The 72089-nt window shown below is 41.8% G+C and overlaps 3 protein-coding genes and 1 long non-coding RNA gene across 7 annotated transcripts; 1 reads left to right on the forward strand and 3 right to left on the reverse strand.

The window, feature by feature from the left end:
• Positions 1 to 1718: 1718 nt before the first annotated feature.
• LOC125384404 (splicing factor 3A subunit 2-like) lies at positions 1719 to 2303 on the reverse strand. The gene has a single exon (XM_048403456.1). It carries the CDS (start codon positions 2301 to 2303, stop codon positions 1719 to 1721), a length of 585 nt encoding a protein of 194 aa, XP_048259413.1.
• Positions 2304 to 2348: 45 nt separating this feature from the next.
• On the forward strand, positions 2349 to 2747 carry LOC125384405 (acanthoscurrin-2-like). Its single transcript, XM_048403457.1, has one exon. It carries the CDS (start codon positions 2349 to 2351, stop codon positions 2745 to 2747), a length of 399 nt encoding a protein of 132 aa, XP_048259414.1.
• Positions 2748 to 33494: 30747 nt separating this feature from the next.
• On the reverse strand, positions 33495 to 35750 carry LOC124148767 (proline-rich extensin-like protein EPR1). Its single transcript, XM_048403458.1, has 3 exons — positions 35712 to 35750; positions 34763 to 35059; positions 33495 to 34544 (listed from the first exon to the last, which is right to left on the reverse strand). The coding sequence occupies exons 1-3, from the start codon at positions 35748 to 35750 to the stop codon at positions 33495 to 33497; spliced, it is 1386 nt and encodes a 461-aa protein (XP_048259415.1).
• Positions 35751 to 36729: 979 nt separating this feature from the next.
• LOC124148740 lies at positions 36730 to 56695 on the reverse strand. Of its 4 annotated transcripts, none has more exons than XR_007223184.1 (5): positions 56662 to 56695; positions 56133 to 56138; positions 54856 to 54881; positions 40086 to 40225; positions 36730 to 37142 (listed from the first exon to the last, which is right to left on the reverse strand). It is a non-coding gene; the product is annotated as an uncharacterized LOC124148740 (long non-coding RNA). The 4 variants fall into 4 exon arrangements; XR_006863012.2 differs by lacking the exons at positions 56133 to 56138; positions 56662 to 56695 and adding exons at positions 44121 to 44256; positions 55905 to 56126; XR_006863010.2 differs by lacking the exons at positions 56133 to 56138; positions 56662 to 56695 and adding an exon at positions 55905 to 56126.
• Between the last annotated feature and the right edge of the window lie 15394 nt (positions 56696 to 72089).

The raw sequence follows: 72089 nt of genomic DNA on the forward strand, positions 1-72089 counted from the left end.
TGCCAGACTGGGGTGCCATGTGGGTGGAGGGTCTCAGACAAGTAAGTCAATAGGATGCCAGACTTGGTGCCATGTGGGTGGAGGGCCTCAGACAAGGAAGTAAATAGGATGCTAGGCCGGGTGCCATATGGGTGGAGGATCTCAGTCAAGGAAGTCAATAGGATGCCAGGCTGGGTGCCATGGGGCCGGAGGGTCTCAGACAAGGAAGTCAATAGGATGCCAGGCTGGGGTGCCATGCGAGTGAAGGGTCTCAGACAAGGAAGTCAATAGGATGCCAGACTGGGGTGCCATGTGGTTGGAGGGTCTCAGACAAGGAAGTCAAAAGGATGCCAGACTGGGATGCCATGGGGCCGAAGGGTCTCAGACAAGGAAGTCAATAGGATGCCAGGCTGGGTGCCATGGGGCCGAAGGGTCTCAGACAAGGAAGTCAATAGGATGCCAGGCTGGGTGCCATGTGGCTGGAGGGTCTCAGACAAGGAAGTTAATTTGATTTCAGGGAAGGGGGAAGAAAGGCATAAGGAAGAAACCAACCACCCTGATCCTAAACAGTGAACACAACACCTTAATTAATGTTTTATTCAGATTGTTGATTTTTCTCCTTCGAATGTCTTCAGGGGATTCACTGATTGAGAAGTTCATTTAATGAGAACCATTACTTTCTGTTCGAAATGTGACTCCTACTTATCACAGTTGATGTGTTAACACATGTACGTTGATCAAAATAGATGTCTGAGAACATCAAGGAGCTGTTGTACACTGGTACATTAACTTCAAGAGAGGCTGAAGTTGATCAGGAAATTAAAACTACATCCTGAGCTTCTCAACACACATGAAATAAAAAAATACCAAACCCTCAAATCAGCACAGTTCCTATAAATACATCCACACATAAACAAACATAACCTTAACCAACTTCAATACTAAAGACTTCTTATAGACCCAGATGTGTATGAAGAAGACGTTATTTACCTCAGATACATTGTGATGTAAACACCATGTGTAGCTATAAACTATACACAGGGTGTGTGGGAGAGATTGCATGGAGGAAGACATGGTAGTGGGCTTGGAGGGATGGGTGAGGGGCTTTGAGGGATGGGTGAGGGGCTACGGGGGGTGGGCGAGGGGCTTCGAGGGATGGTGAGGGGCTTTGAGGGATGGGTGAGGGGCTTCTAGGGATGGACGAGGGGCTTGGAGGGATGGGCGAGGGGCTTTGAGGGATGGGTGAGGGGCTTCGAAGGATGGGCGAGGGGCTTGGAGGGATGGGTGAGGGGCTACGGGTGGGGGTAGGGGTGGGGGTTGGGGTGGGCGAGGGGCTTCGAGGGATGGTGAGGGGCTTTGAGGGATGGGTGAGGGGCTTGGAGGGATGGGTGAGGGGCTTCGAGGGATGGGCGAGGGGCTTGGAGGGATGGGTGAGGGGCTACGGGTGGGGGGGGGGGGGGGGGGTGGGCGAGGGGCTTCGAGGGATGGTGAGGGGCTTTGAGGGATGGGTGAGGGGCTTGGAGGGATGGGCGAGGGGCTTCTAGGGATGGACGAGGGGCTTCTAGGGATGGTGAGGGGCTTGGAGGGATGGGCGAGGGGCTTGGAGGGATGGGTGAGGGGCTACGGGGGGGGGGGGGGAGAGTGGGCGAGGGGCTTCGAGGGATGGTGAGGGGCTTTGAGGGATGGGCGAGGGGCTGGGAGGGATGGGCGAGGGGCTTCTAGGGATGGACGAGGGGCTTCTAGGGATGGTGAGGGGCTTGGAGGGATGGGCGAGGGGCTTGGAGGGATGGGTGAGGGGCTACGGGGGATGGGTGAGGGGCTTTGAGGGATGGGTGAGGGGCTTCTAGGGATGGGCGAGGGGCTTCTAGGGATGGACGAGGGGCTTCTAGGGATGGTGAGGGGCTTTGAGGGATGGGCGAGGGGCTTGGAGGGATGGGCGAGGGGCTTCTAGGGATAGGCGAGGGGCTTCTAGGGATGGTGAGGGGCTTGGAGGGATGGGCGAGGGACTTGGAGGGATGGGTGAGGGGCTTGGAGGGATGGTGAGGGGCTTCGAGGGATGGGTGAAGGGCTTCTAGGGATGGCGAGGGGTTCGAGGGATGGGTGAGGGGCTTGGAGGGATGGGCGAGGGGCTTCGAGGGATGGGTGAGGGGCTTGGGGGGATGGGTGAGGGGCTTGGAGGGATGGGTGAGGGGCTTGGAGGGATGGGCGAGGGGCTGGGAGGGATGGGTGAGGGGCTTCGAGGGATGGGTGAGGGGCTTCGAGGGATGGGTGAGGGTCTCTGAGGGATAGGTGAGGGTCTCTATGGGATGGGGAAGGGGCTTCATGGGATGGGGGAGGGGCTTCGAGGGATGGACGAGGGGCTTTGAGGGATGGACGAGGGGCTTGGAGGGATGGGCGAGGGGCTTGGAGGGATGGACGAGGGGCTTGGAGGGATGGGTGAGGGGCTTGGAGGGATGGATGAGGGGCTTGGAGGGATGGGCGAGGGGCTTGGAGGGATGGGCGAGGGGCTTGGAGGGATGGACGAGGGGCTTGGAGGGATGGGTGAGGGGCTTGGAGGGATGGGCGAGGGGCTTGGAGGGATGGGCGAGGGGCTTCGAGGGATGGACGAGGGGCTTCGAGGGATGGGCGAGGGGCTTCTAGGGATGGGTGAGGGGCTTGGAGGGATGGGCGAGGGGCTTGGAGGGATGGGCGAGGGGCTTGGAGGGATGGGCGAGGGGCTTCGAGGGATGGGTGATATGTTGTTGGGTGTGGGGAGAGAAACCTTTTGAGGCTTTCAGTGAGTATGTGAGTATAGTTTTATGCTGCTTTTAGCAATATCCAGCAATATCACAGTAGTGGACGCCAGAAATGGGCATTACATATAAGACCCATGTGGGCAAACGAACCTGGGTCTTCTGTGTGACGAGCAAATGCTTTTACTACTAGGCAACTGCGCCCCCCACCCCTGAGTGGGTTCTCTGGACAGCCTGTGTGCATGACGGGTGAATAAAGTGACTGTGTGAGTTTGGCATAAAGACACCTTGAACATGCTAGTATTTAAGTCACTCGTATATATATCAGTGTGTGTGTGCTTGATGTGGGAGGAAAGCCCCAAGTGATGCAGGTCCTAGGACATTTACCAGTGAGTGAGTGAGTGAGTGGGTATGTGGGTGGGTGGGTGACTGAGTGAGTGAGTGAGTGGGTGGGTGGGTGGTTGAGTGAGTGAGGGAGGGAGAAAGGGAGTGAGTTAGTGAGTGATGGAGTGAGCGAGTGATGCAGCGAGTGAGTGAGTGAGTTGTATTATGTCACAGCATGCAATATTACAGTTCCATCATAGAGGCATGAAAACAAATGAGTCTGAACAAACCAGTGGTTGATGACATGAACAACACTTCAATATACAAAATTTAAAATTAAAAACCAACCAACTCGTGAACACCTGGTGTCATCGATGACTTTCGCTGATCCATTCATACAATTTCACCAATGGAATCTGTTTCAGCAGATAATCGAAGCTGGTTATACTCTAGCATTGAGTGAGTGAGTGAGTATGGTTTTACACCGCTTTTAGCAATATTCCAGCAATATCACGGCGGGGGACACCAGAAATGGGCTTCACACATTGCACCCATGTCGGGAATCGAACCCGGTTCTTCGGCGTGACGAGCGAACGCTTTAACCACCAGGCTACCCGACCGCCTCTCTGGCATTGATGTTTTATCTGTAGATATGGGGAAACTCTTCATCCGAGATTCTCTCCACTCAAATGTTTTGAATTCAATCCCCTAAAATGACAGACAGAAAAAGTTGAAATAATACAATGATAAAAGAAAGCTATTAGCTATGACTTTCTACTTTTTCCTCTTAAGGTCATTAGAAACAAAACACTTCTGAAAAGCTTTCATTAAGAAGCTCATTTATTAAGTGAGTAGATAAAGTCAAGCTTGTCCCAGCATGATGTTGAGAGCGCAAGCTTGAGGAAGAACACATGCGATAACACCACTCTTGGCATCGACACTCCTCAGTCAGGGGTACTGTATTAAAATCTTTTTCTCACTTCAGCACACACAAGCATTTAATACCCATATCCCCTGCCAATATGACAAGTCCGGTTGTGTGCAGTGCATTAGCTCCTGTGAACGAATGTTCACTGGACCTTTTTGTAAATGGCGTAATTGCAGCGCTAAATGTAATATGTAACTGTATTTGTAATGAGTTGTGTTATTACTTAAACAATAAGCAAAGAGGTAAAGGAGTTTTTACTTTACTTAGAGAGCAGGGGTCACCATGAGGTGTACTGAGAAGTACAGCACCAATCATCTGATGATCTGAGTAGTAGACTGGAGTCTGGAATGCTACAGCACTGGCATGATCAGTTAACAACAAGTCCAGTGTAGCTCCTAGACAGTGAGCTGGAGAGTGAATGAGTTGAGTCATTTTCCGCACATGAAAGAAATCTGCAAGTTTCAGCTTTTCACTTAGATCAAAGTTGCAATCCCCAGTAACTACGACATGTTCACATTCATGCTGCTTGGAGAGATCCTGAAGTTTCTGCATAAAATGAGTAAGTTAATGTGACAACCGTGTCCATGACACTTTTGGAGGAACATACACAAAAGCAATGCAGAACTTGCCAACAAGACAGGAAATGTATTCAATACTGCGAGATGACATTACATCACGTAGCTGGACTCTGTCCTTGAAACTTGGTGAAACATACACAGTAATACCATGTGTAGTGTCTCCTGGATAGACTTAATATCCTGGCAGGTCTCTTTCACTGTAATCATTGATGTGTGTTTCTGTGAAACACAAAACATCAAGCACACTAACAAACTTACACTGCAAGGAAGTAGGCTGATTCGGGTGCCCCTGTTCATGTTCCCGGCATGCACTGCGAGGAAGTAGGCTGGTTTGGGTGCCCCTGTTCATGTTACCGGCATGCACTGCGAGGAAGTAGGCTGGTTCGGGTGCCCCTGTTCATGTTACCGGCATGCACTGCGAGGAAGTAGGCTGATTCGGGTGCCCCTGTTCATGTTCCCGGCATGCACTGCTAGGAAGTAGGCTGGTTCGGGTGCCCCTGTTCATGTTACCGGCATGCACTGCGAGGAAGTAGGCTGGTTCGGGTGCCCCTGTTCATGTTACCACTACCCACTGCGAGGAAGTAGGCTGGTTCTGGTGCCCCTGTTCATGTTACCGGCATGCACTGCGAGGAAGTAACGGGTTCGGGTGCCCCTGTTCATGTTACCGGCATGCACTGCGAGGAAGTAACGGGTTCGGGTGCCCCTGTTCATGTTACCGGCATGCACTGCGAGGAAGTAACGGGTTCGGGTGCCCCTGTTCATGTTACCGGCATGCACTGCGAGGAAGTAACGGGTTCGGGTGCTCCTGTTCATGTTCCCGGCATGCATTGCGAGGAAGTAGGCTGGTTCGGGTGCCCCTGTTCATGTTACCGGCATGCACTGCGAGGAAGTAGGCTGATTCGGGTGCCCCTGTTCATGTTACTACTACCCACTGCGAGGAAGTAGGCTGGTTCGGGTGCCCCTGTTCATGTTACCACTACCCACTGCGAGGAAGTAGGCTGGTTCGGGTGCCCCTGTTCATGTTACTACTACCCACTGCGAGGAAGTAGGCTGGTTCGGGTGCCCCTGTTCATGTTACCGGCATGCACTGCGAGGAAGTAACGGGTTCGGGTGCCCCTGTTCATGTTACCGGCATGCACTGCGAGGAAGTAGGCTGGTTCGGGTGCTCCTGTTCATGTTCCCGGCATGCACTGCGAGGAAGTAGGCTGGTTCAGGGTGCCCCTGTTCATGTTACCGGCATGCACTGCGAGGAAGTAGGCTGATTCGGGTGCCCCTGTTCATGTTACCGGCATGCACTGCGAGGAAGTAGGCTGGTTCGGGTGCTCCTGTTCATGTTACCGGCATGCACTGCGAGGAAGTAGGCTGGTTTGGGTGCCCCTGTTCATGTTACCGGCATGCACTGCGAGGAAGTAGGCTGGTTCGGGTGCCCCTGTTCATGTTACTACTACCCACTGCGAGGAAGTAGGCTGGTTCGGGTGCCCCTGTTCATGTTACCGGCATGCACTGCGAGGAAGTAGGCTGGTTCGGGCGACACGATTCATGTTAATGGTACCCTGGTTCAGGTGCCACTGTTCATGTTGCGGGCATGCATGCATTTTCAGTCTAAGTCAAAGTCGTTGCCATGGAAACTCGAAAAATAGTTTTTAAAAAAACATCTCCAAACTGCCAAAAGGCACCAGTTCACCACTAGACCTATCTATGTGCCAAGTTTGGTGAAGAAATATTAACGGTTTTCAAGATCTGCTCCGGAAACGAGGACTACCGCCATTTTCCGTCTAAGTCAAAGTCGTTGCCATGGAAACTCGATTTTTTGAAAAACATCCCGAACTATCAAAAGGCACCAGTTCAAAACTAGACCTATCTATGTGCTAAGTTTGGTTAAGATATATCTCATGGTTTTTGTGTTCTGCTCCGGAAACGAAATGTGACGGACGGACGGAAGGACAGAAGGACGGAAAAACGGACGGATTGCACCCATTCCTATACCCCCCCCCCCCCCCCCCCCCCTACCACTTCGTGGCGGGGTATAATAAGGCCACACTAACTTAATCAAGAGATTTACATCCAAATTCTTCAAAAAAAGTTCTTATATTCCATATCTTTTAAACAGGCTTCTGGGAACATCGATAGCTGTGATACTTTCAGTGCTTAGGCAACCAAGCGCACTGTCTTTTGGATATCCTCACCATATACCATACACGTGTGATCTAGTCTTAAATCAATCAGTCCTCGGACCAAAACCAATTGCCACAATTAATGAATTGTTAGATTTCCCCCCAATTTGTTTTGAACATGTGAGGCAGGAGACAATTTATTTTTTGTACATTTTATCTTTTACAAACAAGCAAGTCATCTGTGTACATAAACTGTTAATGGATGCAATTCACATGAATCATGGATGTTTGCTTGGACTGTGTATATGGTGTATTTAATTAAGTGAAAAAACACAGCGATTTCCTTCATCTCGAAGCACTTTGGGGAAAAAAATGATGTGAGGCAAGCAGGGATGAAAATTTAATTACCCGGTATATCTATTAGGGCATTAAAGGAATTCTTTGTTGGATATCTTTGTTTGTTTGCATCTGAGGGGGGATAAGAATATACATTATAGCTAAAATTGATAGAATCATCATTAAACCGCCCGCATGTTATCAGAAATTATAACTAAAATGGATAGAATTATCATTAAACCGCTCGCACGTTATCAGAAATGAGCGGGCCACTGTAACTTGATAATGCCCTCATATTGCTTGACGACGGGCCATTATCAAGCCCGTTGTGAGGTGACGTCATAGGGTAGAGAAAGTGACGTCACGTATTATAGTGACGTCATCTGGTTTGTTCTATGACGTTTCCATGTTTGTAAAATGGGGTCAGTGACATTCGTGTTGACTGCAGTAAATGTTTCAAAACCGATATTGTTGTTTCGTTTTATTTGATAACAAATTCCATCCATTTTAGCTATAATAACGATAACGCTATTTTTCAGGGCATTATCATATGCAGAAGCCCTCGGTCTTTTCAACTGCCCTCCTTCGTCGGGCAGTTAATGGAAAACCTCGGGCTTCTGCAAATGATAATGCCCTGAAAAATAGCGTTATCCTTAAATGAGTGGGCCACTGTAGCTTGATAATGCCCTCTTATTGCTTGACGACGGGCCATTATCATGCCTATTGTTAGGTGACGTCAAAGGGAGCGCAATAGTGACGTCATCTGGTTTGTTCTGTGACGTTTCCATATTTGTAAAAGTGGGTTAGTGACATTCGTTATGTTGATTGCAGAATGTTTCAAAACCGATACTCTTGTTTGTTTTTCTTTGATAACAAATTCTATCCATTTTAGCTATAATAATGGTAACGCCATTTTTCCGGGCATTATCATTTGCAGAAGCCCTTGATCTTTTCACTTTTCAACTGCCGTTAATGAAAACCTCGGGGTTCTGCAAATGATAATGCCCTGAAAAATAGCTCTTATATCATATACTCAAAAGGAATGTCACATGACTGCAAGTTCTGCCGAGGTCATCTCTGCCGAAGATCAAGTTACAAGACAAGCAACAACATTGTTTTAGTCTATTGAACACAATGTCATGGATTGTTAGCCCGACTGTAAACTGAGTGAAATTGACCTTGTCATGCCGTAGATGACATGGAAATGAACAAAAGGGGTGAAGTGGTGATGGACACACTTACAAAGGGTATTGTTTGCCACGGTGTCATGTGACTTCTTCATATGGTCACTTTACGATGGGTCACAATGACATTTGTCCCGTTCCGAAATTCCAAACAAATGAGCTGATACGGTTCAAACTTAAATTGTCTACATGCGCCGATGCTCAGAAATTCACGAGTACACATGATTACAGTGTGAATGGCCGATGTCACAGGCCCGTGTTTGCTTTGTATCTGGCAAGAAACCCCCCAAATTACGTTATAAGTTATTGTGACGTGTATAAAACGTTTGTGGCACTCAATTCGGCTCGGCTCAGGCTGCAAGAAACGGGGCAACTTGTCCAGTGAACAAGCCTCCAACAAAACACAGTTGCAGATGCACATATTTTGTGTGTTTTCTGTTCATGTGGGTTTAATTTTCGTTAATCTTATATGTAATTGGTCAGAAGTTCTTCGATAGAAGTTTCTATCCTAAATATATTCAAAAGATACTTGAATACAACAACTTTTTGAATGTACACTTCAAACCTGGTGACTAAAAAAAAAGCATAACGGTGCCTGCATTAAGGTGATCTTTGCTTGGACTGAACAAAAAACTACAAACTCAATCAATTTGCTAAAAGATAAAGGTTTTTAACTCAAACAGATACAGGTATTAAGAGCTGTACTGTGGCTTTGCTGTCTGACAATGTGTTCATGATTGTTTACTTCACGTGACTGTCAGGACATCTTCCCGAGGCAAGAGAATTAACTGAGTTTAAAAGTCCAGTTTCCACGCTTGCCGAACTAGCCTGGACCTCCTGGGCTCGATCGTAGCGCCACCAGTGGCTTTTACCAGTTATGTCCCTTCCAAGCCTCTCCTATGGACCAATCAGATTCCACCTCTGGTATCACTTGCATTTGCTTCAAACAAAATGGCGGCGCCAAGTCAGGACGATCTGCTCAATAATCAAGATCTATACTAGCCACATAAAGAAACTGTGCACGGAGAAAATATAGATATAAGAGCACACCGTCCACATATGAAATATAGGTTTGAACACAGCAATTATTGGAGACATTCAAACGCTCATGCACGTGCCATGCGATATGACGTCATTGCTGGGGGCCTATGGACGTGCAATGTGTTACTGCATTTTGGAAAGCATGATCTGTGGTCATTCAAAAATTCAAAAATTCTCAGGCGCAGGCACAAGCATATCACAAGCAAATCATGCCAAGATTGACAGCTGCACAGTGTCATGAAGCCATTGGAATGATCCGAGCGGGAATGAGGCAACAACAGGTGGCAACACATTTCCAATGCCATCGTAACACGATATCGGCATTGGTGAGGCGTTATCAGAACACAAATGACGTTGCCGACCACCCACGTTCAGGACGTCCCCGAGTAATGATGCCAAGACATGACAGATGGATTCGAGTTACACATCTCCGACACAGGTTCCAAACGGCAGTAACGACGTCCCAGACAATTCCTGGACTGCGCCGTATCCATCCCAACACTGTCAGGAATCGTTTACGTCAGTACGGGATTCGACCACGACGCCCTACCATACGTCCCATCCTGACACACCGTCATCGCGTCAACCGTCTAAGATGGTGTCGAAATCATGTTCGCCAACCTCGAATATGGTGGAGAAATGTTGTCTTTACAGATGAATCGAGGTTCAAGATTTCCCACAGTGACGGGCGCCAACGTGTCTACCGGCGTTTGGGAGAACGTTATGCACGCAACTGTATTGTGGAGAGGAATTGTTTTGGAGGTGGCTCTGTGATGATTTGGGGTGGGATAACAGCACGGCACCGAACCCCTTTGGTGGTTGTTCAGGGCAATCTCACCGGTGTTGGCTACAGAGATCAGATTCTGAGGCCTGTGGTCATTCCTTTCCTGCAACGTCATGCCCCGAGATTGACATTTCAACAGGACAACGCTCGTCCTCACACGGCTAGGGTCGCAATGGATTTCCTTCACCATAACAATGTCATGTTACTGCCATGGCCTGCAAATTCTCCAGATCTCTCCCCAATAGAGCATGTGTGGGAAATGGAGCGTCGTCTTCGACATCCTCCAGATAACGTCCGTGACTTGGCACAGGATTTGAGGAGGATATGGCAGGCCATTCCCCAGACCTTCCATGCCCATTTGGTGGACTCCATGCGTCGCCGATGCACTGCTGTGATTCACGCACAGGGTGGTCATACTCGTTATTGACTTTGTGACTTTGTTTGACCCCCTACTCCATTTTGATCTTCTGACGTCATCGTAACAGATGTTGTTCAGGTCCCGTTGACATTTTCTAATGGTCCGATCATTCAGCTGCTACAGCGTCTGCATCATTTTGTTCTTGCTGTGTTGTATATCAATCCAGAACATATTTTCTCCGTGCACAGTTTCTTTATGTGGCTAGTATATATTGTGATAAAACGGGTCTTACATCGCGAAATGCATCAAATCAAGTGAGCACCCTGATTAAAAGGTTTTGAAAATATTTGTTGACAACGAGTTGGCGGTGCACATGCTTTGTAAATCCTGCAATCGACCGAAATCTGCATGCCAGTTCACAAACCGGATTACGATTTCGTTACGCGATTTTGATTGGACTATGCAGAGACTCGTTAGTCCAGCCAAATTGTAACTCCATAATACCAGCCTAGTTCGGCAAGGGTGGAAACTGGACTTTTATAGTCAGTTAACTCACTTGCCTCGGGAAGATGCTTTTGTTGGGAAATAGATGACTGTGTTCGGGTGGAGCCACCACCTGATCAATCCTTCTGATCCATCCTTCTGGTCAATCCTTCTGATCAATCAGGGTTCAGGATTCTTGCCACATTATTTGTTTGTTTGTTTAACGCTGTACTCACCAATATTCCAGCTATATGACGTCTGTCTATAAATAATCGAGTCTGGACCAGATAATCCAGTGATTGACATCATGAGCATCGATCTTCGTAATTTGGATACGATGACATGCATCAACCAAGTCAACAAGCCTGACCATCCGATACCGTTAGTCGGCTTTTACGGCGGGCCTGGGTTGCTGAAGACCAATTCTCACCTGGATCTTCACGTCAGGCGGCCCAGTCGTCTAAGGCGCCGCGATTCGCTGTGCAGAGTTGCGTCCTTTGGGCACGCCAGAAACCTATGATTGTGGGTTCGAATCCCGGTTCGCCCCGAATATGTTTCTAGGTTTGTCAGCACCATACCCATGCTCGTGGGTTTCACCGAAGTGGTAAACGTCTGAGACCTGCATCACTTGGGGCTTTCCTCCCACATTAAGGTGACACGCCGCGATATAACTGGAATACAGTTAAAAGCGGCGTTCAACCCAACTCACTCACTCACTCACCCTCCTGGCCCGATGCAAGACTTAGCAGCTTATGACCCTTTCCTATATTCAGGAAATTCAATTTGTCAAGACAAAAGTATGACGAACAATCCTTGAAATATGTCATCAAAGATTGACCCTTTTTTAGTCACGCAATGTCACCAAGTGCTCAGCTTTGACACGACAAACCACCACCATCCCGCGTTACATCGAGCACATATTTGAACAATATTCAGTTCAAAGAAATCCAGTATAAAGAAAACAAACAGAGCACCATGGCCATCCATGTCCCCATGAATAATTAAGAAAATACAAATTAACACTGGCTTTGAGCTATACTAATGCACACAGCTGGCCAGATCATCTAAAAGCGAATTCATCATGTATTCAATATTTCACTTCAGCTCAAAAAGACATAATGTGCAAAAATGGCAAGTCCATATCCTGTCTGTTGTTGACATTTAATAAATATGAAATTGAAACTAAACACCACCTTCACATAAACTGGTGGAAAACATCAGTGTCGCAATCTGTTTCTCATTGAAAATTTGGAAAATTTCTCCAGGAAAGGACTTCAGAATAAGGGTATGTTATTTTGATTTGCCAAAATATATTCCGATAAAAATGGGCAGTTCAATTATAATTGCATGAGAAGGAAAATAATTGTTGACACAAGTCTGAAAGAGCTGGAAGAAATATGGTCCTGCTAAGTGTACAATGAAAATACATTCATCAATTAGATTACGTGTTCACAGAGGCTAACTCCTCAGTGTCTGGACCACTTAGCCTGGCTATTAAAAGTTGGGCCCATCTCAAAACCCCTTGGGGTTTTCTTCATCAGTGAGAGAGGCCTATTTATGGTTGTACTAGAGTCTGGCATCTATCATGAAAGGTTCTCAGAGGCTCTTATCAAAATATACTGACCGCGAGCGAAGAAGTGGCGATACATATGGTGGAAGGCAGTTTAATAAGTTAATGTAACATCTACAAGTAACAACCCTTTGACAGTCATGCATCCCTTCATACTGTTGTATTGTAGGCTGTATAAGTAAAACTTTGACATTCTTCATTCTATAGCCACTCAATAAATAGGGAACATGAAATATAGTGCTTCGTTTTGACAAGGACTTTACTTCCAGGAATATTTGTGGACCGATTAAGATCCGGGGTGGAATAGGTCTTCAGCCATCCATGATTGCCGAAAAGGCTCACTGACTTGGTTGATGCATGACATTGTATCCCAACTGCGTGGATTGATGCTCATGATGTCAATCACTGGATTGTCTGCCCCAGACTCGATTATTTAAGACCGCCGTCACATAACTGGAATTATTGCTGAGTGTGGCATTAAACAACAACAACAAAATGTGTTTGGAACACAATGTATAAATATAAATATATAAATTAATCTTATTTTGTAAACAAACAGGCGTAAGTGTACATGAACCGCTTCTATTGTGCTTTCCAGGATATTCATGACTCACAGTTTCTTAAAAACATCTTCATTTGTACCTGTTTCTATAATACCAAAACAACCCAAAACTAACAATTTAGAATTTGCATTTTTTGTACTTTCAAGGAAAACACATCAATCTTAATGATAGTTTATAAAAAACTTAAAGAAGTACATCCTAAAGAAAACACGTCTGCATGCCTAGAGCAACTCATGAAACTTTAATCTAATAATAAAATCTATGTGTAATTTAATTAAATTGTAAAGCAGTAAAACTCATTGCCCAGCATCAACATGGAAATTTAAAAAAAAAAATGCAGTACTCAGCTCTGAGCAATATTGCTGTTGAAGTCTGACCTTTTAACTTTTATTACATTTACAAAGTTTTGCGTATATCATGAACTTCCATAATGATTTGAAATTCAATTTAACCAACTACGACTTCATTCAGGTTTAACATGTTTTTATGATGCTGAAGAAATCTAGTCTGTCACAGCTACAGCTGTTTTAGTAAACCATGACAAGTTCTCATGCCCGTTTCTTCTGCTTTCATGTAAAAGTTACACTGTTAGATTATCATCAATATACGGTGGCCAATAAGGGACATGGAGTCTGTTTTTCAATATTTTGATGTTTAACTTACTTTTATCTTAACCTTTTGCAAATTAACACAATCTGCCATACAAATATGTGATAAATCATGTATAAAAACATCCAAAAACATAGAAAAGTACTTTTAAGTAGCTTTTGAGTCGCTGAAATGTGAAGTGAAAATGTCAAAAACTAAAATGGAAATGTCAAAAACCAAAACGAAAATGTCAAAAACTAAAATGAATACACAGAAAACTATTTCCACCGCGGTGATAATATTTCCACCGAGGTGAAAACTATTTCCACCGCGATGATAATATTTACACCGCGGTGGAAATAGTTTTCTGTATTTTCATTTCAGTTTTTGACATTTTCGTTTTGTGTTTTTGACATTTTCATTTTAGTTTTTGACATTTTCGTTTCGTTTTTCAGCGATTCAATATCTTCTTTACACATGATTTATCACATATTTGTAAGACAAATCGTGTTAATTTGCAAAAGGTTACGATAAATGTAAGTGAAATATCAAAATATTGAAAAACAGACTCCGTGTCCCTTATGGGCCACCGTATCAATATGAATGTTGCGAACCGATTTCATTAAGAGAAGTCAGTTTTCTTCAGTCCTGTTTTATTATGGCCCCAGACCACTTGGAGGTTAGATTTAGTTGTACACTTTTTTCTTACCATGTGGCAGCATCTGTGTTATTGTTGCATAGTTGTTGATGTCTTTGATTAGTGTAGTTGTTGGTAGCAGCATTGGTGTAATTGTTGGAAGCAGCATTTGGTGTAATTGTTAGTTACAGCATTTGGTGTAATTGTTGGTAGCAGCATTGGTGTAATTGTTGGTGGCGGCACTGGTGAAATTGTTGGTTGTGGCATTGATGTAATTGTTGGTGGCAGCATTGGTGTAATTGTTGGTGGCAGCATTTGGTGTAATTGTTGGTAACAACATTTGGTGTAATTGTTGGTAGCAGCATTGGTGTAATTGTTGGTGGTGGCATTGGTGAAATTGTTGGTTGTGGCATTGCTGCGATTGTTGGTGGCGGCATTGGTGTAATTGTTGGTGGCGGCATTGGTGAAATTGTTGGTAGCAGCAATGGTGTAATTGTTGGTGGTGGCATTGGTGTAATTCTTGCTTGCGGCAATGGCGTAATTGTTGGTAGCGGCATTTGGGCAATTGTTGGTAGCGGCAATGGTGTTATTGTTGGTAGTGGCTTTTGGGTAATTGTTGGTGGTGGCTTTTGGGTAGTTGTTGTGTGTTGACAATGGTGTAATTGTTGGTGGCGGCAATGGTGTAATTGTTTGTAGCAGCAATGGTGTAATTGTTGGTAGCGGCAATGGTGTAATTGTTGGTGGTGGCAATGGTGTAATTGTTGGTAGCAGCAATCGTGTAATTGTTGGTAGTGGCATTGGGGTAATTGTTGGTTGGGCATAGGGGTAATTGTTGGTGGCGGCAATGGGGTAATTGTTGGTTGGGCATAGGGGTAATTGTAGCGGCATTGGGGTAATTGTTGGTGGTGACTTAGGGGTAATCATTGTGTGTTGGCATAATTGTAATTATTGGTGGTGGCAATGGTGTAATTATTTGTAAATTTGTTGCTTTTTTTATTGAAATATAAGTGCTGTGTTGTATGTTGAAGTCATCTCTTGACACAAATTCATAAGATAGTGAGTTGGGTTGAGCAACACTTTCAGTTTCAGTTATTTCATTTTCGATTAATGTTCCCGATGTCCAATACACAAACATGGGAATTGGCTTGGCTATATGCTTTGATTGCTTTGTAAATATGTGGGTGTTGGAAAACATATTTGTATCATGCAGTTCTCTGCATATCTTTTTAAATACTGCCAATGAAACTATGTACTTAGGTTCTTTGTACATTAGCCATTGTTAAAAATGTGATGCTCCTCATACTTCTGTGTCTGGGGGACAACATAGTCTTTACATCAACTCCATAAGGGATAAAAAAGGTTGCTTAGGACAAAGTCAATTGTTATGTTTTGTTATACATCGTTTCATATATTTAAATTTAATTTTAATATACTCCCCTACAGGCATTCTTCTCAAACTTTACTTGAATACTCATTATTTCATGGCCAACTTAATTCTCCACCCCCCCCCCCCCCCCCCCCCCCCCCACACACACACACACACAAACCCCTGAGGTAAATATACTGGCCTGGGGCATTCTCCAGACTGGTGCACAGAGGACCCAGAACTCTATAGTGTAGTGAGCACTGTTCTAAGGATGTATAAATGGATGAAGGAGGTACCATGACTCCTCTCCTCGGCTGCAATGCCAAATTGCTCGTTGAATGACAAGTGTTTAAGTAAAAAGAAGGTGAAGAGATTTGCTTGGGGCCAAGGAACTTGAGTTGATAATTTTGCACATAAAATTCCAAGCCATTGGGTACATGTGACTTTTTTTTTAATTTAAAAAATGGCATCAAGTGTCTGCATTGTCTGGTGGTAGGAGCTAGACAATATAGTGCTAGACAAATGATGGTCTCTATTTATTTTTTAATGAATCTAGTGTTGTGTTACTGCAGGTCCAATGCCACAAATCAATACAAGAGTCTTAATGCTTCAATACTTTCAACAGACGTTGGAATGATCCTGGGTTCAAATCCCAGATTCACTACGACTAACATTCTGGGTTTGTCAGCACCAAATCGATGGCCATGGTTTCACCAAATTTGTGAATGTCAAAGACCTGCAATACTTTGGGTTGGTTGGTTGGTTGTTTAACGCCGCATTCAGCAATATTCCAGCTATATGACGGCGGTCTGTAAATAATCGAGTCTGGACCAGACATTCCATTGATTGATATCATGAACATCGATCCACGCAATTCGAATCGATGACATGTATCAATCAAGTCAGCGAGCCTGACCACCCGATCCCGTTTGTCGCCTCTTACGACAAGCGTAGTCGACTTTTACGGCAAGCATGGGTTGCTGAAGACTTGCTCTACCCCGGATCTTCACGGGTCCAATACTTTGGGATTTATGCCACATTAAGCGAACATGCCATGATATTACAGAAATATTTTCTGTGAAACCCAAATTAATTTCAAATAATGAGTGATGCAAGGAATTAGTGATTATCAGTACGGAGTGAATGATTTGTTAGCGTCATTCAATCATCACCGACAGATAACTCTGTAATTCCCAGTAATCCAGTACTTCTATATATTACTCAGTGCCATTATAAGAATACTAGTAAAATCATGTAATGTCAACTATGCAGAGAAACTTCACTGAAGGTAACCTATTGTTCAGGCGTAGTGAGTGAGTGAGTGAGTGAGTGAGTGAGTGAGTGAGTGAGTGAGAGTGAATGAGAGAGAAAGAGTATGTTTTTCAATATCACAGCAGGTGACACCAGAAATGGGCTTCACACATTGTACCTATGTGGGCAATCAAACCTGGGACTTCAGCGTGCCGAGCGAACGCAGTAACCACTTGGCTACCCCACCGCTCCAGATGGTTGGTGATGTTGATGAGTCATGAGCACGGAGAACATCATATTGCAATGTTCTCAGCAATGAATCAATGTGACGTCAAGTCATGTCATATCACTTCAATAGACCACTCAGCATTGAGCAATGCAAAAGTGAAAATGTGAAAATTTCAGGATGTTACTAAACTCAAGTTACCCTTAAGACTGACATGAGATTCTTTGCAAGTGTCTGTTCACATGGGAAACATGAACCGACTCTTAGTGGGCGAGGCAAATACCGAAATATGGGGTAAAGTTGATATTTCCCAAATTAAAAACAGGAAAAGTGAATTCTATTTGTCATTTCCATTTTTCCGCATCGGGAAACAAATACACCGAAAGTGATGAAATCTAATGGTCCATTATGCATCAAAAATACAGTTATTACTTAGCAATGTGTAGAAAAAAATAATCCCAAAACATCATATTTGAAAACCCTTTCGCTGAGAAATAAGTTCCTTCAACTATTAATATAAAAACGATTCAGCGTTTCGAACCGAGCCGCGCTCCAACTTGTGGAATGTCGCAAGGGTTGATGGGTCACAACAGTACGTTTTAGTCACTTATATTGCATAATATTGCTTTATTATCATTTTCAGTCAGTGGCCTCCAGAAACAGTTAAATGTTCTCCAGCTATATTGTGAGAAATGGGGCCTTGAAATAAATTTGAAAAAGACAAATGTTCTTGTTTTCAGAAAAGGGGGTATTCTAAATAAATTTGAAAAATGGACGTATTGTAACAAGACAGTCAATATTGTTTCATATTATAAATATTTAGGATTGACTGTATCTTCTCGATTAGCATGGTCAACAGCTTGTAAGCAGTTGGCTCTGCGAGCATCTAAAGCCTTGATTCCTGTCAATAGAGTTTTTAAAAAAAACAAATTTATATCTTTCCGAGTTGTTTCGGACATTTTTGACAGAAAAATAGCACCAATTCTGCTGTATGGTTCAGAAATATGGGGGTGTCATTATAATGAGTCCATAGAAAAAATTCATGCCATGTACTTTAAACGTTTTTTAGGTGTCGGTAAATATGCCTCTATTAAAGCCATTCTAGGAGAAACTGGTCGTACCAGTATTTTTGTTTCATCCCAGCTACGGGCAGTTAAATATTGGATAAAGCTACTTCGTATGAATTCAAATAGATTTCCTCTTCATTGTTATAATATGTTAAAAACCTTGGATGAAAAGGGTAAATATTGTTTATGGGTGTCTGATATCAGAAATATTCTTTGTATGTCTGGTTTTTCTCTTGCATGGATATCTCAAGCTGTTGGAAATGATAACTATTTATCTTCATGCTTAAGGAAAGATTAGTTGATATATTTTCACAAGATTGGCACTTTCAAATATCATCCTCAAGGTTTTTATGCCATTATACGAATATTAAATCTTTACATGTTCCTGAAAAATATGCATCTGTACTTCAGGATAGAACTTTGAGAAGATCTTTGTGTAAATTACGTATATCATTACATAATTTTAATGTTAACAATCTCAGAAAGAAAAATGTACAAGATAAAGAAAGTAGTTTATGCCGTTATTGTAATGAAGGCTATGTTGAGGATGAGTTTCATGTACTTCTCATTTGTAAATATTATCAGTTTCTTAGAAATAGATACCTCCCTATGATTTCAACTATGTACAAAGATGAAGAACTGATGAGAAATTTGTTGAACTCCTGCAATGCAAATACAATATCATCTCTGTCAATATTCCTGAAGAAGATTTTTGAAATTAGACGTTAATATTTTATGTAAACTTATTATTACCTACACGTGACTGTACAATGTTGATACAAAAAAACAACACTACTGTACTATAGGTCATATGGCCTAAAATATTGAATAAACTTCTGTCTGTCTGTCTGTTTTAGTCACTGTCACTGTCTTGTTTGATGAAAATCAGGTGTCACTGTCTTGTTTGATGAAGATCAGGTGTCACTGTCTTGTTTGATGAAGATCAGGTGTCACTGTCTTGTTTGATGAAGATCAGGTGTCACTGTCTTGTTTGATGAAGATCAGGTGTCACTGTCTTGTTTGATGAAAATCAGGTGTCACTGTCTTGTTTGATGAAAATCAGGTGTCGCTGTCTTGTTTGATGAAAATCAGGTGTCACTGTGACTGGGACTGGGGGTGGACAAGATAAATGGTAACGTTCCTGAAAATTACATTACAATCAAACATCGTGCTGACACTACCAGAAAAATAGATAATTTGAGTTTGCTGACTGTTGAAAATCTTTCATGCATGGGACTCTATCATGCAACACAGTTCAATGTGTTTCTTTGTATTCAATGTGTTTAATGGAATACTTCCTGAAATGATTTGGGATATTTGTTTGTGCTGATCAGGATTTATGTTCTTGTAAACGGTTATTAGCAAGTTTTGATGTGGTGACACGTTGTTGTGCGTATGATTTGTTTGTTATTTTGACATTTAGAGCCTTGTTGCTTTCATAGTTTTCATGGGAGTGGATAGTTTGACATTCTATCTGATAAACAATTGGCTATAAGATTTAACCATGCCGAAAGTGTACACCGATTAAACCACTCGTCATCTATAGACTGTACCTGGGACAGTCAACTTTAACTTCAATACCATCAATCTGTAACCATCTGGTAACCTTTAAGAGCAATTTGGCAATACTGATCACCGGAGGCCAGGTGATCTCTTGTGTGTATAAACACTAGTTCATGTGCAGAGATGCAAAGCTGCCATTTCCATTAATCTCATTAAAATCAGATCTTAGTTTTCGCTACCGCTAAACAAAGATCTGAAGACATCGAATTACGGGTCACGTCAGAACGACCTTTCGCGAACTTTGACCGATCAATGAAATGACTGACAAGAAATCGACATTAGCCAATCAGAAGGTAGCGTTCTCGAGCTCTAAGACTCTAGTTTCAAACTGGCGACTACGCTTCGAAACATATTTTGACGTATTCTCGGTTAAAAATTTTAAAACTGATAAAAAGAACATTCTGGAATGGCTTACAGATGGAATAGAGTGTATGGATATAATCACGGAACTCGTAACTGTCGTTCGGAATACCATCTGTTAAATATTTCGAGGTTGATTAGAAAACACATTCTGTCTGTCACTTTCATGATCTGGTAAGCGACGCTCTGATTGGTCGGATGAAAGGTCGAGCTGACGTGACCCGTAATGGGATGTCCTCAGATCTTTGTTTAGCGGTAGCGAGAACTAAGATCTGATTTTAATGAGATTGCCATTTCCAGTTATTCACATACATGTTTTTTTACACACATGTTATAGGCTTATATAATGGATAAATGCTTTAAATAGTAAAATGTTTACAATGATAAACTCTATAATAGATCTTATAGGACCAGGTATTGGTGTAATAATTCCCCGGATTGTCAAATGCCCATGAACCAAATTATTTTTCCACCCTTGCCATGTGCACAAAACTATCCAACCAATAAAATTTTTGAAAGTCTGTGTTCAGACCTGAAGTGTGATCCTTGTTCACTTTGTGCACATGGGCCCAGTGGAGTCCCTGGGTGAAACTGGGTTTTGAATTATTGAACCATCATTCAGCACTATGTTTTCAACAACTTTGTGATGAACCTAACGGATAATTAGGTACATTTATATTTTATTTATGACAGGTTTAATAACCATGTCTAAAAAGATTACTGAGTGATTTATGTTGTGTGGAGAGCTATTTTTCCATCTGCCACATAAAATATGTTCTTCAAATGTTTACTTCGAATTACATTTCAAGTGATTTTTTACGGAGAGGAGAGGAGTAGAGGGGGAGTGGAGGGGAGAGAGGAGCGGAGGGGGTGGGGGTGGGGGTGGGGTGGGGGTGGGGTTGGGGGTGGAGGAAAGGAATTGTGTGGAGTGGAGTGGAGTGGAGTGGAGTGGAGTGGAGTGGTTCTCGCACCTTAACCACGAGGCAAGCAGCTGCCATGGTCAATCTTGAAGAATATCAAGAGACCATGATATAACAGTGTATAACCTCACCCTGTTATACCGACCACTATTATGCACTAACCGACTGGGCTAAACCATCATCTCCTTGTATTAGCACGTGCCCTGTTTATAGGAACAAGACTGAAATTTTACTTTTCTTCTGTGGAACATGTCTTGTCACTTCCTGATAAAAACGTACTTTCCACACTTGATTACTTTTAGAATTGTATACATCACAATCGAAGTGAGTGAGTGAGTGAGTTGGATTTAACGCCGCTTTTAACATTATTCCAGTTATATCGCAGCGTGTCAGCTTAATGTGGGAGGAAAGACCGAAGTGATGCAGGTCTCAGACGTTTACCACTTCGGTGAAACCCACGAGCACGGGTATGGTGCTGATAAACCTAGAAACATAATCGGGGTGAACCGGGATTCGAACCCACAATCAGGTTTCTGGCGTGCCCAAGGGACGGAACTCTTCACAGCGAATCGCGGCGCCTTAGACGACTGTGCCACTGCCCCCCAATCATGATCACAATCTAAGTTGAGGTGAAGCTTTATACACTCATTATTCCTTTTCATGATGCATTTCCAAAATTCTGAAATGTTTTCTCAGCACTTAATAAAATACACTGAAATAAAGCCCTGTATCCACATAGCCTAGATCCTGGTTGTCTTTCCATTGTATGCCATTCATGAATTGTACAGACAAAGTCTTGTCACTTTTATTGATGACAGCAATAACGGTATTTCACTTTCATTTTAACCCATAATCGCAACAGAAGTCTAGGCAAAAACACGGAACATATTTTGGCACTGGTTTCTCAATGTTGCACAGCTAACAAACAGAATATCTTAAATCTTATCTGGACGTTAATTAAGGTTCTTAAAAGATATCTTTCTTCCTCAAAACTGACCACGAAGTGAACATCTTACAGTCATCCATGCGCCGGATTTGATCATGTAAACAAAAACACCTTTAACAAATTCTGGATTTCAAAGCCATCTTGTTGAAGAGAGTGAAGGTTTCAGCCTTCAAGCCAAGGGGGGTACGCTCAAAACAAAATGGGTTACAGTGTCTATTTATGGCAAGTTCTTGGGTTATCAAAAGCGCTGATAAACAACCTGTCTTCAGTCAATAAACAAGAATAAATTGCTCTCTAAAAATAATAATTTGGATCATTCCCGGACATTGCTCTTTTCACAAGTAAATCCCGTCTCTTCTTTCTCCCCCTTGGTGCCGAGCTGGCTGCTGACTGAAGTTATCGGAAATTTCCACTTTTTAAAAATCTGCCTCTCACTCAATCTAACATTGTTTGAGAACCAAATAAGATTGGATGAAATGTTCATTTGATTTCATGCTGAATATTTCAAAGTAAAAATATCTACAATGTTGATATATTGCGTTGGATACACTCAGCTACAATGATAGAAAAATAAATAAATATTACATTATACATTTGTTATTGGAAAAAATCCTTATTTCTTCAAGGATATTTGCGCTCCTGTGACACCTTTTCAAGCTTCACAATTACTTTAGGTACATGTCTTGCTTTAGTAGGTGAGTCAGGTTTAATGGTGTTTTGAACAGTATTCCATTTGTATCACAGCGTTTCAGCTTAATGTTGGAGGAAAGGTAGAAGTATTGCAAATCTCAGACGTTTACTGCTTTGGTGAAACCCATGAGCTAGGGTATGGTGCTGACAAACCTAGAACATAATCAGGGCAAAATGGGAATCAAACCCATATAATGACTGGTTCCTGGCGTGCCCAAGGGATGCAACTCTGCACAGAGAACTGCAGCGCCTTAGACAACTGAGCCACCTGTGCCCTGGTCTCGCTTTAAGTGCAAGGTTCATGGTCAAAACTCAAATATTAAAAGCTTATCATCTCTATAATAATTAACTTCTCAACACATATTTAACAATTTCACACTTAGCGTCAAATTGTCATTTAGTTATGACAACAAATGGAACGAGAATCTGTTGCTCAAATGTAAATTTGTGTACATGTAATGTACACAGTAATTTTATTTATCTCTGTCTACTCACAGTTCCTGCTCAAAACGTCATTTGAAACAAACAAAGCGTTTTCAGGTAAGGCTTTTATTTACGTAGGTTACATTAATTAAAATAACACAGAACATAAATCCAGCGCATATTTTTTTAGGAAAGGGTATGGGCACTCGCATTTTTAAAATGCGCATTTATGTCTAAAATCAAGAGCTCGCATTATTTTCATGTCGCATTAAATTCCTGTTTTACAGTATTGATTATCATAAATATATTTTTAATATTTTTATAAATACAGAGATTTTAATATCTGCCACAATGTCACACAGTCAGGGTACAATGTCACATAGTCAGGGTACAATGTCACACAGTCAAGGTACAATGTCATACAGTCAAGGTACATTGTCACACAGTGAGTGTGCAATGTCACACAGTCAGGGTACAATGTCACACAGTCAGGGTACAATGTCACACAGTCAGGGTACAATGTCACACAGTCAAGGTACATTGTCACACAGTCAGGGTACAAAAATATTCTGAATCAACAAAAGGCACCAGCTAAACACTCCCTGAACATAAAGTTTCATACATATATAATAAACAATTTAAGTCCAACATGTTGACTTGGAGTGAGTGAGTTGGATTTAACACCGCTTTTAACAGTATTCCAGTCATATCACGGCGTGTCAGCTTAATGTCGGAGGAAAGACCGAAGTGATGCAGGTCTCAAACGTTTATCATTTCGGTGAAACCCACGAGCACGGGTATGGTGCTGACAAACCTAGAAACATAATCGGTGGGGACCGGAATTCGAACCCACAATCAGGTTTCTTGCGTGACCAAGGGACACAACTCTGTACAGCGAATCACGGCGCCATAGACGACTGGGCCACCCGTGCCCCCTTGTTGACTTGGAAGTGCCAACTTCTATCCATAGAAAAACAACAACTCAGAAACAATTTAATGGCAAAATGCACAAGTACATTTCATGATGAATGTTTCATTAAAATGGTCTTAATAGTTTTTAATTTCTGTACCCTAAATGACAGACATTACCTCTACAATCAGTTTCAGAGACTGAATCAAAACTTGTCTCCATGGAAACAGGAAAGAAAAAATATTGAGGAAACTATGATAACAGAAGGCACAACTACAGTTTGTGGTGAATGTGAATACAAAGTTTCGTAAATGTAGCCCTCATTATAAAGCTTTCAAGTTCTGCTCCAAAAATGATTTCGGGACATATGGATGGAGGTGAATCCATTTTAAAATGTGGAAGGGGATATCATAAAGTAAATAACTAATAGTTTTGTAATCAGGCAGACATCAAATATGAAATTTTATTCCTAACTGATGGATGCATTTTTCTTCAGTTTCTCCCTTTATTAACCATAAATGTCAAATATTTCAAAATGATATCAAAATCTCTGATAAAAAACACTATTCTCCACCCACTTGAGTTTGACAATATGCCACACAGTGTGGTATACGATATATGTCTTATCAGGATAAGTTCTTCAAGTATACCAAGGTTTTGTTATTGAAAAACTTTGACTGGCATTTCTTGTTCCCAGGTTAAGCTTGTGTATCTCCGGGGCGGGATGATTATAGCAACGTGCCAATCACTGCTATCGTGCAAAAACTTAACATCATCTTATGACATCGTGACGTTTCTTCTGCTCCAGCTCGACTTGTTACCGATTGAATGCTCATATCACACTTGTCATCGTTTCATGGGGCAAAATATGAATCATTAATATAAAGATTCATGCACCTGTTTCACAATAAAGTCTTTATTATTCATACTTTTGTTATTTCCTGGTTTAAGGATGTATATATTTGTGAAAAATGCTGGTTGGAAGGTGAGAGAAATAATAAAAAAGATGTTTCAGAGTTTCTTTGCGTCCTTTAAAAAGTTGTCTGCATACGATGGCCGGTTGATAAGTTCTATGCTTCACACAGACAAAATTGTGTAAGAGTGAAAACTTTCGTTATTGAATGATGTCAAAAAGATATCTCAAAGAAGACACACTTTATGGATAACCACTTCTTAAATACTGAAAAGGCGACGTTTACAGTGGCCTAGATATAATGGTATAGATCCTTATACCATTACCAAGCAAGACTTGAGTCTCGCTTGACAGCGATGTAAGGATCTATACCGAAACGTCGACTTTATAGTATTAAAGAAGTTGTTATCCATAAATTGTGTCTACTTTGTCATCCGTCAACTTCTAAGTAATGCCTATCAAACAATTCAAAGAGGTATCTCCATAAAAACTTCAGTCAATTAAAATAAGCAGTGGTCTGTGACGTGTTGAAAATGAACAAACTTAAGGAAAGTACAGTGATGAAGTAACAAGCGTCAATCAAGCCTCGTATGCAACCATAATCTGCAGTGTTCAAGAAGCAGGTTTCCTTGGTGTGTCAGTTTAACGTTGTGTGTAAACTGTTTTTGTGGTGAACATGTAAATTTTGTATGTTTTTTTCCTCATTTGTATGGGGTCAGTTGATCCATAAACAGTCACATAAAGTATCACCTCAACTCTTTCATTACTACAACTTGACTGGGTGCACAAGTTGGTAACAATTATATGCTGGCTGTAACACGACTCTTGAAAAGTTAACGATACAGCTTGATTCTAAAAGTTTTATTCCTCTGGGCATGTGTACCACAAAGCTATGTTAGTGATAGGACTGTTGTTATTCCACTGAGCATGTCTATCACAGACTGATGTGCATGCACGTTACAGTGTAATGGTTGTTTGTTTGTAGTTTAACGCCGCACTCAACAATATTCCAGCTATATGACGACGGTCTGTAAATACTCGAGTCTGGTCCAGACAATTCAGCGATTAATATGAGCATCGATCCATGCAATTGGGATCGATGACATACATCAACCAAGTCAGCGAGCCTGACCACCCGATCCCGTTAGTCGCCTCTTGCGACAAGCATAGTCGCCTTTTACGGCAAGCATGGGTTGCTGAAGACCTATTCTACCCCGGATCTCACAGGTATTACAGTGTAATGAATGTATTTGTCCCTGAGCTGTTCGGCTTCGTTGATGGAGTGGGTACCATTGATGTATTTAGTGCACACTGCACTTTTCTGCAAAGAAATATTGCATGATATATGCAATTTGAGACAAGGGAGAGTGAGTTGTAATTAAATTTAAATTGTGGCATGTCATCTGTGTGTGATGCAGGTCTTTCATCTGATGCTGACATTTACCACTTCGGTGAAAACCACAAGTCGGACAAGCCAAGAATCCTAATCAGGTGAATCTGGGATTGAACTCATGATCATAGTATCCTGGCAAAACTAAGGGACATAACTCTTTAAAAAGGAATCACATCTAAGTTGCCTTGGTCTACATGCTCTCCAATATAGGGGAAGAGTTCTGTACACAGAAATGGCTATGCAGTGGGCAAAAATTACACTTTCAATATAGCTGGAGTTTGTTCTTCAGTCACCAGAGTGGAACGTAGCTGCAGGAGTGTAGATGTTATTGTGTTAGGTTTTCAAACATTTAAGTAAACTAAAAAAAATATCTAATAATCTAAATTTAAATGCTCCAGCTCGACTTGTGACCGATTGAATGCTCATATCACACTTGTCATCGTTTCATGGGGCAAAATATGAATCATTAATATAAAGATTCATGCACCTGTTTCACAATAAAGTCTTTATTATTCATACTTTTGTTATTTCCTGGTTTAAGGATGTATATATTTGTGAAAAATGCTGGTTGGAAGGTGAGAGAAATAATAAAAAAGATGTTTCAGAGTTTCTTTGCGTCCTTTAAAAAGTTGTCTGCATTGTTGTTTGTTTGTAGTTTAACGCCGCACTCAGCAATATTCCAGCTATATGACGACGGTCTGTAAATACTCGAGTCTGGTCCAGACAATTCAGCGATTAATATGAGCATCGATCCATGCAATTGGGATCGATGACATGCATCAACCAAGTCAGCGAGCCTGACCACCCGATCCCGTTAGTCGCCTCTTGCGACAAGCATAGTCGCCTTTTACGGCAAGCATGGGTTGCTGAAGACCTATTCTACCCCGGATCTTCACAGGTATTACAGTGTACTGAATGTATTTGTCCCTGAGCCGTTCGGCTTCGTTGATGGAGTGGGTACCATTAATGTATTTAGTGCACACTGCACTTTTCTGCAAAGAAATATTGCATGATATATGCAATTTGAGACAAGGGAGAGTGAGTTGTAATTAAATTTAAATTGTGGCATGTCATCTGTGTGTGATGCAGGTCTTTCATCTGATGCTGACATTTACCACTTTGGTGAAAACCACAAGTCGGACAAGCCAAGAATCCTAATCAGGTGAATCTGGGATTGAACTCATGATCATAGTATCCTGGCAAAACTAAGGGACATAACTCTTTAAAAAGGAATCACATCTAAGTTGCCTCGGTCTACATGCTCTCCAATATAGGGGAAGAGTTCTGTACACAGAAATGCAGTGGGCAAAAATTACACTTTCAATATGGCTGGAGTGTGTTCTTCAGTCACCAGAGTGGAACGTAGCTGCAGGAGTGTAGATGTTATTGTGTTAGGTTTTCAAACATTTAAGTAAACTAAAAAAAATATCTAATAATCTAAATTTAAATGCTCCAGCTCGACTTGTGACCGATTGAATGCTCATATCACACTTGTCATCGTTTCATGGGGCAAAATATGAATCATTAATATAAAGATTCATGCACCTGTTTCACAATAAAGTCTTTATTATTCATACTTTTGTTATTTCCTGGTTTAAGGATGTATATATTTGTGAAAAATGCTGGTTGGAAGGTGAGAGAAATAATAAAAAAGATGTTTCAGAGTTTCTTTGCGTCCTTTAAAAAGTTGTCTGCATACGATGGCCGGTTGATAAGTTCTATGCTTCACACAGACAAAATTGTGTAAGAGTGAAAACTTTCGTTATTGAATGATGTCAAAAAGATATCTCAAAGAAGACACACTTTATGGATAACCACTTCTTAAATACTGAAAAGGCGACGTTTACAGTGGCCTAGATATAATGGTATAGATCCTTATACCATTACCAAGCAAGACTTGAGTCTCGCTTGACAGCGATGTAAGGATCTATACCGAAACGTCGACTTTATAGTATTAAAGAAGTTGTTATCCATAAATTGTGTCTACTTTGTCATCCGTCAACTTCTAAGTAATGCCTATCAAACAATTCAAAGAGGTATCTCCATAAAAACTTCAGTCAATTAAAATAAGCAGTGGTCTGTGACGTGTTGAAAATGAACAAACTTAAGGAAAGTACAGTGATGAAGTAACAAGCGTCAATCAAGCCTCGTATGCAACCATAATCTGCAGTGTTCAAGAAGCAGGTTTCCTTGGTGTGTCAGTTTAACGTTGTGTGTAAACTGTTTTTGTGGTGAACATGTAAATTTTGTATGTTTTTTTCCTCATTTGTATGGGGTCAGTTGATCCATAAACAGTCACATAAAGTATCACCTCAACTCTTTCATTACTACAACTTGACTGGGTGCACAAGTTGGTAACAATTATATGCTGGCTGTAACACGACTCTTGAAAAGTTAACGATACAGCTTGATTCTAAAAGTTTTATTCCTCTGGGCATGTGTACCACAAAGCTATGTTAGTGATAGGACTGTTGTTATTCCACTGAGCATGTCTATCACAGACTGATGTGCATGCACGTTACAGTGTAATGGTTGTTTGTTTGTAGTTTAACGCCGCACTCAACAATATTCCAGCTATATGACGACGGTCTGTAAATACTCGAGTCTGGTCCAGACAATTCAGCGATTAATATGAGCATCGATCCATGCAATTGGGATCGATGACATGCATCAACCAAGTCAGCGAGCCTGACCACCCGATCCCGTTAGTCGCCTCTTGCGACAAGCATAGTCGCCTTTTACGGCAAGCATGGGTTGCTGAAGACCTATTCTACCCCGGATCTTCACAGGTTTACAGTGTAATGAATGTATTTGTCCCTGAGCTGTTCGGCTTCGTTGATGGAGTGGGTACCATTGATGTATTTAGTGCACACTGCACTTTTCTGCAAAGACATATTGCATGATATATTCAATCTGAGACAAGGGAGAGTGAGTTGTAATTAAATTTAAATTGTGGCATGTCATCTGTGTGTGATGCAGGTCTTTCATCTGATGCTGACATTTACCACTTCGGTGAAAACCATAAGCAGAGTCATGGTTCGGACAAGCCAAGAATCCTAATCAGGTGAATCTGGGATTGAACTCATGATCATAGTATCCTGGCATAACTAAGGGACATAACTCTTTAAAAAAGGAATCACATCTAAGTTGCCTCGGTCTACATGCTCTCCAATATAGGGGAAGAGTTCTGTACACAGAAATGCAGTGGGCAAAAATTACACTTTCAATATGGCTGGAGTGTGTTCTTCAGTCACCAGAGTGGAACGTAGCTGCAGGAGTGTAGATGTTATTGTGTTAGGTTTTCAAACATTTAAGTAAACTAATTTTTTTTATTAATAATCTAAATTTAAATGCTGAACATTTATTTCCTTAAAGGCTTACCTGTGTTAACATTAACGCTTGAACAAATTTGCAAAATAGGAAGCGTCAATGCCAGAGAATAACCCGTCTAGATTTTCCAACAAAACAGATTCCATTGGTGTAAAAGGCAGAATGGCAGTGACTGTGACATGACTGGATCACTGAAAACTTCTTATGACACCACATGTTCACTATTCTCTGCAGTCAGCATGGTTAATTTATGTCTTTAATGTACAGTATAACATACTGAATAAATGCCGCTGTTAACATTATTCCAGTTATATCACGACATGTCAGCTTAATGTGGGAGGAAAGCTGGAAGTGATGCAGGTTTTAGACGTTTACCACTTCTATTTTTTCCATGTCAACCTTCGGTACAGAATTCGTGGATTTGTTTTTCGTGAAATTGTTCCATCAAAGTAAATTAAAGAGGAAAAGTTATATGTTTTTGGTTTCAGAACTCAATTATATTCATGATCAATATACAGCAAAAATATATGGTATACTTGTTCTGAAACTTTAGAAGCCTTGATGCTGACTGGATTAATGGAAAATTATTGGCCTCCTGTAGACGTGTCAACAGATATTCATGCAGAGAGATATTGTATTAGATTAAAAGATCTGATTTTAGTGAGATTTGAGCTTCCATGGACAATCAGAAACATCACTTCTCTGTGATGGGACAAATGCATGTGTGGACATTAGCCATTATGATATTGACAATAAATCAGGAATTGTATTGTTTACATGCATCTTGGTTTTAAGTCAACAACCAAATATTGATTTAATGAGCGACACTGAGGTAAATCATGTCATCCTGCGACATGCACCATTGAGGAGGGAGATCCTTTGATCCTTTGGGGGAGATCATATTTGTAACTATTTGGCCTGTACCTCAAGATCTGGTCTATCTCTGTCTCCCTGTCTGATGCAATGGAAGGTCCTGGTGGCATTGCTTACAGATGTCATCTACGGCATGGCACAGAATGCAAAAAAACCCCGAGAATGTCCACATCACCAGAGCTCCCCTCAACGTCAGCGCCATCAACACCACCTACTGCGGGCTCCAACCCGAGTGTATGACTTTCTCAGAGGCGCTCCATAAGGAGTGTAATATCTACTTCCATCCAACATTTCCCCTGAGTGTCATTCTTGGATGAAGTCCTGGAGCAGACTGGACTGCCAAGAGGGGTTCCTTATATCTACAATGGTTGCATCAGGTCTTCTGTGATCCACCGACCTGGACCTAACTCTCTCGGTTTACAGAACACTGCTGCCAATCACTGCAGGGTTTTTCTCGTGTTTGTAAGGTTATCTGTAACAGTAGTCTCCTGCACCATGTCTGGGGATATATATTCATTATATGAAAAACAAACCGCATCCAAAAGCAAGTCTAGCCAGCTCTAGCTAGATCTATTCCACCATAGCGTAGGGAAAATAATTTTTTTTATTTTTAGAGTCAAGAGTGAGTGAGTGAGTATGGTTTTACGCCGCTTTTAGCAATATTCCAGCAATATCACGGCGGGGGACACCAGAAATGGGCTTCACACATTGTACCAATGTTGGGAATCGAACCCGGGTCTTCGGCGTGACGAGCGAACGCTTTAACCACTAGGCTACCAGACCGCCCCTTAGAGTCAAGAAGGATATTGTGTAATATTTCATAGACTAAATGTTAGTCTACTGTAACAGTTGCTTCCCACAGATACCTACATCTCGGGCCACACTGGGACAGAGATGGCCAGTCACCACAAGTCACTGTACAGAGTTGCATCCCAGACACCAACATCTCGGGTCACACTGGGACAGAGATGGCCAGTCACCACAAGTCACTGTACAGAGTTGCATCCCAGACACCAACATCTCGGGTCACACTGGGACAGAGATGGCCAGTCACCACAAGTCACTGTACAGAGTTCCATCCCAGACACCAACATCTTGGGTCACACTGGGACAGAGGTGGTCAGTTACTGTACAGAGTTGCATCCCAGACACCAACATCTCGGGTCACACTGGGACAGAGGTGGTCAGTCACCACAAGTCACTGTACAGAGTTGCATCCCAGACACCAACATCTCGGGTCACACTGGGAAGGGATGGCCATTCACCACAAGTCACTGTACAGAGTTGCATCCCAGACACCAACATCTCGGGTCACACTGGGACAGAGATGGCCATTCACCACAAGTCACTGTACAGAGTTCCATCCCAGACACCAACATCTCGGGTCACACTGGGACAGAGGTGGCCAGTCCTTGTACAGAGTTGCATCCCAGACACCTACATCTCGGGTCACACTGGGACAGAGATGGCCAGTCACCACAAGTCACTGTACAGAGTTGCATCCCAGACACCAACATCTCGGGTCACACTGGGACAGAGATGGCCATTCACCACAAGTCACTGTACAGAGTTGCATCCCAGACACCAACATCTCGGGTCACACTGGGACAGAGATGGCCAGTCACCACAAGTCACTGTACAGAGTTCCATCCCAGACACCAACATCTCAGGTCACACTGGGACAGAGATGGCCATTCAAAACAAGTCACTGTACAGGGTTGCATCCCAGACACCAACATCTCGGGTCACACTGGGACAGAGGTGGCCAGTCACCACAAGTCACTGTACATAGTTGCATCCCAGACACCAACATCTTTGGTCACACTGGGACAGAGGTGGCCAGTCACCACAAGTCACTGTACAGAGTTGCATCCCAGACACCAACATCTCGGGTCACACTGGGACAGAGATGGCCATTCACCACAAGTCACTGTACAGAGTTGCATCCCAGACACCAACATCTTGGGTCACACTGGGACAGAGATGGCCAGTCACCACAAGTCACTGTACAGAGTTGCATCCCAGACACCAACATCTCGGGTCACACTGGGACAGAGATGGCCAGTCACCACAAGTCACTGTACAGAGTTGCATCCCAGACACCAACATCTCGGGTCACACTGGGACAGAGGTGGCCAGTCACCACAAGTCACTGTACAGAGTTGCATCCCAGACACCAACATCTCGGGTCACACTGGGACAGAGGTGGCCAGTCACCACAAGTCACTGTACATAGTTGCATCCCTTAGGTGTTCAAGAAACATATGACTGTGGGTTCAAATCCCAGATTTTCCCTGATTATGAGTCACGGTTTGTGAGCACCATACCCTTGTTTCACTGAAGTGACCTTAGACCGGCATCCCTTCAGGAACTCCTGCATTACTGGAATGCTGACATGCCATGACAAAACAGAAATACTTTTTGAAGAAGTCTTTTTTTTGTACTAAGGCCACTGGCCCATATACAATACATACATTTGAAATAGTGTGGTACATGAAAAAATAGGTAATGTCAGGTACAAATTTACACATTTACAGGCTCTTCATAATCATAAGAAGTGATGTTAAATGGGGTTTAACATCATGATAGATTTATGCACTTGGACGTGTCTGCTTGTGTTATAGTGCTAGCCATCTGACATACCATGCCACAGTTTAACATGGATACCCCACTCAGAATACCGATTCCAAGCTAACCAGTCCTTATCCCTAGTTTCATCCTTAATGCTGAGTGCCAGGCAGGAAAACATGGTAAGAGTGAGTGAGTTGGGTTTAACGCCGCTTTTAACAGTGTTCCAGTTATATCGCAGCGTGTCAGCTTAATGTGGGAGGAAAGCCCCAAGTGATGCAGGTCTCACACGTTTACCACATTGGTGAAACCCACGAGCACGGGTATGGTGCTGACAAACCTAGAAACATAATCGGGGCGAACCATACAAGGTATGACATGGCCAGGAATCAAAGCCCTGATCTTCCACTCTCAAAAGAATAAGACTGATTTGTGGAATGGCACCATGTTCATGAAACAACTTTAACATTAGAATATTCTTACATGGACAAAGAATTCACATCATGTGAATGGCTTTGTGTAGCTTGTCCCTTGCTGGGAGATGGGTCAGGCTCCTGGCTGGAAGCACTGCAACTGGGAGATGGGTCGGGCTCCTGGCCGGAAGCACTGTAGCTGGGAGATGGGTCGGGCTCATGGCCGGAAGCACTGCAGCTGGGAGATGGGTTGGGCTCCTGGGCGGAAGCACTGTAGCTGGGAGATGGGTCGGGCTCATGGCCGGAAGCACTGCAGCTGGGAGATGGGTCGGGCTCCTGGCCGGAAGCACTGTAGCTGGGATATGGGTCGGGCTCCTGGCCGGAAGCACTGCAACTGGGAGATGGGTCGGGCTCCTGGCCAGAAGCACTGTAGCTGGGAGATGGGTCAGGCTCCTGGCCGGAAGCACTGCAGCTGGGAGATGGGTCGGGCTCCTGGCCGGAGGCACTGTAGCTGGGAGATGGGTCGGGCTCATGGCAGGAAGCACTGCAGCTGGGAGATGGGTCGGGCTCATGGCAGGAAGCACTGTAGATGGGAGATGGGTTGGGCTCATGGCAGGAAGCACTGTAGCTGGGAGATGGGTCGGGCTTCTGGCCGGAAGCACTGTAGATGGGAGATGGGTCGGGCTCCTGGCCGGAGGCACTGTAGCTGGGAGATGGGCGGGCTCCTGGCCTGAAGCACTGTAGCTGGGAGATGGGTCAGGCTCCTGGCCGGAAGCACTGCAACTGGGAGATGGGTCGGGCTCCTGGCCGGAAGCACTGTAGCTGGGAGATGGGTCAGGCTCCTGGCCTGAAGCACTGTAGCTGGGAGATGGGTTGGGCTCCTGGCCTGAAGCACTGTAGCTGGGAGATGGGTCAGGCTCCTGGCCGGAAGCACTGTAGCTGGGAGATGGGTCAGGCTCCTGGCCTGAAGCACTGTAGCTGGGAGATGGGTTGGGCTCCTGGCCTGAAGCACTGTAGCTGGGAGATGGGTTGGGCTCCTGGCCTGAAGCACTGTAGCTGGGAGATGGGTTGGGCTCCTGGCCGGAAGCACTGCAGCTGGGAGATGGGCGGGCTCCTGGCCTGAAGCACTGTAGCTGGGAGATGGGTCAGGCTCCTGGCCGGAAGCACTGCAACTGGGAGATGGGTTGGGCTCCTGGCCGGAAGCACTGTAGCTGGGAGATGGGTCAGGCTCCTGGCTGGAAGCACTGCAACTGGGAGATGGGTCGGGCTCCTGGTCGGAAGCACTGTAGCTGGGAGATGGGTCGGGCTCATGGCCGGAAGCACTGCAGCTGGGAGATGGGCAGGCTCATGCCCGGAAGCACTGTAGCTGGGAGATGGGTCGGGCTCCTGGCAGGAAGCACTGTAGCTGGGAGATGGGTTGGGCTCCTGGCCGGAAGCACTGTAGCTGGGAGATGGGCGGGCTCCTGGCCTGAAGCACTGTAGCTGGGAGATGGGTCGGGCTCATGGCAGGAAGCACTGCAGCTGGGAGATGGGTCGGGCTCCTGGCCTGATGCACTGTAGCTGGGAGCACTGCAGCTGGGAGATGGGTCGGGCTCCTGGCCTGAGGCACTGTAGCTGGGAGAGGCTGTCCCAGTGGCAGGTTCAGGTGCTGCAGCACACAGCACACAGACACATGGCAGGTGATATACAATCACAACACAACCATAACAATGTTCTCATTGAAACAACAGCTCACTGGCAGGAAAAGGTCCCGAGCTAATTTCTACATGCAATAATATGAAATGAAACTTTGAAAGCGTCTTAACTATTTTGACTTCCAGAGTCCAAACTTTCTTCAGAGTTACATGTAAACCTATTACCGTATTCGACGTAATAAGCGCCTAGGGCGCTCTCAAAATTAGAAATAGGGGGCTCTTATTTGAATATTATTTTGGTGAAAAAGACAGAGTTGAAAGATAAATTTCGTGGTTTATGCTGACAGCCTGAACTGTTCATATATGAGAGATACATTTTTCCAGAATTTAAATGCCCTTAATTAAGGGTGCATATAACACACGTACGTATTATATGCAAATAAATAAGTGTTGTGTACATTGATCAATCGGAAGGGGTGCTAATTGGTATTGTTCACTAGCCAATATATTAGCAAATATCGCCGTGGGCGCTTATTAGAGCAGGGCGCTTATTACGTCGAATACGGTATGTGTTTTTTTCCCTTTGTGCATTGTGTGCCTGCATCTTTGAATCCTGGATTTGCCTCGAAAAAGAATCAGAAATGAATCAGGCCCAGTTGTAGGTACCTGCTGCACATGACAGAATGATTTTTGTTTCTTTGTCATTGTTAAACGCTGCACTGTCTATAATTGAGTCTGGACCAGTCAATCCAGTGATTGTGCATCGATCCACACAATTGGAATACGATGACATGCATCAACCAATTCGGCGGGCCTGACCACCCGATGCCATTAGTCGCCTCTTACGACAAGTATTAGTTGCCAAAGACCAATGAATAATAGAAAAACAGTTCAATTCAATTTTAACAGTGTATTTCTTGCTGTTACTGTCACTAAGGAAACTTGGTGCCACTTCTCAGAAAACTGTCACACATATATATAACAGGTATCACAATGCAAAGTACAAAAGCTCCTTCCAGAAAGCTGGGAAAGTAGAATCACACACAATTGAATCAGACAGGTTCTATTTCCAGTGGAAGACTGACTGTCCTGGTATGAAAGCAGGACTGCATACTGCACATATTCTGAACATGAGCAGAGATGACTATTCATGAGTCTGTATCCCAGACGGTTCACTGTAGAATCCTGCTTCATTATAAGATTAAGTTATAACAAAATAACTTTAGGATGATTAGACCAGAATAAATTAATTATTTGACTTTCTTCAAATTAGAAAAAAAGAGGTGGCAAGCATTTTTTATGCATAACTTTTCTTGAAAAAAAAACTGTTCAAGTCATCTGTGTGTTGAAGGGGTTGGTTGGTTGGTTTGTTGTTTAACGCTGTACTCAGCAATATTCCAGCTATATGACGGCGGTCTGTTAATTGGTTGGTTGGTTTGTTGTTTAACGCTGTACTCAGCAATATTCCAGCTATATGACGGCGGTCTGTTAATTGGTTGGTTGGTTTGTTGTTTAACGCTGTACTCAGCAATATTCCAGCTATATGACCGCGGTCTGTTAATTGGTTGGTTGATTTGTTGTTTAACGCTGTACTAAGCAGTATTCCAGCTATATGACCGCGGTCTGTAAATAATCGAGACAATTAATATCATGAGCATCAATCCCCACTATTGGGATCAACGACATGTATCAATCAAGTCAATGAGCCTGACCACCCGATCCTGTTAGTCACCTCTTACAACAAGCATAGTCACCTTTTACGGCAAGCATGGGTTGCTGAAGACCTATTCTACCCCGGATCTTCACGTATGAATGTTTGGTAGGATTACCAATATGGTAAGTTTGATCAAACATTTCTTCATCTGTATTTGGGAGTGTTTAGATGTGAGGCAGGCAGAGACGAAGCTCTAATTTATTCTGGCCTGATATTAGAAGCGACATTTTATGACATATTTTGACTGTAAACCAGTGAGTATTACACTAGAGTGGTGAGCGTGACGATTCCGTGGTCCTGTGTGGGTGTCCTGGGGAAGCGGGCTACGTCTGCTTGTTTTCCAGCACCAGGTATTGTCCCAGAGGCCATAACATGCAGACAGTCTGCTGGAACAATAATGGAATATTCCTTTTAAGTCATATTCTGAATGATCTGCAACAAGATAAGCATACTATCAGTTCCTTGGTGGCAAGACTTCTGTCATGGCTCACTGATTCTTCCAAGCACATCATCATCTCGGGAACTGTCTAGCGGAAACTGTAGACGGAAATTATCCCTTGATGCTCAAATCCAAATATTAAAAACCTATACATATCTGTAGAATTTTTTTTTATTTATCAAAAAATGAAATTGCTTGTTATGTAAACATACCTACCATGAAAATGTCTGAATTATTTTATGAATGTGTTACTTGTCAAATTTGCAGGGCGATTGAATTGGGTTTAATGCCTCTTAACAGCATTCCAGTTATATTGAGGCTTGTCAGCTTAATGTGGGATAGGGGCGGTCGGGTAGCCTAGTGGTTAAAGCGTTGGCTCATCACGCCGAAGACCCGGCTTCGATTCCCGACATGGGTACAATGTGTGAAGCCCATTTCTGGTGTAGCCCGCCTTGATATTGCTGGAATATTGCTAAAAAGCGGCATAAAATCAAACTCACTCACTCACTTAATGTGGGAGGAAAGACCGAAGTGATGTAGAACCTGGATGTTTACCACTTCGGTGAAACCCACGAGCAATGGGTAGGGTGCTGGCAAACCTAGAAACATAATTGGGGGGAACTGGGATTCAAACCCAATATTGCATGCCAAAGGGATGCAACTCTGCACAGCGAGTTGAAGCACCTTATACAACTGGGTAAAAGGCACTTTGCAGAAATATATACTACTCAAAACAAGCTGAAGAACATCCACAATTGGCAGACTGTGTGTTGCAATACCTGCCAGCCATGACTGATTAACTATAGGCATATGAAAAACATTGAGTGTTCTTTAACTTCTTTTGAGTAGTATACTTTGTGTTCATACACAATACAACAACATGCAGACCTGATGACCCAAAAGGAAATGTGCAGAACTTGTAATTTTGTTTGGAATGCTTGGTCTTCTCATAATTCAAGTATTTTCGTGCACAAATGCAATGTATCTCAGGTCTTTGGAGACAAATAACAATGCATAATTCTATATATTTGGAAACAGCTTATGTTTTTGTCATTTGCATGCCTGGTTGGTTTGGTTTGTTTGTTGTTCAATGCCGCACTCAGCAATATTCCAGCCATATGACGGTGGTCTGTAAATAATCAAGTCTGGACCAGACAATCCAGTGATTAATATCATGGGCATCGATCCACGCAATTGGGATCGATGACATGTATCAACCAAGTCAGCAAGCCTGACCACCAGATCCTGTTAGTCGCCTCTTACGACAAGCATAGTCACCTTTTACGGCAAGCATGGGTTGCTCATCTCTGCAAGTAAAACTGTCATTGTGTAGGCCCACATGTGTAGCTTCACATTTAACAGCTTATTCCTTCTTTTGCGTAACAATATGTGTTACTGTTCACATTCATGCAATCATTCAGAGTGATTAATCTCTTCAAAGCTGAGCTCATTTTGACTGTCCCCCTCCCCTCTCCTCCCTGTTTTATTGATTACCCTGTTTAACATATTTGAAAAAAGTGAAAAAGGATTTTCTTAAATAGGCAATTTTGATTGAAGGTTCAATAGTCCAAAACCCATACATGTTACATCACTGTTGAAGACCTGCTTGAGAAAATGTAAACAAGTGGACCCATAATAAAGGAAACGTCCACACAGTCCTCCCATTTATTATATACTTTTTGTCTAGTTGTCAACCAGAAAATTAAATTATTTCACTACAAATGTAAAACCTTGAAACGTAAATTCTCCCTACCTAACACACAAGAACAGTTCACCACCTCTTGTATTTGGGACTTTAAAAGTAGTTTCATGTTTGCAAAATCTTAAAGAGTGAGTGAGTGAGTGAGTGAGTATGGTTTTATGCCGCTTTTAGCAATATTCCAGCAATATCATGGCGGGGGACACCAGAAATGGGCTTCACACATTGTACCCATGTCGGGAATCGAAGCCGGGTCTTCGGCGTGACGAGCGAACGCTTTAACCACTAGGCTACCCGACCGCCCCCAAATCTTAAAGAATATAAACAAAAGTATCAAAAAATATTTAGGGTCACAAAAATTCTTTATCATACATTTAGATATAATTATATACAAAATCCACTTTAACAAAAAAATATTCTTGAAAACTAGGAGACCGCTTTTGAAAGCGACAGAATACAAGCTGGTCAAGTAACAAAAATAGCACTTTGCGAAACGAACAGTCTTGATTGACAATTCAAATGCGACCAAATGACCTAACATAAAAAGAACGTCAACAGTTTGTGTACAGACAAGTCACTTACGACAAAGGGAGACAATTTAAGGGGATATACCTCTTGTATGACAATAGTTCCGTAAAGCGTTATGTTCACTGCAATGAAAATATCACTTTTCTCAACTTCAGAAAACTTCAGAAGTATATAATAAAACATTATACACCCAAGTTCACCTGGGCCCACTAATATAGTTTTCCTGCCTATTGCCTAGCCAACATGCCCTAAAATATATCTGAAATGATTAAGAACAAAATTGGACTAACAAAGTCATAAAACCATTCACGTTTCCTTAACTCTTTAATAAACATCCTCCCAACTTCCTCTGCTTCACAGATGCAGACTGCATCCAGAGAATCCAATCCTAACTTACACCAAATGCTGCTGTCAATTATCAAAGTTTCACCAGGTAATATATCCGCAACCATAGAATCTATTTAAACCCTTGTTATGTGGAAGTAAATTTCACCAATTTCCGCTGCAAGATTTGGACCTTTGACATCAAAGAGTGTGTGGTTCTCTTGTGTTGAAGTACAGGAAGAGAATGAATAACAACTGTATCCTCAAGCTCTGCTGAGTATCACTGAAGGATCGTGTCTGGCATTGAATAACATACAAAGGTACAAAGGCTCTCACCTGTTGGCAGCCAATAAACAATTCATATGAGGTCTGAAGTTTTCAGCTTAACTGAGCCACATTTCTTCATACTTCAGAAGGGTTTGTCTACACTTGAGCCTTTAAGTTTAGCAACAGCAGTATTCTGAAGATCATGTTCTCTGAAACACCAAACATATCTTATTGCAAACATTACCAATATTATACATAATCTAGTTATTCATATTCACATATCGAGTTTAGTTGCTGAAACCATGCTGATGAGACATTAAATACTAAATATGAAAATTAATGACATTAATATAGTAATATATTACAGAAGTCTATAAACACACAAACAAAAGCAAAAAATCTGATTTGAGCAAAAAGTTATGCAAACAGAAGCGAAAAAACCTTTTAATATTTGTAAGAAAGCTGCTAAAAGCAGAGTCTAAAGTCCGATTCTGACTATATCATGAGCATGTGTTCATGAATCACTTTTTATCAAATAGTTCGCTAAAAGGTGATCTTATCCTCAAATTTAGCATTATCCTTGATGATTTTGTGTGGTCAAAATACATCCAGTGGGCGAAGATATGATCTGAATTCTAATCAGTATGAAGAACATAAAACACAATTGTTAAAAAACAAAAATATGGTAATTAAAATCAAACAACACAAGAGAATAGTTGAAGGGCTCAGATTTCAACAAATCTGTCAACAAGATTTTGAAAAAATATATCTCAGCTGCTGAGGAAAAGTCCGCTGACTCTCACAATGAAGAGTCTACCTGATCAGTCTTGATCAGCTGTCGAAAGTCGTGACATGATAACGATGGACAGTGATACGCAGTCTTCAATCACTCCCATTACAACCCGGGCCAGATCTGATAATGGTAATTAATCAACTGTCTTTATCTCATCTATTGGCAAATAATCAGCTTGTGAAACATTAATGAGAAGGAGCTATTCACACTCAGCTCCTTCTTCCCATTGATTGCCGTGGACGTTGTCTCATGCTGCAAGAAGTGGGATATTGGAACGTGATCAAGTCTGTGAGGGTGGACTAGGTGTGTCAAAAGGAGTGGGGGCTAAAGCCAGGCACGATCTGAGTCGTGCTTCGGGCATGACCCTGTGGGAGAGACGGAGGGGATCACGTTGTGTCACTGAGGGTGGGGGTCTATAAAAGTCAGGAGAGGCGAAAAGAGGATCAATAAAGTTGTCCATGCGAGTGGAGGGGTGGCTCAGGGTGCCAGTGGGTATGGGGTGGGGGATCTATGGAAGTCAGGTAGCCAGTGGGGTAGGGGATCTAAGGAAGTCAGGTTGCCAGTGGGGGTGGGTGGGGGATCTATGGAAGTCAGGTTGCCAGTGGGGGTGGGTGGGGGGATCTAAGGAAGTCAGGTTGCCAGTGGGGGTGGGGTGGGGGATCTATGGAAGTCAGGTTGCCAGTGGGGGTGGGGTAGGGGATCTATGGAAGTCAGGTTGCCAGTGGGGGTGGGGTGGGGGATCTATGGAAGTCAGGTTGCCAGTGGTGGTGGGGTGGGGGATCTATGGAAGTCAGGTTGCCAGTGGTGGTGGGGTAGGGGATCTATGGAAGTCAGGTTGCCAGTGGGGGTGGGTGGGGGGATCTATGGATGTCAGGTTGCCAGTGGTGGTGGGGTAGGGGATCTATGGAAGTCAGGTTGCCAGTGGTGGTGGGGTAGGGGATCTATGTAAGTCAGGTTGCCAGTGGTGGTGGGGTGGGACATCATGTTGTGTGCAGTGTAGGAAGGTTAGTGGATAGGGGATCTTTGAAAGTCACATCTTGTCATTGTTTTGTTTGTTTTTTGATGTTGCAATATTTCAGGTAAATGACAGTGGCCTTTGAGAAATGACAGTGGCCTTTGAGGAATCCACCCCAGGCAAACCAGTGGTTGATAGAATGACACACATCCACATCGTCACCGAGTCTGACCACCCACTCGAGTAAGTGGCCTCAGCGGATATGCTTTGGTTCATGAGGACCATTTCTAACCCAGTATCCTCACACAGGTAATGTTTTGTTTGTGGGGGAGGGGTAGAGAGAAACAGAGAGAAGTTGTGTCAGTACGGGACTTGGTACAACACAAATGGACTGTTTGCTTGAGACCCGTGCAGATCCGGGGTAGAATAGGTCTTCAGCAACCCATGCTTGCCGCAAAAGGGGACTATGCTTGTCATAAGAGGAGGCGATTAACCGGATCGGGTGGTCAGGCTCATTGGGTTGATGCATGTCATCGATCCCAATCGCATGGATTGAAGCTAATGATATGAATCACTGGATTGTCTGGTCCAGACTCAATTATTTACAGACCACCGTCATATTGCTGAGTGCGGCGTTAAATAATAAACAAACAAACAAACAAAACTGTTTGCTTGTTGCCCATTCAGAAATATTCCAGCTATATGATGAGTGAGTGAGTGAGTACCTGGTTTGCCTTTACACTGCTTTTAGCAATATTCTAGCAATATCAAGGCAGGGTACACCAGAAATGGGCTTCACACATTGTACCAATGTGGGGAATCGAACCCAGGCCACAAGACTACCCCACCACCCCAGCCGTATGGTAGTCTGTTAACAAGATGGCCTGGACAAGACAATCCAGTGATTGACATGATCATTGATCTACACAGTTGGGATAAGCTGTACCAGTAAGTACAAGCAATGATAATCAGACAACTGCAGATAGATCAGTACACGAAACTTCTTATTCTATTCATTTTAGTTTCTACAACAAATACATTATTTGTGGCCCAACACTGGACCATGTGACCTACCAGACTCAATAAAGGTTGAACACGATTTAACCAGCATCACTTAAAGAAATGGAGTGTGATGGACAAGTCTCTCTCTTTAATGTATTTAGCAGTCTAGTCTGCTGGACTTTGAAGGCACTTGTGAGGTATAAATATGTCACCCACAATTGCCTTCACTTCCTTATAACTTGTAATCCTTTCAGTCGGTCACAATTGGGTATTTATATCAAGAACCAAACCCCTTTATGCTCTCTAAAATCAAGATCATGAAACTCAAAATGAAGAGGTTGTCGTCTGGTGTGGTTTCTAAATCAAATTAAGTTTCTCGGGTTAGTGACAGAAGGAGAAAGAAAGGGAAAGAAGGGGTGGAGATCAGCTCCAACTTCTCCACAGTGATCACTTCAGTTGTCCTGTGGTAACAGCATTGGGTCTGTAGCTCTGAAGGGACCAATTGGCCTGAACCAATTTAATAGATTACCCTTGTGTCCTTCTTTTGGTAATGTACCTAAGGTTGATTTAATCTGGAGCGAGAGGAATCTTAATCTTCTGGCGAAGAATAGTACAGTTTCAGCAATAATTTGGTGATAGTTGAGAGATTTGGATCCTTTTTAATTCATCTGGAAATGATTTGTTACGAAGATTAAGGGATGTAGACAGCAGTATTTGAGCATAACCTGGGACAGGCTAACTTGTGGTTTATGTGGTTGATGAGGTGATGAGGTGATGAGGTGAAATGGGGTTTGTGTTATATTCAAGATTACTGCACTTTTATAGCGATATGTGTGTGTGCAGGTGTGTGGCTGTTTGTAGTAGTCTGGACTATATTTTAATGTCTTTAGTATGACATGGCTGGGTAATGAACCACCGACCTTCCACACTCCAGATAGATGCTCTCTATCCAGTACATCATAGGGGCGGGGCGGTCCGGTGAGTGAGTGAGTTGGGTTTAAAGCCGCTTTTAACAGTATTCCAGTTATATCACGGCATGTCAGCTTAATGTGGGTGGAAAGCCCGAAGTGATGCAGGTCTCAGACGTTTACCACTTCGGTGAAACCCACGAGCATGGGTATGGTGCTGACAAACCTAGAAACATAATCGGGGCGAACCAGGATTCGAATCCACAATCAAAGGTTTGTGGCGTGTCCAAGGGTCGCAACTCTGCACAGCCAATTGTGGTGCCTTAGATGAATGGGCAACCCATGCCCCCTCCGGTTAATGAGGAGATACCCTATTTGTAGAAATGATGCACAATGACCCTGAGGATCCCGAGTAGAATAGTTCCCCACAACAATGCTTCTTGTACCTGTAGACTTAATGAATTGAAAATGGTGACTTGATGACCTGGTTGAGCGCGTCTCTTCATACCCAGACAGTGTAGATCATTGTAACATCAACCTCCAGTTTGTCAGGCACAGACTGCCAACACAGCTGGAATATTGCTGGCATTGTTGAACAAGAAACAAACAATGACAGATAGGGTAGGTCATCAGTAATGCACACAAAATATAACGTTCCCCAAACAGACACAATGCTGTCTTCAGAAACAAATATAAGCTTTTATCATATGAGTAGGTTTCTTGGCAGGATAAAGCCAACGGATAAAAACGATATCCGTTGGGGTCATATGCGGATAGAGATGCAAATATCAAAGGTCAAGTAGGGACTACTTTCCGTGTTTATAAACAAACATGGCGTCAATCTTGTCATTCGACGATCGATTCAGAATTAACCATCGGGAATCTGGATAAACTACAAGGATAATTGCTATCATTATCATAAGGACGGTCTAATATGCTGAAAATCAGTGTCTAACTGTGATGTAGCCAAGACATTTTATAAGTTTTGGCAACTTTGGGGATATAAATTTCGAAACAATTTTGCGAGGGCACTAGGCCTAGCCAAACGGGATCAGTAGCTGTATCTGTGCTTGTAGACCTCTGCGGCTTGAAACCTTCTCCACAAATTAAAATAGTTGGATTTGTCCGAAATATGCTTGAATTGTTAGCTGGTTTCGTTTCGTCGCTGTGTGTACATCTGACTACACTTCTTAACGTTATGATAGGACAGACAGACTGTCAACATCTGACCGTGGCCATGACGTGTCATAGACTAGGGTTAGAATAGCTTCCCTTTGACAAAGGGCGTTTACTCAAGCGGACAGACCAATGGATTGCCACGAAATGCAAGTAAAAACAATTGTTGTTTTGCGTAGATGTTGCTTCGCCATTGTATAAGAAACAGATTTCAGTTGGAACTATATTGGCTAGTGTCACTGTCCGACTGACATATCACTTACCCTGTAACGTAATAAATATTAATGCATGCATTCCGGGAAAACTCGCAATGTTTAGGTAATGTTTGTGAGAGAGGGAAAGCGATTTTCAAACACAGAATTAAAGAATGACATTATATGATAAAGAGGTTATCACACTTGTGTGTTTGGGGATGGTAAATCTACATGCTTCAATACCAACTTCAAAGTTAAGGAAATAAAACAAGTAGCTTAAAATCTACGTTAAAAAATCACTTTCAAAATAATAATTCTCATTCACATGCAATCAACATTGATTAATTTTGATCATAACTGATATTACAAATACCCTGCTCAATTTTGTTATCAAGAAATTGGTCTGAAACATTTTTAGAACATGTATACAATAAAGGTTTTTCTGGCCTTCACAGTTAACTGTTGAAATGAAGGACAACATAGCTGTAAGTGGACACGCTCGAGGGTACACATGAAGCATTATTAAAAGTTTACTTAACAGGATTTATTTTCCCAGTTGCCCAGGGTATTATAGGTCACTTCTGTTATGATAAATACTCTGGACTCCTTTCCCCCAGTGGCGGTCGGGTAGCCTAGTGGTTAAGGGTTCGCTCGTCACGCTGAGGACCGACATGGGTACAAAGTGTGGGGCCCATTTCTGGTGTCCCCCACCGTGATATTGCTGGAATATTGCTAAAAGCGGCGTAAAATCAAACTCACTCACTCACCTTTCCCACCATGGCCTCATTTCAGAAAGAGTGGGTCCATCTCTCTTAGGACCAAACACAGAATTTCTCTCACTCACAAGCATTAACTCATCAACAACATATCAATAGGACGTCTGAACAAGAGTTAAAAGCATAAATAAAAAACTAAAAATACCCCAGATGAATGAGTCTTGGGCACGCCAGAACCTATGATTGTGGGTTCGAATCCCGGTTCGCCCCGATTATGTTTCAAGGTTTGTCAGCACCATACCCGTGCTCGTGGGTTTCACCGAAGTGGTAAACGTCTGATACCTGCATCACATCAGGCTTTCTTCCCACATTAAGCTGACACGCCGCGTTGTAACTGGAATACTGTTGAATGCAGCGTTAAACCCAACTCACTCACTCACACAATTCTATACATAACTGTATTTATTAAGAATTCAAGATTCCCTCTTGCTCTTTATAAATGGCGTTGGTTCCCATCCTTCATCTTGACATTTAAACTAAAAGATATTCCTTAAGTAAGTAAGTAATTTTGTCTGGCCTTCTTTACATGGTGTTGTGACATTTGAAATTATGTATTTCGATGTAAATTAGAAATTAAAGCTTTGTGGTAAAGTTACATTCTTCATGGTTTCCTTACTTCATGGCCGGTTACATCCCATGTAACAAACTTATCACATTGGAATCTCCTGGAACTCAGCACTCCACGTGAATGGTGTTATTCAAAATTCACCTTTTACCATTTCACTGATGTAAGCAAAAAATACCTCAAAAGAATTGCGCAAATGATCACATGATAACAAACAGCTGTGGAAAGCCATTGGCTCTGTTTTAGAATTGACTTCAAAAATGGAATCCAAATCTATTTGAAAGAAAATGGATTGAGACAGGCTGGCAATAATTTAACAAAACTACTTCAGAGATGAAGCTTTTTGCTCCATTCTTTTCCACACGACGATGTTAAATTAGGTGGTGATGAAACTTTATGGAACAAAACAGACGACCAAAAAAAAACATGCAAGGACTGATATTTGGAAATATTTTAATACTCTCAGTGCTAAATAGGCAGTAGAGAGAGGCACCTTAATTGTTGGGTATTAGAGGATTAGGCCACTTGGCAGCATATACCAGCCAAATGCCACAATAACTTAATGAAAATCACTACCTATGGGTCAGTTAAGTCAATAGGATCAGGATTGAGGTGTTGCAGCCACAGGGAGTTCTAATCTTGTAAACTGCCGGTGCAGTTAACACTCCTATTGCATGCCGCCAGCCAATAACTCACGACTCCCTGTGATATTGAACCACACAAGTTGGCTGCAGCAGCAGAACGCTGCCACAGTTCCACTCAAAAACTCATCTAGTTTATTCTGGGTGACTTGTGTTGGAATTGAGAACTGGTGTGAAATTACTAATGGTATTAACCAGAATTGTCATTTTCTGACATCATGAATTATATAACACACCTGCTGACGATTTCGTCTTATCAAATGATAGAATGGTATGTCAATTTGATGAGCTCTTTCTGTGTTGGCTCGTACTGTACCGATATAGCCCTCGAGGTGAGGTGAAATGGGGTTTAACATCGTGTTCAAGACTATTGCGACATGTGGTGTGGTGTGGTGCGGTACGTGAGTGAGTGAGTGAGTGAGTGAGTGAGTGAGTGAGTGAGTGAGTGAGTGAGTGAGTGAGTGAGTGAGTGAGTGAGTGAGTGAGTGAGTGAGTGAGTGGAGTGAGTGAGTGAGTGAGTGCTCGCCCACTGAGATACCATGCCGAAGTTTCACCTGAATATCCCACTCAGACACAGTATACTGACTCCATGCTGACCAGTCCTTGTTTTAGCCAATTAATGCCGAGTGCAAGACAGGGTAACAAGTACCATCTTTAAATGTCTTTTGGTATGACGCAGCCGGGGATTGAACCCCGACCTTCTGCTTTTTTGGGCGGACACTTTACCACCAGACCATGGCAGCAGTCATATCTCTTGACCAGCCACATCAATGTCCAGCATGGCCTGTTTTGTTATTGTAAACTGTAAATTACAAGAAAAGATTCCAGCATGATTACACCTATACATATACAAAAAAGATCAGCTGTACTTTCAGACGTACGTCACCGAGAACTGAAGTGCAACAATGGCAGACATTACTAAAATTTGCGATTTTACAAAGGGTTGCAATATTATATACTTTTGGTGTGTTGTTCTTTAACAAAGGAGTCAAACTTTTTAAATCATACTAAATGTATTTCAGAAAAGAACCTTTATTTTATCATATTGGTATCTCCAATGTTTCTCTTGTCTCATGTTGTTGATGTGTCCAGATGTTTGTGTGCTTTTGATTGGTTGAATTTGATTGGGGGAGTCTCCGATAGGAATGACTGACACTGACAGTGTTGATGAAAGGGGTCAATGCAATCGTTGTCATATATTAGGCCAATGTTTAATTCTGTATGGGAAAAACATGCTGGGGAAATGTTTCATGCACTGCGACCATGTCAAGTATTTGTCCTATCATAAACAGAGTCCTTCACCATCAATCTCTGTCAATGTTCAGCCAGAAAAGTTCAAACTGCAAATATATTTTTGGTTTGGTTCGGTTGTTGTTTTATGCAGCACTCAGCGTTATTCTAGCTGTATGACCGCGGTCTGTAAATAATCGAGTCTGGACCAGACAATCCAGTGATTGACATCATGAGCATCGTTCCACGCAATTGGGATCGATGACATGCTTCAACCAAGTCAGCGAGCCTAACCACCTGATCCCGTTAGTAGCCACTTACAACAAGCATATAGAACCTCTATATCATAAATAACTGTAAACATCTGTGCTAATGAGTGACCCCTATAGTTACGACTGGATGTTGTCGTATGAAAGAATCAGGTGTTCCTTCACGTCTTTAGAGTAGTATTATACAGTAGATTGTTTAAACTGCCATCATGTTCGACTGGCAAAAAATGATGGTTTAAACAGAGTGCAAGACTACTTTGAGTTTGTGCGAGAGAAAACAATAGAACACAAATCTGGTTTAGTACTGTACAAGTCTTCAAGTACATCCCGTTCTGCTAAATGTGGGACAAAAGCCCAATCTCATTAAAATGAGATCTTAGTTCTCACTATCCCTAAACAAAGATCTGAGGACATCCCATTATAGGTCACATCAGAACGACCTTTCATCAGACCAATCAATGCGTCGCTTACCAGATCATGAAATTGACAGTCGGAATGTGTTTTCTAATCATGCAACCTCGAAAACGTTACCATGAGGTACCTTATTCCGAACGACAGTAACAACCCGTACGGCTGATTCCGTCAAAATTATCGTCTATCTCTCGCTTCCGTGAGATAAACATTTGAACAGAGAAGGCGTTCTACAGCAAGTGGGAAGTACTGCCATACAATCTCAACCATATATTAGACATTAGAACATTGGTTTGTTCAGTTTCCAAAATTTTAATCGAGAACTGTGTCTACATATTTTTCAAGGCTAGTCTGAAATGGAAGTCGCCAGTTAAAATGAGTGTCGTAAAGCTCTAGAAAGCTGCTTTCTAATTGGCTGATGTCGTTTTCTTGTTATGGTCATTTCAGTGGTCGGTGAAAGTTCGCAAAAGGTCGTTCTGACATGACCCATAATGGGATGTCCTCAGATCTTTGTTTAGCAGCAGCGAGAACTTAGGGCTTTTGTCCAATCTCATTAAAATCTAAGTGTCACTGATCGTTGAAATTAAACACTTTGGTCAATCTCATAAAATTAAAATTTTTTTTTACTTGGATACCTACCGGCATGAATAGATCTATCTGTCTACACCCCTTTTGAAGGTTTTATCAGGTAAACTCAGAGCGAATACTGACCGCCCAATCTAAATGAAGGATGCCTGGATTTTTCCACCAATCAGGTGTCAGCTTTCTATAATGATTTGGCTGAATTTCCTTACCGCCTTGATTTGGAATTTCAAATTTACACCCTTTCCATTTTCACATTAATGCATCCCTGAGAAAACAAATAATGGATCTGCATCCTTTATGAAGTTTGATCCACAACATGAATTACTATAGCGAGCTTGTGATGCCTGAGACATGGTCAGTGGATGCTGCTTGAACAACCAAATGATCTCCAACATCATGTTATTGATGCCTGCTTCAGACACTGTGTTTACTGTTCAGTATCAAACCATGTATAAAGAAGTCATTAAAAGAGCAAGAGACATATCAGCTGTCAGAAACAAGCAGTTACAAGGCTTTACACACTCCAGTTTTTCTCCATTCTGACGGCATGACCAACATGCCATACATCTTACCTACCACTTACACATCACTGTGGAGAAGAGGATGGCCTGACATCAAAGGGGGCAGTGTTTAGCTGAAGGTCATGTACAAAGTAGCCCTCACCTGCAAATAGCTGAGGGGTAGGGGAGAAGGTGTGGCACCTGGGAGATGTGGTCCCAGGTGGTTGGGGGAGTGAACATCAAAATGTTTTGTGTGACCTGCCTTGATCCAGTTAGGGATTTGAAAAACAAGACTACATACAAGACATTTTCTCTGAATGTCATCAATTCGCTGTGCAGAGTTGCGTCCCTTGTGCACGCCAGAAACCTTTGATTGTGGGTTCGAATCCTGGTTCGCCCCGATTATGTTTCTAGGTTTGTCAGCACCATACCCGTGCTCGTGGGTTTCACTGAAGTGGTAATTTAAAAATTTGAGACCTGCATCACTTCGGGCTTTCCTCTCACATTGAGCTGACATGCCGCGATATAACTGGAATACTGTTACAAGCAGTGTTAAACCCAACTCACTCACTCTGAATGTCATGAACTGGTTGTCATTTTATCCATATGATTACTACTGAAAGTAATTTTTAACCCAAGTTGAATCACAGAACATTTTAGTGAGAGTCATGCGTAGGCATCGTGCGTAGGCATCGTGCAAACCACCCCTCAGCCTAAAAGACTGGTTCGGACAATGAATATGGATGAATTTCGCTTAAAGATCCTGTGGTTGAATGTAGTATTGTTATGATTCAACAACAACCACATATATCTGTACACAGTTTGATACATCTGATTTGTTTTTTTTTGTTTAACGCCGCACTCAGCAATATTCCAGCTATATGACGGCGGTCTGTAAATAATCGAGTCTGGACCAAACAATCTGTGGAAATGAAGGTTGTTTTACAACAGCCACATCACAGCCACATCAACATCATATCTGGAACAACCATGAGCAGGGAGAACAGATTCCCAAGATGCTGTGATCCTTGCTGAGGAAACAATCACAGGAATCAGGTCGTCACAATGTGTGACCTGCAGATAAGCTGGGTATCCCTGGCCCTCCTGCCACGACATGGATCAATGCTTATGCTAACAACCACTACTTCCTCTGATCCAGGGTCAGTGACACACGGGCGGTCAGATATAGCTGTAATATCACAGCTTAAAACAACACTGACACTTGCCCATAGTCATAATCAACCTGAATATTGAATGACTGTCAAAACGATTTAGTTTCCAGACACCACAATCTGTGCCTGATGGCCAAATGGTGCTTTAAAAGAACATACGGTTACATCCAAAATGAATAGACATGATTTGTACATAGAATATCTCAAATTGAATCTCCTCAAAGGGTGCCGCTCATATACATAAGAAAACAGTCATCAAAGATTAAGAATATACTTCAACAGAACCTTGAAATACAGATCAGGTCTTCCGTACCCTGAAAGCAAATACAAAATGACATTAATGCCAATGTATTTTGTGAACAGCTACTAAGAAAATATCAAATAAGTTTCCATATTGTTACAGCATTATTTTCCCATGATAACATTACAAAGCAAACTCCCAACCACATTCTGGCAACATCATATGATGATGTAGCCCCGGGCTGAGTCTGCCGAGTCTGCCAGACAGACCTACGGTGCTTGCCTTGCCTTTCTCCTCACAAAGCAGTGTAATTGAAGATGAAAACAGCAAAAAGCATGTGAAGTGCGTAATAGAGACACTGGCGTAATTCAAGTGAAAATCTCTGGAGGTGTTTTTGGCTAACTGTGAGATGTCTAGCTTCCGTTTGTACACTGCAATGTTAACAGAAGCCTTATCACTGCGGTAATCGGGTCGCTGCATATCAAATTAGCCTGATCTCATTTAATGTAAGAATGTGGAGTGGTTAGAAGTTTGCCAGGGTGTGTTTTTGTGGGTGTTTTTTCTCTCCTCAATTGATAGGGTTCTCTCAACAAAATGTCAGTGTATATTTTTAGATGGCTTTGTCTGTTGGTTTTGAGAGGTTTATCATTCTCCTATAGACAATGAAAACAAATGCAGTTATCTTTTTTACAGAAAATGTTCACCTTTCTATCATCAATGGAAATGTGAAGGACATCGAGCATGCAAAAGTTGTTGCAATCAAGACTCATAGTAAGAGAATGCTTGCAGCATTTCTAGCCTGTTTCTCCCAGTCAGTATTACCCTATTTCATTAATAAGTTCGACCCGTGAAGATCCGGGGTAGACTATACTTGTCGTAAGAGCCGACTAACGGGATTGGGTGGTCAGGCTTGCTGACTTGGTTGATACATGTCATTGATCCCAATTGCGTGGATTGATGCTCATGATGTTAATCACTGGATTGTCTGGTCCAGACTGGATTATTTACAGACCGCCGTCATATAGCTGGAATATTGCTGAGTGCTGCGGTAAACAACAAACAAACAAACATTAATTAATTAGTGTCCCATTTCTGGTGTCTCCAACTGTGATATTGCTGGAATGTTGCCAAAAGAGATGTAATACCCAACTCACTAATTCCAGACATGCAAAGACCTTTTGACATACTACCCCATGGCACCCAAGTCCCTGACATACACATAGATCTCCAGATTTAAACCATTACGAGGTCATAATGCTATTGTTGTTACAGCTGATTCGAACACAGGACTTCATTGGCCATTCATACTGGCCTTATACAACTTTTGGTCATTCTCCAAAATTATAGAGAAATAATATATCAACCATCCCATGGTTTAAGTCAGAGAAATAACTAGAATCTGTTCATCCGGAAGTTGAATCAACTCGCCACTTCAGGGCTCGATAATTCTACTCCCGTAATCAACCAATTCCCATGATTTCTCCATTACATCTATGTTGGCATGATACTTTTCCAATAGGGTAAACACTTCTCTAACTTCCACATACTGCACAAGTCAATTACAGTTTGATATGGCCAAACCAAATTAATTTCTGTTTTTACCCCAAAAATACCTCGAGGCAGGAGACCAAAACAGTAAATATAATAACATTTCTTTCTTCTGGAAGTGCTAGTGTATGCATAAAAGAGCATCTTCCTACTTCAATATACAAATAAAGTTTAAGTCATAGAGCAATCAATTTACAAATTAAAACTTGAGTTCAATTTTGATGAATTGCAAAATTATTTTATTAACAATATTCATGTAAAGCAAATATACACCTCTCTTACTTCAAAATAACAGTAACAACACAACTGAGAGAACATAAAATCACATGGTACTTTTCTAAAAATCTTTGTCCATAATAAATGAAACAAGCCTCAAAATAAGTGAGTGAGTGCAGTATGATTCTACACCGCTTTTAGCAATATTCCAGCACTATCACAGCGGGGGACACCAGAAATTGGCTTCACACATTGTACCCATGTCGGGAATCGAACCGGGTCTTCGGCATGATAAGCGAAAGCTTTAACCACCAGGCTACCCGACCGCCCCCTCAAAATAAGGTCAATATCCATGCCATTGTTTGGACCCAACTGTAAGGGCAACTAGACCTGAGGTCTACAAGTCAAATTAGTCCCCGATGATGGGAATGTGTGTAAACATGGAACCTGCTGCCGGAGCCTCAGGACACCACAGGCCATTTTCATTCCTGGAATACCTGCTTATCCCACTGGAGAGGTTATAATAGTAAATATCCCCTGGTCAAATTGGAACCATCACTGAAGTCTCAGGATAGAGACTGGAGCCATGCGTTGGTCATTACAGCCACGTGGCACGACCATTGGTCATTACTGGGAATGCAGCATGAAGTTCGCTGTCGGGACGTAGTAAAACCAACACCGTAAGCCGTAAAACATGACAAGGGCATGGTCTAATTGCAGTGTCTTTCTGAACATGTATTCAATACCATTGCTGGATAACAGTTTTCTAGGCAAGTATCACACATTTTCAGGGCTTTCATGTTGGCTTAGGAGTTGATAAACTTTCATGAAATTTGGCAAATTTTCAACTGGATAATAACACACAAACATTTTCAATTATTAGATTCAAACAAGAAAATCAAAATTCTTTCGGGAATGGAATTGGTTTCAGAGACTCTTGAACTTATTATAGGTGTTCTCCTGTTTGATCGGAAGGGGAAGGTCTTTATTGGCACATGCAGATCTTAATGAAATGCAGCAAGGAGCTATCCAGCGATCCATGTCCCCTCTTTGATGTAGCCCAGCTTATCCATAGCTGGAAGTGTGTGTTTATGACCTCCCAGTATCTGAAGGGGGAAATGATCTGTTACTTATAGCTTCCTCAGACCTCCCTTACAACATGGAAAGTCTTCCCAGCGATGTCTTCAAACAAACGTTTACACATAGACGCCATGCATTAGCACCACGAGGCATGGTGATCATCATATTTACAAGCTATAAAACATTTACTCATGATGGGGTTTCATGTAGTGTAGTTTGGCAAGAAATTTTAAGTTTTCTGCATAAATTTTAAAGACATCTGTACTATAAGGAAAGATAAAAAAGGATATTCAGTTTGAAATAATTAATGACAGACATGCGCAAAGAAACTAGCAATAAGCTAATGCCTGCATAAAGAAAATGTACATGCAAAGTTGATGTTAAATCATATTCCCATAATGAATAATCAAGGCTGCTTTACACAACCTAGAATTATCCTTGACATCAACATGCTAATTAGAATATTCTTCTCCTTAGCAGAGCATTTGGTGATAACCTTGGTGGTTTTACCCAATCTTTTAGCTAACACACATGAAGAGATACATAAATCCCCGATTGGGGTCCATTTTTTACTTACATGTGAAGCAATTAGTTCCTGGAGCTCTGTACAAACAGAAAACTGCCTTTTTAACATGATGGAAAAAGGTATTTTTTGGACCATAAACAACTGTGCATCAAATTACAGCAAGTATCACCTACTTGGAAAAGTATTTCTACAGCTTAATTTGATATGCACTGCCATTATGTTCCTTCATGTTCTGAGGAAAGGCGATACAATCAGGGTGGCCAGTTTCCTCCATGGAACAGATATTTGGGGTTTTAACAGTATGTCATTATATCACAGCTTGTCACTTTCATGTCGAAGACAAACCTGAATTGATGCAGGTCTGAGATGTTTACCACGTGAAACCATCAAACATGGGTATGGTAATGATAATAAACAGTGAGTGAGTGAGTGAGTGAGTGAGTTGGGTTTAACGCCGCTTTTAACAGTATTCCAGTTATATTAGGCATGTCAGGTTAATGTGGGAGGAAAGTGATGCAGACAATGGGCTTCTTTCTATTATATTTCTTGAAATAATCTCATGGTTTTTTGTCAGTAAAATATTTTGATTCCAGAGACTAGGTGTCATGCTACGTTATGTTTGATATGCTTCAACTCATGTAAAACTTTTATAATGCATGCAAAATCCCTTAAGATATGCACTTGTCATCCTTGTATCCATGGTGGCTTCTGAAAAGAATTGGGGGCTCCTGTGCAAAATGTCCAAAAGATCAATCTGTCCAATACAACTTTGCAATGCTTGGATCAAGATATATATCTCAAAATGATGTATGCCATAGTTCATCCTTGTATTCATAGAAGTTTCTGAAAAGTATTGTCCCATCCATTGAAATCAGAAGGATGGATATTTTATGTTTTATATACATTAAAATTGTTTTAAACTACTGCAGAACATTTTCAAAATTAAGGGAAAAAAAATTAAAAATAAGTTTAATATTACAATATTTCAGCAAAATAATGATCACCCACTGCTTCTTAAATAAGATTTGTTTGTGATTTTCAGTTACTCTTCCATAAAGTGAAACACACTTCACAACATCGTGCATCACGAAATTACTTACAAGTGTTAATTAAAATGTGAAGAATTGATCCAGCAGTACAAGAAGCAATCAACATACAATATTGCACTTGAGATTCTTGAGATAGTGTAATGGCGATTCCAAGATAGCTTGAAGGAAACTGGCTCTACAGCGCCCTCTATGTTGAAGATGTCTCAAGTAGAGGGAGATAAGCGACTCCAGTTCAATCAGTAGGAGGGAGAATTGTACCAAGGATACGTCCCAACTCACCTTCATCTGCAGATCAATTAGTACATTGAATTATCAACTAATACCGCTGTACTTGATGGTATTACATCTGAAAATTGTATATAGATCGGATATTATGTGCATCAGTATTAATGTGTCGTGTGTGAAGTATAAAGCATGGAGATGCCAATGCAACACCCAAGGCAAAACCCATCTACCAGGGGCACATATTGATTGAAAAGACATTACTATCTTGAGGTTACCCATTCAAATATATGAGAATGTATATGTGCTGAATTATGAAACTGTCAGAGATGGTATTGATAGAAACACTCCAGGGTGTCAAAATAGGAAATTGAACAAATGTTGTGTGTGATGAATGCTGTGGGAAACGCTCAGACTGCAGAGGAAACAGAGTCGAGAAACGAATCACGATATCTGGGTCTGGTGCAGTGGTGGATAACATTGTGTATAATGTCTTAATATTCATCATGTTTAGATGTCAACCATCATGACAAGTTCAGATTGTCATAGGCAGCTTGCAACATTCAACAAAATAACCAACACTTACTTTTTTCCTTGTTCTGTTTGTTGTTTACTGTTGCATTCATTATTCCAGCTATTTGACTGTGGCCTGTAAATAATCAAGTCTGGACTAAACTAGTCAGTGATACCATGAGCAACCATCACAAACCATCGGGGCACAATGACATGCAATCAACCAAGTTACCATGCCTGACCACCTGAGTTGCATCTTATGAGTTGCATCTTATGAGTGAGTGAGCGAGTGAGTGAGTGAGTGAGTGAGTGAGTGAGTGAGTGAGTGAGTGAGTGAGTGAGTGAGTGAGTGAGTGAGTGAGTGAGTGAGTGAGTGAGTGAGTGAGTTTGGTTTTACGCCGCTTTTAGCAATATTCCAGCAATATCACGGCAGGGGACACCAGAAATGGGCTTCACACATTGTACCCATGTCAGGAATCAATCCCGGATCCTTGGCATGACAAGCGAACGCTTTAACCACTAGGCTACCTGACCGCCCCTTGCATCTTATGGGAAGCACAGGTTGCTGTGGACCAATTCAAACCTGGAATGCCCACACATTGTCAGCACTTACTGTTTCATCTCAATGAAATCAAATCCATCAACAAAATTTTGCAGTAGGCCGCAACGTTTATTCAAGTTATCAAACAACAACAGCTAATGATCGAACCAGTGAGGGATCTCGAAGCCATACCTGAGAGTGATCTTAGAGTGCAGCTAATGTAAGTCTTTAAATGAATGTGGGACTGACAGGGTAGGTTACATTAAGGACCATGTGATCTGAAACCAAGGATCAACCTGCACATTCTTCCCTCAAATACAGGCATAATGAACAAACCCATTTGACAACAATCCCAATTGTAATGTTATTGTTTTATGTGTGCCAGATATATACTGAACAAAAAAAGCTAAGGATCATGAACTGTTTTTGTGTACCATACACATTCAAAGAAACTCAGTCTTCGCTGCCAAAAAAATATTCCCCAAAAATATTCATGGTACCTAACATTTTTTGTTCAGTATGTTTCCTACTAAGAAGTTAAGGACCACCCAATTCATAAATTCATATTACTAAAGCTAATCTGTCATGCCATGCAAATGAACTATAGTAATATGAAAATAAATCGAGTATTCCCTAACTTCTTTTGAGTAGTGTATGAGACAGCATCATGTTAATGCAGATGCAGTTTGCATAAAATCTTGTCATTTTGAAATTGGAATTATTTGAGCACTATCAGCAGTTCTCCCACTTCCCAGATGGGTGCCCATCAATAACACTTTCAGATAAGCTTTTGAGAACTGCATCCTCTGGCATGGCATTCTCTAAGGACATGCTTCTCATTAACCAGATGTGCCCTAACCGTGAACCAATATTCTGCAAATAGGTGTATTAATTCATGTCTTTGTTGATACCACAGCACCACATCAGCACTGTGGGAACTGCAGCGTGAGATGTACAAGCACACACACACAATATGCAGACTCCTGTTCCCAATGACATGATACACTATAAATCTGATGAAGCATGTCATCCAACTGCAGGGGCTGAGAAGTAATGTCTTCATGCTTTCCTCACACCATTATTTCCTTGATCTTTTCACCTCAGGCAATTATAAAGAGATCTTATTTTAAGAATATCCTTGTGCCCATGTACCTACTTGAATCTTTTTTGCTTGTTTCAAAATAACAGAACAGGACATGTGCTGTGATTCTGTTTAGATTAGAGTTGGCTCTGTAAAGTATCCCATTGATGAAAATATACATCAAAGGATTGAGCATAACAAACTTGTTCAGTTTTTTGTTGGCTTTAGGTTACAGGATATCTTAAAGTTGAGTCCCCAGTACCTCACAGTTGTAGTAAGAGCCAACAAAGTGGGGATCAGGTGATCCGATACTTGGTCGTACTCTGTGAGTGAGTGAGTGAGTGAGTGAGTGAGTGAGTGAGTGAGTGAGTGAGTATGGTCTTATGCATCTCTAAGCAATGGTGCTGCAATACTGGGTGACACCAGAATTGGATTTCACACATTGTACCCTTGTGGCGGATTTGAACCCTGGTCTTCGGCGTCACAAGTAAACGTTTTAACCACTAGGCTACCCCACTGCTCCCCTCTGACTGCACTCGATGTTAATGCAAAACCCCAGGTTGTCTGGTCCAGACATATTCCTAAACATGAGAAAAATCTCCTTGAGTGAAATGATGTAAATGTTACTTTCAAGTGGACAGTTTGAAATTATCTTTATATACTTGTTCATTTAATGATAGGAACAAATATGAGTACCAGCCATATACCCGTGAAGATTCGGGTAGAATAATTCTTTAGCAACCCATGCTTGCCGTAAAAGGCGACTATGCTTGTCGTAAGAGGCTTGGTCAGGCTTGCTGATTTGGTTGATGCATGGATCGATGCTCATGATGTCAATCACTGGATTGTCTGGTCCAGACTCAATTATTTACAGACCGCCATCATATAGCTGGAATATCGCTGAGGGTGGCGTTAAACAACAAACAAATAAACCAGCCATGTGGTGAGTGAGTGAGTGAGTGAGTGAGTGAGTGAGTGAGTGAGTGAGGTTTAACACAGCTTGAACAGTATTTTAGTCTTTATTACGGCATGTCAGCTTGATGTGGGAGGAAAGCACAACTGATAATGATGCAAGTCTTTGGTGAAACCCAAAAGTTAACTATGGTGCTGACAAACTTAGAAACATAATCAGGGCGAATCTGGGATTCAAACCCTTGATCACACGTTTATAGCATGCCTTACTTGGCCACCTGAGCTACCCAAGTTCATGTGTATCACTGTTCCTGGCAAACACACCTACAGTTTAAACACTTTGGAGCAACAAAGTGGCTTTTTACCACTTAGAAAATCTTTTTTCTGTTCTGTAGTCTTCAGCAAAGGAGCACCTGATCACACCCCAAGCATTTATCCTTATCTTAGCAGTTTAACTTTGACTCCATGCCTCATCAAGGCAGACTGACAGGACATGGATCTTCACTTGCATACCAGTCACAGTACATGGATGGGGGGTGGGGGTTGCGGGGTGGGGGGTTCCAGGGCAGATTGTAACACGACACCCATTGTGTCCACGTGTGCACAAAAAGGCTGCCTATCAGAAGCAATCAGATGAACAGGAGCAGAGGCTACATTGGAGTTATGTCGGCCTTCACTTACCAAACAAACATTCCCATATCGCTTGTATCAGGCCAGAGAAATATGCAAGGACTTACGAAGAAAAACATCAATTTGACTCCTTGCTGAACCCAGAGGCTACTGGATGGATGGTGAAGGAGTATACAATAAACCGAAACATGTACATCCTCTCATCACCAGGCAGGAGTATTAACCTTGTTTGCTGCACATTTTGTCAAGGGTCAAGTGATGTAAATGAGCCAACAAGCTTGAGTTAAACATTGCTTGAAAGGTCATAAAAACAGGAATGTCTGATAGGTGTCAAGGTTAATACATAAACTTCCATTTTGCATTTTTTAAAAAGCCATAAAAACGTAAACTTAGACATAGGTAAAAAGCAGCCACGGCAGGACATCAGTCATCCTGTTAGGATGTCGTGACAATTCCAACAAAACAAATCTTTGTGGACATTTAATGTAATGAATTAACATGTTTGGTTTGTTTAAAGACCTGCTTGATATATATACTACTCAAAAGAAGTTAAAGAACACCCAATCTTTTCATGACTACAGCTAATCGGTCATGGCACTGACAGAACTGTAGTCATATAAAAGAAAACGTCTAACTTACAGCATCATATTTAGGACAAATGAGATGAAAATGATACTTATCTTCCATTCTTCTAAATTCACACTTTTTGCATAACCTTTCTTTTCTATACATTCTTAAATGTAGTTTTTTACTAAAAGTTTATGAGAATAACATAAAAACTGGGCTAATTCAACACAATTCATGACATTTTTTTCTGTAAGGTAGCATTCAGTACAGAAAGGAAACTTTTACCAGACGCTGTTAGTGTCATGGGAATAGCCTAAGGGCTGTTGCATGTGATATGGTGTATATGTACAAAGGAAGAAAATCTCGTACAAAACACTAAACCACTACACTTGCCTTACCCTCTCTGGCGCTCGGCATTAAGGGGCTAAAACAAGGACTGGTTGGCTCGGAGTCAGTAAACTGTGTCTGAGTGGAATATTCATGTTAAACTGCGACATGGTACCTCAGTGAGCTAGCACTATAAACCGGCATCAGTTCGGACTAGTACAAGCAGCCACACAAACACACACACGTACATGCACGTCGCTATATAAGTGCAATAATCTTGGACGCGACGTCAAACCCCATTTCACCTCACCTATACTTGCCTTGTTAAGGCCATACTCCATAAACAAAGACAATGACCAGACTTAGAATATGTGATTCTTCTTAAGATATAAATGGCCAACACCAAAAGGAATTTACAAGTCATCTTATATAAGGAAGAGAATATATGGATGTCAACTTCTATATTATGAAGAACACAACGTTTCGGAGTATGTTAACTCCTTCATCAGGTGAATTAATGCCATGAGGCAGAGAGCATATGTATATGCACATGTAGGGACAACAAAATTAATAAGATAACAAAAGGTGGAAAATAACAAAGGGTAGAAACTAACAAGGGAAGCCAACAGATGATTGGCGCTGATAGGTGATCAGCAATAGTCAATGGAAGCCAACACTTTACAGAAATTAGCGCTGATGGTGTGGAAGCCAGTACTTAAGTTATCATATATAGGTAATAGGTAATGGACACAGGGCAAACAGGAGGCTGGGGGTCTAAATGCCTTTCAAAGATCTTATATAACATATTGGGTATTTGTATTTCAATGATGGTCTACCTCACTACCAGTATAATTTTGTATCAACTTCATGTTATCAAGTTGTATTGTAGCAAAAATAGACAGACAGTTTGGTGAATCTTTACAAACCTTGTCTAGACTCTCTAATTAGTCTACTGTGCGCAATTAGTCTCTTGCTGATTAGGGTTACAAGTTATTGCCAGAAAGAGTGAACCAGATCGAGAACCTTCTTGTATTGATACCCAGAGTCAATTAGGCAGCCCTTGCCTCATTACCAGAGACAAGACCATCTTTAAATGTGTGTTCATGTCCTCTCTGCTGTCTTGCACTGTTTTATTTGGAGTGACAGTTTGCAGACAGGCGCCAATGGTGCATGGACATGTCCATCCCAGACAGCCCTCAAGGAATGAGAGAATTAGCGGTATCCCAGCAGGACAAAAGAAGATTAGGTTTTACATCAAGTAACAAACATCAGTTAGTAACAAGCAAGTACCTTAACCACTGTGCTATCCCCAAACATAAATTCAATGTAATATTTAAAGTGAGTAAGTTTGGTTTTGTGCCATTTTGAACACTATTTCAGCATTATCCCAGCAAGTCAGCTGAATATAGGAGGAAAGCCAAAAGTGATACAAGATGTTGATGTTTGGTGACACCCATGAACATAGGTATGGTGCTCACAGGCCAAGGATCATAAGCAGAGCAAATCTGGGATTTGAACCCAGCAGGACTTTCACAACCAAGGGAAGCAATTTTGCCGCACCCCAGACAACTGGGCCACTCTATCCCCTTTTGCAAACAAATACATTAGGGCTTGGACGGGTAACTCGGGTACTCGGGTCGGGTGGGTACTGAGTAGGACCCAGGTACCCACAGGACTACCTGGACCTGTGGTTAGTCACGTGATATATTGTTTTATGATAAAAGATTATCTAGAACTCAACGGTTACACTATAAGTGACTAATGTTTGCATTTCTTTTTGACAAAGTGTACATTCCTTCTGACTTTATAGGTATGAATGAAGATAAAACTTCAGTCAACTTCAGATTATGCATGACGTCTCTAAATATATGGCCAGGACCTATCTCTTGAGACCTACAGCGCGTACCCGGGTAATAGAGGGGTGGGTACCCAGCTAGTAAATTTGGTCTCACCCCAGCCCTAAAATACATAATACCGAAAGGTATTCTGATAATGAATCGCCCTATTTCATTGTTGTGTGGTACTGGGTTATCAATATTCTATCAAACCTGATCTGATAGTTTACAGAGAGCAGCATCTATTGCGTACAGTAAGTGTTCAATTGTATAAACAGCTGTTGCCCATCTCACTCCACATATTTCATATCTATCTGACTCAATCATATCCATGATGCATATCCAACACCATCTTTACACTGGTACACAAGAAATTCTTATGACAAAGCTCCAGCTCTCAACATTTTCCTTCTTGCCTGATGACAGATTCCTTTGATGTTTATTGAAACCATGCAAGAACATGACTTTAAAGACCAACACTGGCATTTATTTGGATTCCCTAGACAGAAGGTCTGAACATATCAACAAAACATAGTTGATGGGTAAAAACAATTCACAATGTCCCAGATGTTCATAGAGATCACACCCATTCAGTGGGAATAATCATCTCTTCAGTCTCTCGAAACAATGGCCCTCAGTATAACACCACATGAGTCAACAAGCCTCGCTTAATGTTCAAAGTGCCTACCCCGCTTAATGTTCAAAGTGCCTACCCCCTCCTTGGCTGCAATAACGTTACCCTGTAAACACCCTCAAACAATTTACTCTACATTTAGGAATTTTATTGATAATGTAGCAAACAATGTTAAAATGAGGTTTTCTGTTGACCAGATGTTTGCCCAAACAATCCTCAGAGAAGTAGCGGTAAATTGAAGACAAATAGCCCCACAACTTTTATCGGGATAATAACAGGCAAATTTGCTTACAGAGAAAATGCCAGGGCAAGGCATGAATGTAAAACAGCGCCAATGACGCAATGATCACATGGCTTGGATAATAACAAAGTCTGAGCGTAGCTGGTATGCATCACATGTTAGAGAGGTGTGGTGGAGGTGGGCTGCTCACCACTCTCAAATGACACAGGTATGGGCAATGAGGAATGCTCTAATCGGAGCCGACAGATGCCAAGGAATGCTGAATTTCACCATGCATGTCATGTCACATGACGAATGTTACAGAACATGCATAAAGCAAGCATGTTGTCTGTATTACCCTGTTGGCCAAAGTCAAAACCATAAACTAAAATAAAATAGTTTTGCCTGACCAGTTTTCTTTGTATCTTTGTTTTTTTTTAAATCCATCAATCATTTAACTTATAATTAATTGATGACACGCATTTTATGGTTTGGCAAACCTCCCTGGTAAAATTATTCCCAACAAAAACAGTAAACATCCTGCATTGGTTTTTTTCTTCCTGGGGGGCACACACAGGTGGCCCAGTCGTCTAAGGTGCAGCGATTCGCTGTGTAGAGTTGTGTCTCGTGGGCACGCCAGAAACCTACAATTGTGGGTTCGAATCCCGGTTCGCCCCGATTATGTTTCTAGGTTTGTCAGCACCATACCTGTGCTCGTGGGTTGTTAACGTCTGAGACCTGCATCACTTCGGGATTTCCTCCCACATTAAGCTGACACGCTGTGATATAACTGGAATACTGTTAAAAGCGGCATTAAACCCAACTCACTCAATTTCCATTCCTGAGACAGCCAATGAGTGAGTGCGTGAATATGGTTTTATGCCGCTTTTAGCAATATTCCAGCAACACCGGAAAATGGGCTTCACACTTTGTACACATGTGTGGAATTGAACCCAGGACTTTGGTGTGAAGAGCCAAAGCTTAACCACTAGGCTACCCCACTGCCCCTACCAGCCGAAGGAAGAAATGGATGCAAAGAGAAACCCAAAGAAAAACAGAATTATTTTTATTTTGACCTCGCCAAGCCAATTGGTCAACATAAAAGTTTTGTACACCCAAAACAAAAAAGGGCAGCCTTACATGATTTATATAAATCATCCATACTGCAACCATCAACAAAAGGTTCCATTGACAGTGTGTGTGTTATCTGTCGTTTTCCAATCGGTAATAGGACAGTCCGTTGCTGCAAAATTATACCGATGAAATGGAAAACAGATTTAAATCGGAAAGCAACAATTCGTCTTAAATGGCATAAAAGTTATTTATCTGTCCATACCAACTCATCACCATAGTTTCAGACATTTTCATGAATGTAATGGTCAAAATGTTTATTTCTGTTTTCTATCAATTATGATAGCTTAATTGGTTAAGGAGGTATCAAATCTGGTTTCTAGAATTTCCACAAATTATGTATTACATATAACAACAGCAATATACAATATTAAATAATTGTTATGGTTAGGATGTTTATTTAATTTCCTGGGTTTGAATGTTATGTTTCATTTTTTTGATGATGTGCCAATTTTACATCAACCTTAATAAGAAGGGAGATAAGCACAGATTGGTGTGGTCATGTCACCATGTGCTTTAAGCAGCATGCATGAGGAAGTCATGCTAGGAGCCAGTGAAGTCTAAAGTAATGGTAAGGCACATTTAGTCACTCATTTGAAAATTCATAAATAGGAATTTGTTTATAAATGCATCTTCTTAATTTCTACCATACACAGTATCTTAATTCTTCATAATTGAGGGTTTGTGGCTGGTTTAGAATTGGCTTATGGAAATACACCCTAGACTTCAACTTTGTTCATAAATATTCTCATGGCCTAAAGTTATGAAAGGTATATGAAATATTAAGCTTCCTGTTTATTTAGTGCAGTTAAGGCATTGTTTCTGTACATTTTATTGGACTATTATGTACTTAGTGCAATTTCCAGGTTTATGTTGTACACCTTGTTGTTAAATGTTCATGTCTTTGTAAAGTAAACTAGCCCAACCTAGTATTACTGCTGTATTATGAAGTTAATGTGTAAATTTAGGAAATTCAAAAGCCATATACTCAATGAAATCCTTTCTATTTGTTACAGTTAATCTAATGTTTGTACATGAGAGTTGAGACACAAGAATAAGAGTGAATAAAGAATCAAGATTGTTTGGAACTTCATGTTGTAATCAACAATGAAGTAGAGAAAATGTTCTTCTAAAATCATATGATTGTTGGTGATTCACTGCCTACTGTTACAAGGGAGTATGTGAAATAAACATAACAGCTGAAGGGCATCCTGGGAACACAGAGAGAGTCTCAAAACTTCTATCCTTAAATAGTTTCATTGTCAATGTGACCATCACTGTTGTCAACTAAAATAATAATTTGACTCACAGTAGCATGATCTAAACCATCTCTTTTACAAAATGAAGCTTTAATTCCGGTCTCAACTTTGTCAATGCAGCCCTCCGACTTGCAATAATCCTAAACGTGAACTAGCAATGTTTTCAAATCATCTGATAATTTCACCATGTTCCGTCTTGTAAACAAGCTGTTTCTGAAAGATATGTATATTTATCATATAATAGGTAGGTTTCTCGACAGGATAAAGCCAACAGATAAAAACATTATCCGTTGGGGTCATGTGCGGATAGAGATGCAAATATCAAAGGTCAAGTAGGGACTACTTTCAGTGTTTACAAACAAACATGGCGTCGCCCTTGTCATTCGGCGATCGAGTCAGAATTAACCATCGGGAATCTGCATAAACTTAAGGGATAATTGCTATCATTATCAAAAGAACAGTCTAATATACTGAAAATCAGGGTCTAACTGTGATGTAGCTAAGGCATTTTATAACTTTTGGCAACTTTGGAGACATAAATTTCGACAGCAACTGCAGTTGGAAATGGTGGCACAATATTACCATTACCAAGTTTTAGTTAATGATGATTCAGAAAGAAATCAAGCTTTAACAACTCATCAATTTATACCATGGCTGATCTGTTTACGCCGTAGAGTGAGTGAGTTGGTTTTACGCTGGTTTTAGCAATATTTCAGCAATATCATGGCGGGGGACACTTGGAATGGGCTGCACACATTGTACCCATTTGCAGAATCGAACCACTAAGCTGACCCACCAACCTTAATGTGGAAGAGGTGAGGTGAGGTGAAATGGGGTTTAACGTCGCGTCCAAGATTATTGCACTTACATAGCGACGTGCGTGTGTGTGTGTGTGTGTGTGTGTGTGTGTGTGTGTGTGTGTGTGTGTGTGTGTGTGTGTGTGTGTGTGTGTGTGTGTGTGTGTGTGTGTGTGTGTGTGTGTGTGTGTGTGTGTGTGTGTGTGTGTGTGTGTGTGTGTGTGTGTGTGTGTGTGTGTGTGTCTGTCTGCTTGTACTAGTCCGGACTGATGCCGATTTATAGTGCTAGCACACTGAGGTACCATGCCGCAGTTTAACATGAATACCCCACTCAGACACAGTATACTGACTCCGAGCTGACCAGTCCTTGTTTTAGCCCCTTAATGCCGAGCGCCAGACAGGGTAACACCAAGTACCATCTTTTAACGTCTTTTGGTATGACGCGGCCGGGAATCGAACCCCAGACCTTCCGTTCTCCGGGCGGACGCTCTCCCACTAGACCACGGAGGCAGTCTAATGTGGAAGAGAACACCAATGGTTGCTCCTTAGTAATTCAAGATGTTATTAGTCAGATAGAGTGTATGTACAATATACCCATTTGTCGAGCGAATGCATCAGCACTGGGTGAAAACTGGGAAACAGATTTTTTGTTGGCCATCAATTCATGAATAAGACAGTTTCTGCTTAAAACTGATGGGTGACTTTTAACTTTCGATCTATCCAAGGACTATCCAGTCAGGATCAGGTAAACACTGCATCAGGAGTGGCTTTTCCATCTATCCAAGGACTATCCAGTCAGGATCAGGCTAACACTGCATCAGGAGTGGCCTTCCCATCTAACCATGGACTATCCAGTCAGGATCAGGCTAAAGCTGCATCAGGAGTGGCCTTCCCATCTATCCAAGGACTATCCAGTCAGGATCAGGTAAACACTGCATCAGGAGTGGCCTTTCCATCTATCCAAGGACTATCCAGTCAGGATCAGGCTAAAGCTGCATCAGGAGTGGCCTTTTCATCTATCCAAGGACTATCCAGTCAGGATCAGGTAAACACTGCATCAGGAGTGGCCTTTCCATCTATCCAAGGACTATCCAGTCAGGATCAGGTAAACACTGCATCAGGAGTGGCCTTTCCATCTATCCAAGGACTATCCAGTCAGGATCAGGCTAAAGCTGCATCAGGAGTGGCCTTTTCATCTATCCAAGGACTATCCAGTCAGGATCAGGTAAACTCTGCATCAGGAGTGGCCTTTCCATCTATCCAAGGACTATCCAGTCAGGATCATATTGACACTGCATCAGGAGTGGCCTTTCCATCTATCCAAGGACTATCCAGTCAGGATCAGGTAAACACTGCATCAGGAGTGGCCTTTCCATCTATCCAAGGACTATCCAGTCATGATCAGGTTAACACTGCATCAGGAGTGGCCTTACCATCTAACCAAGGACTATCCAGTCAGGATCAGGTTAACACTGCATCATGAGTGGCCTTTTCATCTAACCAAGGACTATCCAGTCAGGATCAGGTAAACACTGCATCATGAGTGGCCTTCCCATCTATCCAAGGACTATCCAGTCAGGATCAGGCTAAAGCTGCATCAGGAGTGGCCTTTTCATCTAACCAAGGACTATCCAGTCAGGATCAGGTAAACACTGCATCAGGAGTGGCCTTCCCATCTATCCAAGGACTATCCAGTCAGGATCAGACAAAAGCTGCATCAGGAGTGGCCTTACCATCTATCCAAGGACTATGCAGTCAGGATCAGACAAAAGCTGAGATGTACTGCTGCCCTCATCAGTGGTCACCCGTCCCAGTAATAGCCAGTCTGAAACAGTGTCTGGACACAATCACTTTCACAACAACTCAGAGCATGAAGACCTCAGCCCCAGCTAAAACCAACATTACAAATTGTATGCTGTCACACTACAAAGATGTTCTGTTAACAAAATTAATGTAGACTTAAGCGACATTTCTTTATATACAGCTGATATTTCAGGTCTATGGACAACATCTTCCTTGTGAATTCCGGTTTGTTCTTTGTAAGTTAGCACTGCCAAGAAGATAGCATCTTACACCTCAATTTGCAAATGCAATTAACTGCTGCTATACTTGCCAAACATGAACTTTTCAATTTTGATGATAAACTACACAGGTCTGATTTATTTCATGTATCAGCAGCAATGTTTCGGTAATAAATCACATATGATAAAGATTATAATTATCTGATAGAAAATAGATTGGCCAAATTGCACATTTGAAGATGATCACAACTCATGGGTAGTGAAGATGTTTGAAACCATGGACAAGCAAAGTATTCATGTCAATTCATCAAAGAGATTATTTTCAAGCACAAAAAAATGGATTTTATTCAAAGTTCTAAACTTTATATCTTTTAATCTTTCAAGAGAAAAAAAGATGCAAAAAAAGAACTGATGATTTATGTGGCTAGATTCCATGTGATAATCAAAACCGAATAAATATGCCTTTTCCAAAGCATGTTCTGGGTAAATATTTACAGTACATTGTTATTAAATAATGACCAAGAAACCACAGCATAGTTGGCAACTGTGTTATATCATCCAAAATAGAATCTCCGATAAAACCATAGACATGACCTTGACCTTGACACACTCCACAATTCATCAAATGAATAGCTTGTATACAAAATGATTTATTTTAGGAAAATATGTCTAGTAGGGATGGAGAGTGCCAAAGAAAACCAGTCTATCAAGTTTTCGGGAATCAATCTAAAGGTATCAGCTGTTGAATCTTGACTGTCTATCTGATTACAAGGGTGTGCTGGAGTGTTAACCGGCTCCATATAATGGCTCTTTCCAATAACACCATTTCTTACTCTTCGTGTCTTCAATCACTGGCTGGGTTTACTCAAGGCTAAAGAGGGGTTACAAAGGGGAGATAACCATGGTAATTGATATGAAAGGACAAGCACTATTGCTCGCAAACTGACACTGTTGATGGATTCTGTTTGCTGATAAATTTGGTATTGGTATTACATGCAAATTCAATATCTTAGTTTAGTGATTCTATCCGTCTCACAAAGTGAGCTGACAAGATTGTATTACAAGCACTATATACTTCTCACAAACTGACACTGTTGACTGATTCTGTTTGCTGATATATTTGGCAGTACATACACATTCAATATCTGAGTTTCATGACTCACTCTATCTCACAAACTATAAAGAGCAGGTTCCATTACAAGCATAATGATGCTGCTGTCATTATCTGACATGAATACTTTATCTTCACCTTTATTAAGTTACATGAACAAAAGTCAAATCTGTTTCATGATGAAAAGTGGAATTCACCAGTCGACAAAATTAATGAGTGAATGAATATTGTTTTCAACCACAGACAGCAAAACTCGAGCTTTATCACAGCTGGTGGGAGATAATCATGTGTAGCCTGGGCACTGGTTGATGACACGATTCGAGGGTTCAAATCCCAGTTCACCCCGATTATGTTTCTAGGTTTGTCAGCACCATGCTCATGGGTTTCATGAAAGTGGTAAAAGGCCTAGCGCACATGGGCAATCACTGCCTAGGATCGACCAGCAAACGCTAACAATACACTCATCTGGTGTCCTGTATTCCTCTCAGAGAGCTAATTTCTGTTCTTTTGGTTTGGTTTGTTTGTTGTTTAACGTCGCTCTCAGCAATATTCCAGCTATATGACTGCGGTCTGTAAATAATCGAGTCTGGACCAGACAATCCAGTGATTGACATCATGAGCATCGATCCACACAATTGGGATCGATGACATGCATCAACCAAGTCAGGGAGTCTGACCACCCGATCCCGTAAGTCGCTTCTTACGACAAGCATAGTCGCCTTTTACGGCAAGCATGGGTTGCTAAAGACCTATTCTATCCCGGATCTTCACGGGCATATTTTTCTGTAAGTGTTTCAAACTAGACTACAGCGTCCCCATCTTTTCTGGCTTCGGGTATGATGATACACTCGAGCAGCCAGGACACTGTAGCATATTCAATGGACACCTGATACCAATACAGGCACTTATTATGAAAACAAGCACGCCTGGGACAAGTTCTACTTTGTAATCCACAAAATATTCCAAACTGAAGAATCCCACCTGTTCAAAAGAAGATCTAACAGTCATTGCATAGGCAAAGGGTATAAAACGATCCATGATAAATTCACAACTATAACAAACATTGATGCTTAGTGTTCAGTATCTGCCGACATGCCTGTAAAGGTTTGTGAAAACTCTGGATCTGTGCGAGGAAACATGCCAACATGAAGACCTCCATAAACAGTGGCTGGATCTTGTACATGTATATTGCTCTTGCTTCATGTGCTCTTAACCGTGGGTTAGTGAACTATAAAACTTTCGCACAAGTCCCAGATAAACAGTCTGCATCAACCTGAGATGCTATACTCCATGGAAGCCTAAACATTGTCAGCAGGTGATCGGGAAAACTCTGGGAAAATAGGCCAGCCATCTCTCCATAAAACCAACATCAAATTCCAATCTATGATTGTGATAACTCTGCGTGATCACCTAACATGCCTTCAGTCTGTTGCAACACAATACTTAATATCATCTACAGTTTGGCAGCATTTGGAATGTCAATGCCAGGTAAATAAATATATAAAAGCCGCACAATCAGTGTTTATATAAGTTGTTTTAGATGTGCAAAATAGCATCAAGAATGTTGATGGAACAAGCAGCCAGATTAAAACTCTGGCAAAAGGAGGTAATACTGTCATCAGGGGAGGTGGCTTGAGGTAATACTGTCATCAGGGGAGGTGGCTTGAGGTAATACTGTCATCAGGGGAGGTGGCTTGAGGTAATACTGTCATCAGGGGAGGTGGCTTGAGGTAATACTGGTTCAACATTTGTTCCATGATTCTGCACATCATACAATAATGGAAACTGGGAAAATATATCTAGAAGCAGAACATAAATGTTGCCCACTGCAAGACTGCTAGACTGATGAGATAACTAATACTACAACATGCCTACAGTATCGAGGGTATCGTGCTATCTCATAGTTTGATTGTTTGTTGTCTAATGCTGCACTCAGCAATATTCCAGCTATAGGATGGCGGTCTGTAAATAATCGAGTCTAGACCAGACAATCCAGTGACTGAGATCATAAACATCGATACACGCAATTGGGACTGATGACATGCATCAACCAAGTCAGCGAGCCTGACTACCCAATCCCATTAGTCGCCTCTTATGACAAGCATGGGTTGCTGAAGAGCTATTCTAACCCCTACCTTGACGGATGTATCTCTCAGTAACCTGCTGTTTTACATGTGAATTGTAAGACCTTTGTTTTACAGCTGAATTGTATGATTTTAATACTTATCTAAAGTTGTAGTTAAAAGTCACAATTAATTCCACATGAAAATTCCATGATGTAAATCAAACCTTCAGCCTCACATATCTTTGGTATGGTAACCCACTGTTTTCATACTTAAGTCAATCTAATTACTGCCTTGAAAAAGTAAAATCCACAAAGTTATAAAAAACCTGAATGGTAAAGGAAGCAGTTGAGCATTTGCCTGATTGGTATG

The sequence above is a fragment of the Haliotis rufescens genome, unplaced genomic scaffold (assembly GCF_023055435.1).
Source record: "Haliotis rufescens isolate VD_foot unplaced genomic scaffold, xgHalRufe1.0.p SCAF_3, whole genome shotgun sequence".
Classification (NCBI taxonomy): domain Eukaryota; kingdom Metazoa; phylum Mollusca; class Gastropoda; order Lepetellida; family Haliotidae; genus Haliotis; species Haliotis rufescens.

Bases quoted from the DNA above. Each gene is read 5' to 3' on its own strand.
- LOC125384405 (XM_048403457.1), top strand. From the start codon at position 2,349: ATGGACGAGGGGCTTGGAGGGATGGGCGAGGGGCTTGGAGGGATGGAC.
- LOC124148767 (XM_048403458.1), bottom strand. From the start codon at position 35,750: ATGACAAAGAAACAAAAATCATTCTGTCATGTGCAGCAG. The intron at 35,060-35,711 runs GTACCTACAACT...TGTGTGCTGCAG, and splicing joins CATTCTGTCATGTGCAGCAG to CACCTGAACCTGCCACTGGG. The intron at 34,545-34,762 runs GCATGAGCCTGC...CCCATCTCCCAG, and splicing joins CCCAGCTACAGTGCTTCCGG to CTACAGTGCTTCAGGCCAGG.
- LOC125384404 (XM_048403456.1), bottom strand. From the start codon at position 2,303: ATGAAGCCCCTTCCCCATCCCATAGAGACCCTCACCTATCCCTCAGAG.